This window comes from Trifolium pratense, linkage group LG4 (genome assembly GCF_020283565.1).
Source record: "Trifolium pratense cultivar HEN17-A07 linkage group LG4, ARS_RC_1.1, whole genome shotgun sequence".
Lineage (NCBI taxonomy): Eukaryota > Viridiplantae > Streptophyta > Magnoliopsida > Fabales > Fabaceae > Trifolium > Trifolium pratense.
The window spans coordinates 53,624,848-53,695,984 of record NC_060062.1 but is presented as its reverse complement, the minus strand read 5'-3'; the positions used below and the strand labels follow the sequence as shown (position 1 = coordinate 53,695,984).

The 71,137-nt window shown below is 33.1% G+C and overlaps 7 protein-coding genes and 1 long non-coding RNA gene across 20 annotated transcripts in view; 4 read left to right on the top strand and 4 right to left on the bottom strand.

The window, feature by feature from the left end:
- LOC123924477 (protein DETOXIFICATION 30-like) overlaps positions 1-3,950 on the bottom strand; it is an 8,957-nt gene extending 5,007 nt beyond the window's left edge. The window contains exons 1-3 of the mRNA XM_045977380.1: positions 3,393-3,950; positions 1,643-2,184; positions 1,026-1,112 (exon numbers count right to left, since the gene is read on the bottom strand). Coding sequence (XP_045833336.1) covers positions 1,026-1,112; positions 1,643-2,184; positions 3,393-3,710 — 947 coding nt within the window. The 5' untranslated portion in view covers positions 3,711-3,950. The remainder of the gene's footprint in view (positions 1-1,025; positions 1,113-1,642; positions 2,185-3,392) is intronic.
- A 9,840-nt stretch (positions 3,951-13,790) lies between these two features.
- On the top strand, positions 13,791-20,804 carry LOC123924476 (copper methylamine oxidase-like). Of its 5 annotated transcripts, none has more exons than XM_045977376.1 (12): positions 13,791-14,839; positions 16,572-16,720; positions 16,987-17,292; positions 17,397-17,509; positions 17,601-17,931; positions 18,015-18,230; positions 18,341-18,577; positions 18,758-18,943; positions 19,126-19,266; positions 19,820-20,088; positions 20,193-20,274; positions 20,397-20,804. In XM_045977376.1, the coding sequence occupies exons 1-12, from the start codon at positions 14,677-14,679 to the stop codon at positions 20,517-20,519; spliced, it is 2,316 nt and encodes a 771-aa protein (XP_045833332.1). In that variant the 5' UTR covers positions 13,791-14,676; the 3' UTR covers positions 20,520-20,804. The 5 variants fall into 5 exon arrangements, 4 of the variants coding, with proteins under 4 accessions (XP_045833332.1, XP_045833334.1, XP_045833331.1 ...); XM_045977378.1 differs by having other exon boundaries at positions 13,834-14,839; positions 16,611-16,720; XM_045977379.1 differs by lacking the exon at positions 13,791-14,839 and adding an exon at positions 14,968-16,013 and having other exon boundaries at positions 16,611-16,720.
- Positions 20,805-23,992: 3,188 nt separating this feature from the next.
- LOC123924475 (cyclin-dependent protein kinase inhibitor SMR6-like) lies at positions 23,993-24,917 on the bottom strand. Its single transcript, XM_045977374.1, has one exon. It carries the CDS (start codon positions 24,711-24,713, stop codon positions 24,369-24,371), a length of 345 nt encoding a protein of 114 aa, XP_045833330.1. The 5' UTR covers positions 24,714-24,917; the 3' UTR covers positions 23,993-24,368.
- Positions 24,918-34,124: 9,207 nt separating this feature from the next.
- Positions 34,125-38,746, bottom strand: LOC123924473. 7 transcript variants are annotated; one of them, XR_006814730.1, is made up of 11 exons: positions 38,371-38,746; positions 37,862-37,964; positions 37,664-37,740; positions 36,300-36,385; positions 35,904-36,043; positions 35,630-35,725; positions 35,266-35,338; positions 35,061-35,101; positions 34,920-34,966; positions 34,746-34,844; positions 34,125-34,628 (listed from the first exon to the last, which is right to left on the bottom strand). It is a non-coding gene; the product is annotated as an uncharacterized LOC123924473 (long non-coding RNA). The 7 variants fall into 7 exon arrangements; XR_006814728.1 differs by having other exon boundaries at positions 35,630-36,043; positions 38,371-38,740; XR_006814731.1 differs by having other exon boundaries at positions 34,812-34,844; positions 35,630-36,043; positions 38,371-38,740.
- A 1,916-nt stretch (positions 38,747-40,662) lies between these two features.
- Positions 40,663-48,365, bottom strand: LOC123924472 (anthranilate phosphoribosyltransferase). Of its 2 annotated transcripts, XM_045977372.1 has the most exons (10): positions 47,868-48,365; positions 45,443-45,925; positions 45,175-45,332; positions 44,968-45,051; positions 43,688-43,740; positions 42,364-42,445; positions 42,118-42,225; positions 41,784-41,907; positions 41,473-41,558; positions 40,663-41,107 (listed from the first exon to the last, which is right to left on the bottom strand). In XM_045977372.1, exons 1-10 carry the CDS (start codon positions 48,244-48,246, stop codon positions 40,886-40,888), a joined length of 1,779 nt encoding a protein of 592 aa, XP_045833328.1. In that variant the 5' UTR covers positions 48,247-48,365; the 3' UTR covers positions 40,663-40,885. The 2 variants fall into 2 exon arrangements, with proteins under 2 accessions (XP_045833328.1, XP_045833329.1); XM_045977373.1 differs by lacking the exon at positions 44,968-45,051 and having other exon boundaries at positions 47,868-48,352.
- Positions 48,366-51,258: 2,893 nt separating this feature from the next.
- Positions 51,259-54,389, top strand: LOC123922909 (protein POOR HOMOLOGOUS SYNAPSIS 1). The gene is made up of 8 exons (XM_045975570.1): positions 51,259-51,519; positions 51,749-51,865; positions 52,670-52,732; positions 52,916-52,964; positions 53,364-53,585; positions 53,681-53,730; positions 53,846-53,873; positions 54,164-54,389. The coding sequence occupies exons 1-8, from the start codon at positions 51,259-51,261 to the stop codon at positions 54,220-54,222; spliced, it is 849 nt and encodes a 282-aa protein (XP_045831526.1). The 3' UTR covers positions 54,223-54,389.
- A 1,140-nt stretch (positions 54,390-55,529) lies between these two features.
- LOC123924471 (AP-1 complex subunit mu-2-like) lies at positions 55,530-64,701 on the top strand. Of its 2 annotated transcripts, XM_045977371.1 has the most exons (11): positions 55,530-56,092; positions 56,238-56,384; positions 56,626-56,688; positions 56,782-56,958; positions 57,043-57,146; positions 61,154-61,261; positions 61,396-61,492; positions 62,831-62,928; positions 63,097-63,238; positions 63,345-63,467; positions 64,220-64,701. In XM_045977371.1, the coding sequence occupies exons 1-11, from the start codon at positions 55,964-55,966 to the stop codon at positions 64,316-64,318; spliced, it is 1,287 nt and encodes a 428-aa protein (XP_045833327.1). In that variant the 5' UTR covers positions 55,530-55,963; the 3' UTR covers positions 64,319-64,701. The 2 variants fall into 2 exon arrangements, with proteins under 2 accessions (XP_045833327.1, XP_045833326.1); XM_045977370.1 differs by having other exon boundaries at positions 55,593-56,092; positions 56,626-56,958.
- Positions 64,702-66,916: 2,215 nt separating this feature from the next.
- LOC123924470 (pentatricopeptide repeat-containing protein At1g60770) lies at positions 66,917-69,780 on the top strand. Its single transcript, XM_045977369.1, has 2 exons — positions 66,917-67,284; positions 68,229-69,780. The coding sequence occupies exons 1-2, from the start codon at positions 67,057-67,059 to the stop codon at positions 69,471-69,473; spliced, it is 1,473 nt and encodes a 490-aa protein (XP_045833325.1). The 5' UTR covers positions 66,917-67,056; the 3' UTR covers positions 69,474-69,780.
- The last annotated feature ends 1,357 nt before the right edge of the window (positions 69,781-71,137 follow it).

Sequence of the window (71,137 nt, the reverse complement as noted above, 5' to 3'; positions counted from 1 at the left end):
TTGGTGAATAAAAATAATTTATTATATTTTCATTGAAAAATGGGTGTTGCCATGTGGTTAATGTCAATGATGATATTATATTATTTGAAACGAGAATTGCAAAATATGAGCCAAATTCTTACCATTTGATCAACAACAAAATAAAATTTTCCAATATTATTGATTTTTTTTTTTGAATGGCAATATTTTATTGATTAATAATGTCACACATGATTAATTTTTTTTTTAACAAGCCAAAATAAGATATATATTAATAAACAGTCTCCCCAACACAAGGTGTATCGAGAACGAATGGTTAACAATTCATATATTATTATATGGATATTTTTTAGCCTTGACATTATTTTTTATTTTTTGACAGGTTTTTAGCCTTGACATTATATGTGCGCATTATCTAGTAAAAAAAAAACTATGTGCATTAATTGCCTAAAATGATACTCGTTATATGATAAGATGGTAATTGTTGAATAGTGGATTCATAGATTAAATGTTACATTTTTTTTAATATTGGTACGAAATTTTTACCGTCGTTAGCGATGACTAATTTTCAACCGAAAATCTGTGAGAAACACTTGTGGGGAACACAAGGTGAATTCTCCCCTCCCAACCAAATTTTTTCCACAGACAGCATGAGCCAGAAATCGAACCTCTGATCAATGCTTAAGGGATCAAGAATCTTACCACTTGAATTCATAAATATTAGTACTCTGATTGTTGAAATACTTGCAACAGAACTGGTCCATGCTTCATTTTCAGTTAGTAGTATTAATTAGTTATAGAGTTGGTGGGTGAGAAATTTAAGGAACTTTATTCCGTAATTCATGGGGTTTCATTGGGGGTGATATTTTAAAAATAAACTAGTGGTGTAAAAGAAATACACTTACTTGTAAAAACAGGACCTTGGTTCGACAAACACCTCAAACAAGTTGGATTAAATCATCATAGGCAAAAAAAAATATAGTAGTACTAGTAAATGGAAGGAATATTTAATTAAGGGGTCTCACATCACTTACTCACGGACTCACCATATAGATAATGCATCAACCGAAACTTCTGCATTCTCCAGATATCCAGCGAATAGAATTAATGCCATAAAGTACCATATTTCAAGGCTGGGTGACAATAACAACCAAAACATTCATCATCATAAACTCATAATTTTTTTATTTAGTGTTTGCTAGTTTTAGTGTATGTCAATTAAATCTTTAATATTTGTCAAAAAATAAAATCCTACTATAATCTATAACAATATATAAAGGGGATAAGGGAGTTTGGGCTGGATTTTTTTTGGTCAATTTTGCCCTTAACTTCCTTTATGGTTTTTTAATTATTCCATAATTGCCCTTAACTTCCTCTCTTTTTTTTTATGGTTTTTTCATCTATATCTATTCTATACTATAATATATAAAAAGAATACATGAGTTTTGGGGTAGAATTTTCATAATACCAACATTACCCTTGCTTTTTTTTAGTAGCAACAAAAATCTTTTATTAACAAACTCACCATAACATAAAGCGTATTTTTTTTTTGGGTACATAAGTTAGACACAGGCAGACGCGGAACGCGCCTGCCTGGCCCGCTAGTAATAATAATAGTAATACTAATACCATAAACTTTTGAGAAAGTTAAAAGGAAACAAACCACATCATAACAGCTGAGGCAAGTGAGAGACGAACAAAACCCCAAAGATTTTGAAAGGCTTGAAATGAAAAACCACTCCAAGCTTCACCACAATACCCACTCAAAACATAAACAATTTGAGCCACCACAATAAACCACCAAGAAGAATTAAGCACCACCGCGGCACCAACAAGTCCCCATCCTAGCCGCAACATAAGTAGCCAACTAAAGAACGTGTGTCCCACCAACGCGACCACAGAAATCCACGCCATAACCATTATCTTACTTTGCGCTTGCAAGAACTTTTGTATCGGATAGTTCATTGCGTAAGCGAAGAGCTGAGGAATCATCCATAGTGCAAAAACCCCGGCCGCCTCTGATATTGCTATTGTTTGACCTATAAGCTTTAGAAGCGGATCCGCAAAAATGTAGAGAAGACTTAGAATAACCGCGGTGGCGTTTAGAATTAACCACGATCTTTGCATGTATATTCCTAACATGTCAAGTTTTCCTGCTCCGAAAGCTTGTCCGCATAGCGTCTCCAATGCGCTTCCCATCCCCAACTGGACAGTTCAAACACAACTTTAAGTGTTATTTTTTTTTTAAGTGAGGAAGAAGCTATTACTAATTAAAATGACCCTAATAATTATTTTACAACCATTTAGTCTCAAGGAGATTTAAAATCCGCTGAACTAGCACTTGATGAATTAGATTTTTAAGAGCTTGTAATTTATAGTTCTTATATTTTTTTAGATACAATACAATGTAAAGAGAAAATAAATAAATTCAAACAGAAATGATTATTCATAGTAATCAATATACTTATATACATAAAGATAATTTCAAGTTTTGGTGTTTTCTTAGAATGAGCCTAATATTTTTAAAAGCTTCACCACAGATACAACCAGAAAAATACTTGAATGGTCATAAGTCTTTGGGGTTGAGCACAACTTATTATTCATTTGCATTTCGTTCAAGTATATATAATTATAAGATAATTTATTGCAATAATGTTTGGTCAAAAGATTTGTTTACACGCACATAAAAAAAAAGTTTAATAGTATTTAGAAAAGACACATTATTTTTAAAAATTTTATTTTTATTTTTTTTTATTTTTGTGAAAGTGACCAAATCAAGAGAGCAAGCTCTTGCGACCACAATAGAAGTTACGAGATATACTCATGGGAAGAAAATAAATACACGTCCCTATATCTAGCAGGTGCTAAAAGACAAAAACCAAGTTTTGGTGTTGTACTGTCGAAATAAACAAATTACTACTATCATTCATTATTGTATTTAAACTATTTTGCTTACAAACTTTGTCATTTTATTCAATCAAAAAACTACTGTCTCCAGTTTTATTTTGTTTTGTAGGTTCATTGTAAAATAGATATATTTAGACTATAATATAGTTTAAATACATTTATTTTATAATGAACCTAAAAATAAATAAAAAAAATTATATTATAGAATTGAAGGAGTAATCTTTACTGTACGACAACAACATCAAAATTTGTTATTGGATCTTTTATTTTCATTAATAAATTAAAACTTATAGTATTGACCACTTGAAATTTGAAAGATGAACTTCGACACTATTGAATGAACGATTGGAAAAAAAAGAAGTCAAACATTTTCGATTTGAACTATGAAGAAATTATGTAGTATCTGACATGAAAATGAAATCACACACGAAAATCACTTTTGGTAATCATTTTCAATATTAAAGATTTCGATATATTGTACCCAAAAAAAAAAAAATCGATATTACCGTGATGCCTAAGCAGAAACCAGCGATGACGGAGTTTTCAATTGAAACGGCAGCGAGTTGAAGAGTACCAACTTGACCAGCAAAAACTTGAGTAACGGCACCAAGAGAGTATTGAGAAATGGAAGTGAAGATAGCGGGGCCGGCGAGATACCAGAGTTTCTTAGATTCAATAAGAAACTCTCTGGTAAAGTCACCGGCGCCGTTGATAGGAGGAATATCATCGGAATTAGCGGCGAATACAGCTGAATGGATTTGATTATGTTGTGGTTGGTTTAACGGTGTGAGGAGTGGGTGGGTTTGGGTGTCACTTTCCTCCATATGATAGACTAGAAATGATGAGGAAATTTTTCTAAGACAAAAGTATCTTTGTTATAAATAGATAAATACTACGAAAATGCATAAAAAAAAGAAGAAGAAAAAACAAAGACAGAAAGGGGAAAGGTGGTGGTGTAAATGTCATATGTCCTCCACGTTGCCTCGTGGTATTCATGCACTCTTGTTTTAATAGTATTTGTAAAAAAAAAAAAAGATTATTTGTAATAGATTGAAGTAAAATATAAATGATTATTTAATTGTTTTGAAATTTATTGATATTGTTTGATGAGTTATGTCTTTTTAATTAAAATCAGGTTCATGCTAACTAATGTCTTCGGAGCACTGATTAAGAAAACTAAAAGAAAAAAGATTTGAATTGAAAATAATATTGACCGTGCAATAAAATATAAAAAGAACTTGATCATGTGTTGGGTGGTATTTAGTATGGTTAAGTGAACAATTTGTTCACCATGGTCAAGTTGATTTTTGACCGTTAGATGAAATATAGAACACAGTTTTATTATATTCCCTCAACCGTAGATTTTTTTAACCCATCTCCTCCCTTACTCAACCACTACCCACCACTATCCGCAAACTCAAGATTCACATTACACTATTCATGTTCAGACTCCAACTTATCTTCCCCAAAGTTAATCATCCTATTCATGTTCACTTAAGTTAATATTCCCCAAATTTCAGCATAAATTGATTAATAATTGATCGTACCTGTTCATGCAGGTACTCCGACGCTCAAGTTAGTGAGAGTGAAGCAGAGGTTTTCGATGCTAGAAAAATACGTACCATGTGAATGGCGATAGGTTATGTATATATAGCCCCCAGCGTTGGGCCAAGGCCCTTGACGGCTGGAAAACCTTGATGAGCAGTTAATGTTCATCATTCCGGTAAATTGTCTGTTACAAGACGCGTAGGTATGTGACCGTTGGTGTGTCGAGCAAATGTCATATGTCCAGAACAATAATCAAATATGAAATAAAAATAAACATTCCTTGTTCCAAATAACAACCACCAAAAGAAATTATTAAAACTAAAGGAATTGGGAAATTGCTAGGAGAGCTTGAAGGATACGAAACAAAACAGATTCAAAATTACAAGATTAAATTTATGGACAATGTTAACTTGTGCCCTTAAGGCACATGTTAAGAAGATAAATATGGAAAATATTTATTGAATTTGTGTTGTATTCAATTCTCTAAGCATTAAATTCTTTATATCATTAAATGCTATATATTTCTATTTTTAGATAGCTTAACATGTGCCCTTAGGGCACAAGTTAACATGACCCTAAATTTATTTATGAATACACAATTAAGAAAATTATAAGATTCAGATTATCATTACTATTTGAAAGAGTTGATTGAGAGAGTGTCAGAGTGGAGAAACTAAAACATTGTGGGTCTTGATTGAATACATCTTTCATGAAGAGTTTGCTGGTGGTGGTTGGCGGACAAGGAGGAAGATGGGTGGTTAGATCAGGTGTTAGGTGTTGGTAGACTATGATAGAAATGTATTATTTAGTTGATCTAATGGCCAAAAATCAACTTGACCATGCTAAATGCCATGTGCTGTCATAGACAAACTTCGTCCTACGCCTGCTGCACGTTGGTTTACTAATTAAGTAAATGATACCAATATTCAATGCATGACAATTCGATTAGATTGGTAAAAAAAATTTAAATTTTTCTTTTACTTTTTCTTTACTCAATAAAAAAATAAATTATTACTACTTGAAACTCATAGATATATTAATTAATATGTTCAATCTAACAAATTAATATTGTAACTTAAACTAGACATTGCTAATATATCATCTACAAGACATATAATAAAAAAGACAAAACTTATGTGTATTTCTTTAGGCGTAGTTTTTTTTAGGCGCAATTTTTATATCATCTAAATTGGAAGTAATAATATTTGAGATGTGTCATACATCAAATATGACGGATTCTTTTTCGTTGAGATTATAAATTTAAGATTCTAACTTTAATTTTCAAACGTTGTGCAAATCAAATCTCTTCTATTATATACATCCGATGATTCTAAAAATGCACTGTTTTTTGTCATTTTTGGTCAAGTAGTTTAATAGTTAAAAATTCACCATTTCTTGAGATTAATAAGTGAAAATTCCGGATTCGAATTTCGACCCTAGATACAAAATGCATATAATATCTCTACCAATTAAATTATGAAATTCTAAAAATATACTTCTATTAATTCAAATAATTATTTTTCCTTTAAAAAATACAAAGATTTGGTCAGTAGCAATCTGTTGAAAAACAACCTTTGTTTTTTCTTGTTGATATTTACTTTTGTCATCCTACCCATTTTTTCGCGCGCTCTACGAATTTACTAAAATACCTCCGTCCGCTACTTAAATAGCCGACATCCCAAAAACACCATACCTTTATAACGTATGCTACTTAAGTAGCGGACGATATTTTTCAGAAATTCTCATTTTAAAAACGTCTACTACTCAAGTAGCGGAAGAGTAAAAAAGGAAAGACGTAGGACGCGCGAGTAATCGATAAGATGAGGAAATGAGATCTCTTTCTTGTTTGGATTAAACCCATTTAAAACCATACAACCTAAAATCACAATCGATCCAGATGATCTCAAGTGCCCGCTTTTGTTGCCGCCATCAAAGCTCACACACCACATGGGTTTATTTCTCTTGTCTTAATTAGTAGCGAAATTAAAATGATATCTCATCTGCTAAGTCAACTTAATTAATTGGAAATAGAGATTAGATTGAAGTTAAAATTATGCCTTAATTAGTTTTTTGGTCTCTTAAAGACATTTTAGGTTTCACAATGGTCCCTTAAAGAAAAAAAGGTCTGGATTGGTCCCTTAAAGACACGTTCGTTTCTCAATTGGTCCTTTCCGTCAATTTTTTACAAAAAACGTTAGTTTTAGTTGACTGGATTGTGGATGTCATTAAGTGTAAGTGGTCCACCAAAAACCTTATTAATTTTTAAAATTTTAACCATTGGAATTTTTTGTTATATTTGGAGTTAAAATTTAACGGAAATGACCAATATGACAAACATACATGTCTTTAAGGGACCAATCCGGACCTTTATTTCTTTAAGGGACCAATCCGAGCCTTTTTTTTTTAAGGAACTATTGTGAAACCTAAAATATCTTTAAGGGACCAATAGATTAATTAAGCCTAAAATTATAGTACATGTTGGGGGTAATAAGATTCTTCTAATATAAGTAAAAAAAAAAAAAACTTCTAATATGTACTTCACCACCAATTAGGTAACTAAACAATTATATAATTTATTCAACTTTTATATGAAATATATAAATAATTAAACACACTCTCCAAAGTCGAAACAGAACATGTGGTTTGCTGCAAGATCCAAATCCATCATAGAAGTTGAGGAAATTGAATTCTATATAGAATATATGCAACCAGTATTCAGAATTATTTGATTAAGATCAGATTGTTCGGATCATAAACCAATTTTTAATTTTATTTAATATAAAATTTTGAATTGATATATGAACTGTCCTATAACACACCGACTTTTAAAATTATTATTTTATTTAGGATTTATTTAATTTCTAGTTTTATTTTATCAGGACTTGTTTATGTTGGTGTATTTTTGGGACTTGAGAGTATGTTTCTCTTGAGGTCTGAGGTTCGATTCTCTCTGGCGTCAATTTGGGTGGGCTAATTTAGCTTCTTCAAAAAAAAATTGGAAGAAAAAAAAAGTGGGATGAAGTCCATAAACTTATATGTCTATGTATTAAGTCCATAAACTTATATAAATTTATATTATGTTAAAAACAATATAAAAAATTTGTCAAAATTTTGCTCATTGGGGATTAAAAACAAATTAATTTATTTTTTGGGATGAAAATATGTGATTTTATTTTATAGGTACGAAAATCAAAATTCTCTAATTCTATATAGAAATGAATATATTTAACCCTAAATTTTCTTTTACTCAATTTATTGAGCCATTAACTCCTAAGTTTTTACTATTAAATTCTAATCAAATAACTAATCGTTAATTGATTAAGTGATGATTGACGCTGGACTTGGTAGGGGACACCACGATTCGATCATCCCGCAACTGCGATTAAATCACTTGATGTCAGAATTGATCATCAAACCAGATTATGCGGTTCAATGAGCCGGATACTAGTGGTAAAAACAAATTAAAAAAAAAATCTAATCAAATCAAATACACAGATTCACAATATTAATTTTAAATCTATAGTATTATAATTCTTATTTATGTTGTTCATTTGATTATTTATTTTTTATTTACTGCATTAAATGCTTGTCGGGAACTTTAAATTGAGAATTAAACAACCTTAGTTGACTTTGTGTCAACATATGTTTCTTTAAGCATTTGAAAGAAACTTACATAATTTCTTTAAAATAAATATCGTTCTTGGCTATTATGGGTGGAAGTTCACATCCCTAAATGTGGGGATATCTATGAACACGACTCCGACACGGATACTTCGACACGACACGAATACTGGACATCGCTATTGTAAAAAATATAGGATACTGACACTAGTATATATTTATAATAAAACATAAAAATTGATAATCAAAATATATACATGTAAATCTAATTTGAGCAAGTTATTTCTTTAAAAAAAGTTTTAAAACAAGATATGATAGTATTTTACCTTTATTTATCCATCTATTATCGAAAAAACTAAAAATATTGTAATCAAAATGTAATGTCTTAAATCCATCATTGATCAATATTGTTGTTTCGACCCATTTTTAACTCTTGTAGATATGTCTGATATGTGCCTAAGGTGAGTATAAGCAAAGAAAAAATAATTTTTTTGGGATACTTGTCCGACACGTGTCGTACGAGTGTCTTACAGGTGTTGGACACTGATCAAAAGAGTGTCAAAGTAAAGGAAAAATTGAGTTTTTTCCGACACCGATATAAGTTATCCGACACATATTATACGAGTGTCATACAAGTGTCGGATACCGCGACACGCCTAATTATAGAGGTGTCAATATACTCTTAATGTGTATTATATAGCTGTGCCAATTTGTCATATAAAACAAACGCTGGTGTTATTGGCTATTGAGTTGGGTTAGTTCACATTTCACATCATAAAAAGATTTTTTTAATATTTCTATGAAATAATTAAGCATTCTACAAAATCAAAGGTTGAAACGTGAAGGACTCTCGATGCTTTAAGACTAGAACTTCGACCCGTGTGGTGCACAGGTCTAATCAGCCGTAATATGTAACAATAAAAAATACTTGGAATTGGATAAAATTCATATAACTGAAATTATGTTATATTACGAAATACTTTTTTATAGACTACATTGAAAATTTTATTTGTATCTTTTTAAATTTATTTTGGAATTGTATATTTGAAATATTTGGAATGGAATTAAATAGTGAAAGTTCCTAGTGAAAATTTATTTAGTTTAATGTGAAAAATGAAAGGTGTTCCAAAGAATTAGGGTTGAAAATTAGGTAACGGGTTGAAAAAAATATTATAAAAAAAATTACAAAACTAATAAACAAATTTTCCTTTAATCGACGAATATTGAGTTATTTATTTAATCATGATTCATATAAAAAATTAAACTTGATTATTTTCTCATGATTTTTATTTGAAATTATATAAAATTATTTGATTACTTATTTATATTTTTTATTTATAAAATTCAAAGTATTATAAAATAATTTTAAAAAAATAACAATTGTTTCACAAGAGTAATTTTGTCATTTAAATATGTTATATATCTTATCATATTATTATGAACAAGTATGTATTAAAAACAAAATATAATAGTTATCATGTTTGTTATCATGTGTGCACCAAACACAAGATATGATAACTGAGTATAACTGTTATCCTGCTGTTATCATATATTATCTTTATCCTGTTTTATATCCTATCATGTCAATATGTTATCCTGCACACCAGTCACCAAACGGGCCCTAATAATAACTAGACTATTTACCCGTGCATACAGCCGGTTATGCAGGGACACAATAATATAACATATATATTGATAATAATGTGTTAATTAATTATATGATACTAAAATAAATAGGCTTAAATGTAGTTTTGACACCTCAAGTTTCACAATTGCTTGATTTTGCTCCCCACATTTCAATTGCTTGATTTTGACCCCCTAAGTTTTATAATTGCTCGATTTGAGCCTTCCAAGTTTCAATTGCTCGATTTTGACCCTCAAGTTTACCCAATTTTGAATTTGCTAGCCCCTGTTGAATTTTTTGATTAAAAATTGGTTATGTGACATTTTAAAATTAAATAAGTATTTAAAAATAAAAAAAATTAAATTTTAAAAAAATAAAAATTACTTTTTTAAAAACTAAATTATATTTTTTTTTATTATGTGTAGTTTATAAAATAATTTTTTTATATAGAAAAGTAAAAAAAAAATATGAACTATTTTTAAAAATCTTTGTAAACTTTTTTTAAATAAAAAATAATTATTAAACCTTTTATTAAAAAAACAATTTTTAATACATTTTTTTAACAGCAAATATTATTATTTTATAATTTTTTTTAATTAAAACATATTTTTAATTTTTTTTTAAAATGTCAGATAAACAATTTTTAGTCAAAAAGTCAACGGGGGGCTAGCAATTGCAAAATAGGATAAACTTGGGGGCCAAAATCGAGCAATTGAAACTTGGAGGTCTAAAATCGAGCAATTGTGAATGTTAGAGGTTAAAATCAATCAATTGAAACGTGAGAGGCCAAAATCAAGCAATTGTGAAACTTTTGGGGACCAAAACTGCATTTAAGCCAAAAAATTGTTCTTTTTGAACTCAAGGAACTGTTGTTGGGCGTAAATTTAAACCCGAATAGCAAGGATAGATGGCGCTGGTGTATTGGTGATGCAGGTTTGTTTTTGGTTAAATCTTGTTATAGTTTCCTGATACAAATTGGCTCAGTTGGTGCTATTAATCCGACCTTGCTGATGGCTATTAAAAAACTTTGGAATAATGACGTGCCTTCGAAAGTGAGTGTTTTTGGTTGGAGATTATTATTGGAGAAATTACCAACGCGAGATGCTTTAGCTTCAAAGGGTATTATTTCAAATTCATATGAACTATCTTGTGTATTCTGTTTTAGGCAAATAGAGAATTGCCATCATATTTTTTCTACGGCTGCAACTTTTCTCAAAATGTATGGAAGGCAATTTTTATATGGATGGGTTGTGGTAAGTATTCGGATGAGGCAGGCCTCAATCACTTTTTTATGTGTGGAGATTTTGTTAAGTCAAAGAAAGGTCGGCGTGTAAGTCATTTGATATGGTTAAGTACTAATTGGTGTATTTGGAGATTGATGAACAACATTATATTTCGAGGGGATGTGGCTGATGTCTATGTGTTGATTGATAATATTATGGCGATCTCATGGATTTGGTTTAGTGGCCGGGCCGATCGTAAGTCCATTCATTCTTTCTCTGATTGGTGTGCTAATCTTATAGCTTGTTTACAAGACTTGTAATATTTCGCCTTGAATTATAAGGATTTGAGTATCTCTTGTACTCCTTTATAATTCAAATTTGCTTATAAAAAAAATACAATTGAGGTATTGTTTGCTATTAACCAAAAGATGAAAAATAGTATATTATTCATTGCTCTTAGCCAAAAGATGATTGATTTGGCCAGCACTTTCCATGGCTCTTAGTCAAAAATCACAAATTAAACTTCTTTCATCCACCTCAATTGCTTCACAATCTTTACCATGTCATGGTCATGTGCCTAAAATGATAGGATTACCTCTCTTATCATTATCACTGCAAAACAATTTCAAAAAGCTATGAGAGATAATAATGAAATTAATAAAACAATGGAATGTGATGAAATAAAATGTCATAATATGTGTTACTTTGAAACAATTTATATTTGTGTGCTGCTGACCTCTGATCTTTCATTTTGTCAATTTTTGGTTTCTAATCACATATGAATTATGTGATTGTTGTGTCACGTCACGTGTGATGATGGTGTGGGTTTAGAGAGAAAAGTTGTGTGATGTGTTGGTTCATGTGGTTAAAATATCAACTTGTATTACCATCTTCCATCCTAAATACTTAATAAAAAAGTAAATTTACTTTTTAAATATTGAATAATTAATTTATTTAATTTATAGATTAGATACATTAGTTGTTCAAAATATTTTAAAAGTAAATTTTCTCTTATATTAAAGAGCAAAAAATATATATAATAATATCCGAACTAAAAAATTTCTTAAATTTTTTGTGCAGATATATGCGCATACAACCTATAACATACATTTGTACCTGGTATGATAGTGTATAGTTATTATTTAAAATAATTATCTGATGCAATATAAACTTTTTGTATTTTTTATAAACAATCTATCGTAACAATAAACATTTTTTTCATTAACCACGAGATTTGAAATTTATTAACAACCTATTTGAAGTGCTCAATTACATGTAGATATGTGGCGAGGCTGACAGTGATGATAGTGGCCGATGATGGAAGCATGATTGTAGATAGAGTTAGAGACTCAATTGGTCGGAGAAGAAAGTAAAGAGAAAAGAAAAAATCAAAACAAAAAAATGTATGTATGAACAGTGTTGTAATGTGTCAAATGTAACACACCAGATTTTTTAAAAAAGATATGAAATATTGTTGACTTTTGTGAAGGAATGAAAAACATGTTAAAACAATTTTTATGACTTTTGTGTATGGCAATAAAAATATTTGACAAACTATTTAATAAAAATTGTTTTACCATGTTTTTCATTCCTTCACAAAAATTGAAAAACATGTTAAAACAATTTTGTTGACTTTTGTGAAGGAAGATTTTTTTTCAATTCATTCTTTATGTAGATGAAATTGTGAAGGAATGAAAACATGTTAAAACAATTTTGTTGACTTTTGTGTATGGCAATAAAAATATTTGACAACCTGCTTGAAAGCATTTAATGTGTGTGAACTTGCCGAAGATGCGTACAAGATTTAGATCTCTCTAATTTACTCTCTCATTTTATCTCTTATTTTTTTAATCTAATGATTCATAAATTATAAAGAGCAAAAAGGAATTAAGAAGAGAGAAAAGAAAAGTGAGTCAGTGGCTAATTAAAATTACAACATGAAAGAAAAAATTGGAGAGGATCCTAAGCCGCGCTCGCATGGATTGAATCAGTAGGAATATCATTTCTCTAAATAGTAATGCATTTTTAACATTTGCTTCATCCCCAAATCATAGAAACACAACAAGTATTTGTCCTTATCGAGTTAGAGAGAAAAAATACAGAGAGAAAATATATTTTCTTTCGTGAGGTTTCTTCTAGTGTAGGTATTCTTCTATATATTCAAAAGAGGGTGTAGTTGTACTTTGCATGTATTTATGGTATGTTTGGTTGTGAAGAGAAAATGAGAAGAAAGAAATAGGTGAGAGAGAGTAAAAGAAGAGAGAAAGATGTGAGAAACTGAGAAGAGAAAAATATTGATTGTTTTTAAAAGTACAAAAATGCCCTTGAATTAAAAGCACATTCACCAAAATTAATTTAATTTTTTTTCAATTCATTATTTAATTCAAGGGCATAGAGGACTTTTTAAGCATTTTTACAGCTTCTTTCCTCTTTCTTCTCACTTTAGAGGAGAAAATAATAAGGTATGAAACCCACCAAATATTCTCCTCTCTTCTCAATTTCTCTTCTTACCAAACAAGATAAATTTCCAACTTCTCTTCTCTTTCTTTATTCTTTATCTCTCTCTTCTTTATTTCTCTCAAACCAATCAAAGCCTTAAAAGAGAGGTTATGTAATTTTTTACACTTGATGAAAACTTTTTATTATTGTTTCGTGGTTTCCTTCCCTTATTTGTTGAGGGATTTTCACGTGAATATTATATGTTCAATTCATCTTTTCTCGTCTCTTATTTCAGCTTTATGACCAAAAAATTTCTTATGTAGAAAAAGTCGTGAAGGGATGAAAAATATACGCATTTAATGTGTTTTTACTAGTTGAAGGTGCGCGCATGCATTGAAACGGTAGGAATATTACTCCTATAAATAGTAATGCATTTGTACATTTGCTTCATCCCCAAATCATAGAAACACAACAAAAGTGTTCGTGCTTATTGAGAGTGAGAGAAAAAAATATAGTTTCTTGTGTGAGGTTAATTTCTCCATGTATTTAGAGAGAGGCTCTATAATTTCTCTCACTTAGTGAAAGCCCTCTACTATTGTCATGTGGTTTTTCCACTTATTTGTTAAAAGATTTTCAAATAAATATTGTATGTTCAATTCATCTTTTCTCGTCTCTTATTTCAGCTTAGTCACAATTATTTTGTCACTCGACAAACACGACTATAAAATCTTAAATTTAAATATCAACATTATCAGTTAAACTACGCTTATAAACTCGGTACCATTTTGCTTACCGTCAAGCTTATCCATCACTTAAAAAAACCCATGGAGCCGTAAGTATCTTGCTAGTTTGCTTTTAAAAAAGAGAGGTCCCACACAATGCCATTATTTGAGTTGCATTATTACATGTTGCATTCCTTCCATTTTGGGCCGTGTTGTCTCATATTGAGTGGTGGCTAACTTGCTGATTTGGCAACTTTGTTTTCTTCCTCACAACCCACTCATATTCCAATTCATCATTCTTATTCCTTCATTTCTTCTTCTTGGATATTCACCAAACCCCACTTAATTTATTTGTTGCTTCTTGCTTGCTGTAAACCATTAAAAATCACTTATTATTATATAATAATTAATAATCTTTCATCCAATCACAACTACTCATTCTTTCTAGTTTAAAAGAGTGTGTCTTTGTGTGTGTTAGTGTTGATCTTGAAGTTTGAGAGTGAGTGAGTGAGTGAGTTGTGGAAGGAAGGTGGAAGAAGAGGGATTACTATTACTGTATGTCAGTGGAATATTACAGTGGAATATATTACGGTGAACTTGCTAATCCTTTGCAATGGCCACAGTTGAGGAAAAAACGACGCCTATTTGTTGTTCCAAGGCTGCTGTTACTGCAAGTTCAACCTCTTCTAATGTTCCTAAACAGAAACAGCAACCGCCTTTCGTTTCGGCTGTTGATTCCCGCCTTGATCCTCCTCCCAAATCAGCTTCTTCCAAAGGTTCTTTTTGTTTTCCTTTCAAATATTTGTATTTGTTTAATTATTACTCTGTCGGTTATTATTATAAACAAAAAAACACTTTTTAGATTCATTAAAAAACTAATGTATTTGGTCCATAATATTGACCAGATACATTAATTTTTTAATGAATATAAAAAGTGGTACTTGATTATAATAGTGATCGGAGTACGTGTTTATCTTTGATATGATCATTTTGGTGTTTGATTTGATAACAGTGTTGTCATGGTTTTATATTGCGGCTTGTGGATCGTTTATGCTACGAACCTTGATATTGTGGCTGCAACTGTGATTGCGATGCCGCTATGAAGACCTTTAAAAACCTGTATATCAGCATTTGCAGTTGCAGACCGCAATTTAAAATTATGATAACAGTAAATGATTAGACCAAATAGTTGGGGGTGGATTAAGCAAGTTAGGCCCTGTTGAACAGATGAAAAAAAACATTGAAATGACATAAAAAAATATATTTAATTAATATTTAATTTTTTTTCAAGTAAGATAACACGCATAAAATTGAGAAAATGAAATGATAAACTATAAGCTCCTAAAAAGATGTCAGTTGTCAAAAAATAATTTTTAATCATATGAGATAATAAGGCATAAGTTTAAAAGTGCATTTTACCGAACATACCCTTAGTGATATCGAAATTGGATAGCCTTCAATTGAGTTTTTCATGCATTCAGGACATTTGTGACCTTCCGAGTGACTTAGAAAAAAAAAAACAGATTTTACTTTTCACTTTATAATTTAAAACATTGATTAAATCTAAACTGTCCAATCTTAATCGAACGACTATCGAAGTCCTGAATGTGTGGACCTTCTTTGACCGGTAGAAATCATGATCAAGTCATATCAAAATAGTTTTAGTTTGAGTCAACGATTTACATATAGTGTGTAATTAATTAAAGCACAAGTTATTAAATACAAGTAACCAAACATGTGCTTGGTACAAGTAGTAAAGGACTTTGGCACCTTGATCAAGTGATCAAGAGTTCAATCCTTGACTTCAAGTGTGTGTAAGGAAAACCCCTGGTTGAGAGGGAAAAACCACCTTGTGTGCCGAACAAGTTTTCTAACGGCAACTTGTCACTGCTAAACAGAGGTGGATACTCTGTACCTATAATATCATTGTAAAGGAAAGAAAAATCACAAGTTAGTAGTTATTCTCTGTTTTTTTTTTCCTTGCTTGCATATTTGATGTATTACTTGATAAATTCACTGCAAGTTAGTAGTTATTCTCTGTTTTTTTTTCTTGCTTGCATATTTGATGTATTACTTGATAAATTCACTGCAAGTTAGTAGTTATTCTCTTTTTATTTTTCTTTTTTGTGTGTCACCTCCATGCCTTATTCTTGTTTTCCTCTCTATGTGCTTGGTGGTGGCATAACTTGAAGTGTTAACTTATCTTATATAGGAGAATTTAATGGAATGAATTATCATGTTTCCATTTAATTTCACAAAGAGAGATTTAAGCACATTGGGAATAGTTGGATAGGCCTTCTATTGAAATCTGTAGTATATGCAGTCCTTTGATTTGTCTTAGAAATCTTTCGCGACAACTTTTTTAAGTGGTCAACACAGTTCAAACATATGGTTAATAAATGTATCTATGCTATCGAAAAAAATTCTTGGGTCGTTTGTTGTTGATCTTGATCTTTGCTGCATTGTTTAACTTGTATTTCTCTTGAATGAAAATTTTTCTTCTATCAGAAGTAAACGATAGAAAAGAAACCATTTCCTTTGACATAGGTATTACAGTAATGGCGAAAGCTCAAACTCTACATCCTTTGGATCCTCTTACTGCTGCTGAAATATCAGTAGCTGTAGCAACTGTTCGAGCGGCTGGAGCAACACCTGAGGTACATTAAACATTTTCCTCTTTTGGTGAACACTCCAGTACACATCTTATTTTAATATATACCGGTACATCGCTGAGGTGAATAATTCTGATAGGTCCATAAATAATGTTTAATATAGAAAAATTAATAAAACTATTTGTGAACCTATTAGAATTGTCCACCTCAACAAATGTGCCGGTGGTTCATATCCAAATAAGATGTGTACCGAAGAATTCACCTTTTTATTAAGTGTAAATGCCGATGATGATCTTTGATAATCTTGTTAGGTGAGGGATAGCATGAGGTTCATTGAAGTAGACTTGGTAGAACCAGAAAAGCAAGTTGTTGCATTAGCAGATGCATACTTCTTTCCTCCTTTCCAACCCTCGCTGCTCCCGAGGACAAAAGGTGGACCTGTGATTCCATCAAAACTGCCTCCGAGGAAAGCAAGATTGGTTGTCTATAATAAGAAGTCAAATGAGACAAGCATATGGATTGTTGAACTAACTGAAGTTCATGCAACGACTCGTGGTGGACATCATAGGGGCAAAGTTATTTCTTCTACAATTGTTCCGGATGTTCAGCCTCCCATGGTAAATATATAACTTTAATCAATTTGAATTGCTGTGGAAAATTGGAATTATTAATATAATCTGTTCAAAAATGTTTGTTTACGTCGTTCACTCTGCACCAATAGGATGCTGTGGAGTATGCTGAATGTGAAGCTGTTGTAAAGGACTATCCTCCGTTTCGAGAGGCAATGAAGAAAAGAGGAATCGAAGATATGGATCTTGTGATGGTGGATCCTTGGTTAGCTACTACATCAAGATTATTTGATTGACATGTTTCAATTTATTACAGCCATTTCTTTTTCTAATACTTGTTATGTTGAAACTTATAGGTGTGCCGGATATCACAGCGAAGGTGATGCTCCAAGCCGCAGACTTGCTAAACCGCTGTTCTTTTGTAGGACTGAGAGTGACTGTCCTATGGAAAATGGCTATGCTCGTCCTGTTGAAGGAATACATGTACTTGTCGACATGCAAAATATGGTTGTCCTCGAGTTTGAAGATCGTAAGCTTGTTCCCCTTCCACAGGCTGATCCACTAAGAAATTATACTTCTGGTGAAACCCGGGGAGGAGTTGACCGAAGTGATGTGAAACCGTTACAGATTATTCAGCCAGACGGTCCAAGTTTTCGCGTCAATGGGAACTTTGTTCAATGGCAGAAGGTGTCTATGCACTTTTTCTAAAATGATTTTGTATGAGCAAGTCATATTGGTATTCTGCTAAAACGAATTGTCTAATTTTGCAGTGGAACTTTCGTATTGGATTCACTCCTAGGGAGGGTTTGGTTGTTTATTCAGTAGCTTATATTGATGGAAGCCGCGGCCGAAGACCTGTGGCACACAGATTGAGTTTTGTTGAGATGGTTGTCCCTTATGGAGATCCAAATGATCCTCACTATAGGAAAAATGCTTTTGATGCCGGAGAAGATGGCCTCGGTAAAAATGCTCATTCACTCAAGAAGGTCAAGGAATTTTATTTTCTTATGTTCCAACCATTCATATCTTAATTTCTCTCCATTTTTATTTATTTTAGATGTTATTGAGTTGGTTTTGCTTGATGCCGTTATTTCAGGGGTGCGATTGTTTAGGATATATCAAGTACTTCGATGCACACTTTACAAACTTTTATGGCAGTGTTGAAACAATTGAGAATTGTGTTTGCATGCATGAAGAAGATCACGGTATGTTATGGAAGCATCAAGATTGGAGAACAGGTTTAGCTGAAGTTCGACGGTCTAGAAGGCTGACGGTGTCTTTTATATGCACTGTGGCTAACTATGAGTATGGATTTTACTGGCACTTTTATCAGGCAAGTCAATTTTCATTGTATTTATTTGAATTTGTTATAACCACATTCAATTTTGATGTTTTCAATGAGCACATCGTGTTATTGAATTTATGCTTTTCCTCATTTGATATTCCAAACTTCTTTCCAAGCTTGCGAGTCGGCTTTAAGTGTTGTTATGTATTTGTAATTTCTTTCTTGCAGGATGGAAAAATAGAAGCTGAGGTCAAGCTGACAGGAATACTCAGCTTAGGTGCATTGCAACAAGGCGAAACTCGAAAATATGGTACAACGATTGCACCTGGATTATATGCACCTGTCCATCAACACTTTTTTGTTGCTCGTATGGACATGGCAGTTGATTGCAAGCCCGGTGAAGCATTTAATCAGGTCAGCATACAATTTATATTTTGAGTGGAGACTTACTTTAATCCCTGAAAAAACAGCGAGACTCTATATTTAATCCCTGAGAAAAAATAACAGTAACTTAATCTCCAAGAAAGAAAAAATAACCGGCACAATATACAAAGGCGAAGTATAAAGAAACTGATATTCTCCTTCTGTTTGATCAGGTTGTTGAGGTGAATGTGAAAGTTGAAGAGCCAGGAAAGAATAATGTTCACAACAATGCATTTTATGCTGAAGAAAAACTGCTTAAATCAGAATTAGAAGCAATGCGCGATTGTGACCCTTTATCTGCTCGTCATTGGATAGTAAGTTTTTTTTCCTTCATTTTCATCCAAAACAAAGGAAGGAAATGAATGAAAAAGTATCAGAGGTTACATTTCTTTTTTTTCCTTATGATCTGCCCTCTATTACTGAAATTGTAGCAGGGGCAATCTGTAAATTTTCAAATCTGGCTGCTGTTCTATGCTTCTTCGGTTCTGTAAGTCATAGAAGATGTTGCCAAGTTTTTATGCTGCATATATTATACATAATTTATGTTGTGTTTCAAGTGTGACTGGTTTAAGTCTCACATCGACTATGAATGGGAAGAATATTGTATTTATAAGAGAGGATTAACCTAATGCCTTAAGGTTTTGGGTGGAGATGTGATGTCTCCCTCTCTTGTGGTCCTGGAGCATTTGACCTGATATTTCTGACGAGCTTCCCAATGATTCTGGTATGCAGCTAGTTCAACAGTGTAACATAGTAGTATCAGACCAATTTCTAGTTGTGGTTCAAGGAGTCTCAATTTTTATAATATTTTCAAGTTTTCCAAGTACATGTACATAGCGTTGCTCAAGTACATGTTCTATTTTTTAGGTTAGGAACACGAGGAGTGTGAACCGAACCGGACATCTAACCGGTTACAAACTAGTTCCTGGTTCAAATTGCTTACCTTTAGCTGGATCAGAGGCTAAGTTTTTAAGAAGAGCAGCTTTCTTGAAGCACAATCTTTGGGTTACTGCTTACGCACGTGACGAATTGCATCCTGGAGGAGAGTTCCCTAATCAAAATCCTCGCGTTGGTGAGGGTTTGGCTACTTGGGTTAAGCAAAATCGACCACTCGAAGAAGCTGATATAGTTCTTTGGTACGAAAAACAAGTATATTATAAAAATGTTACAGAGATGAAAACGATACAAATTATATGGACCAAAAATGTATTTAATCCTTTATTTGGCGAACAAATTTCAGGTACGTATTTGGGGTGACACATATTCCTCGATTAGAAGACTGGCCTGTTATGCCTGTGGAGCACATTGGTTTTATGCTTATGGTATTTCCATTCAACTTATTAGCTTATATGTCTATGTCACTCTTTCAACTTATTAGCTTATATGCTTATTGATTTTTTTTTTTTTTTGTGAATCTGATTGTGTACATATACATATGATGCAGCCACATGGATTTTTCAATTGCTCACCAGCAGTAGATGTACCACCAAGCCCAAGTGATTTGGATGATAAGGAAAATGGCATGCCTACCAAGCCTAGTCAGAATGGATTAATTGCCAAGCTTTGAAAGTCCTAAAAATCAGAGATATTTAGGCTCATTCAGCCTTTTTATGTGGTTGTGTTCATCATCTGAATAAGTTTCTACCTATAATTGAACATTTAATATTGCTGCTTGTGTTAATTAATCAATGGTGGTGTGGTGTGTAACCTGGTTATTTAATTTAAGAAAGGCTTATTGTGTAATTTTATAAAAAAATTCTCTTACTTTTACGATTGAGATAATGATTTCATTGTTATTTATGTCCATAAATATTAGTAGTGTTCAATAAAAGTGCATAAATTCTTGATTTTAGTGGGTTTCAATAACATATTTAAAATTTTACATGAATGATCTAAATGTTATAAACTCTCAATTCAAAATAAAATCTATATTCGTTAAATTGTTATTGAGTTGTGTAACTTCACATTTTTATACTGACCTGAGCTCAAGTTCTATGGTTACATCCACAAACACAAACTTCAACTTTGAGAGTTCTCTATTCAACGTCAACCACTGATTCTGAACACTCCAGATCAATCATACTAAGGATATTTTTGCTACTATGTTCCTCATAAACATTTTTATTAAATTAAAATAATAATAGCGAAGTATATGAGCGACAGATAGCTAGAATAACAATGAATTCACATTGATAGTGTTCAATGTGCCAATTATTGGTGGTTACAACATAGCTTTTTCATGAGTTAAAAAGGGGGTGCCCTTCAACTAACATAGGATTCTAAATATTACAAAAGAATTACAGATAACCTTCCCACTACCAAACTAGTTTATAAACCCGTGCGAACTAGTTTAAAGACTCATCATTGACTTTTATTTAATATTTAAATTTGTTATTATATTATGGTCGAAAATTTATTTATAATATTGTTAAAATATAGGTGAAACTATATATTCATATTGTGCTATTTTTTAAAAAATTTATTAAATGAATAAATTTGATTATAATTATCAATGATAAATTATCCAATTTTTTATGTATCCGTCACAAATAATAGTGCCGTGTATATTTTTTAATAAAAAATTAGAAATTTGATTAGGAATATTTAAGATAATTTAGTAAATTTGATAGTAATTAACTTTATTGTATTATTATTAGAGTATTTATTTTTTTATGAAAAATATTGTTTATGTTTCTAATACTATATTCCTAATTTTATGCATATTCATCTTAATATTTCTATAATTTTTTTATTGACTATTTTATTCTCTTGATCATATTAATCTATTTTGTTACTATTTTTATGAGTATAGATTGTTCTGTTTTGTTTCAATCTATAATCTGTTTTGTGTCTATTTTTAAGCGTATCATCTTTTTTTTGTATTTATCTTATATTTTTTCTAAATATTTTTTTTTTATTTTTTTTTATGAAATTACAATGAATTATATAAAACTTGCAATGTGGTTAAAAATAATATGGATAAATTAGTAACTTTGATGGTAATCGATTTTAATATATTAATAAAATAATAAATACAAGTCCTTGGGAGGAGCGGCCGAGTTTATTCGAGTTTTTTTTACCTCTTCTAAAAAATTATTTTTTAGATCTCTCAACTCAACATATTTTAAAGATTTTTAGAAAGTAAATTGAGAGGTATAAAGAGAATTTGTCTCCTCTTCCACGGTTCTCCGCCACATCTCAGTTATTACGTTCATTCTAGATTAGTACAACATATTTCCTATGTATGTATTATAACTAAACTAGCGCAAAAAAAAAATGGATCAATAAGACAATACATACTAATCTACGTTGAATATTGTGTACAAAATTATGATAAAAATACTAACAAATGTTCTAATAGTACATTCTATTCTATGTATTTGATGTAATACTATCCCTCCATCCCAAAATAAAATTAAAAATAGATCATTTATTTTATAACAGGAAATAATAAGCAGTAACCGTGTAAGATGGAAAACTCTAAAAAGTGAATTAGATATGAGCAAGCCAAAATAATCTTAAATATAAGATAAAATTTACTTTTTAAATTTATTAAGAATCTAATGTATCTGAACCATATTATAAACTAAATATATTAAATTCTTTTTTAAAATAATTTTCTTTAGGGAATATAGTCATTTTAGTCCCTGAATGTACAACTCGCTGTCATTCTGGTCCCTGACTGAAGAAAAAAATACAAAATAGTCCTCGACTCTACAATCCGTTAGTCACTTTAGTCTCTGACGTTTAAAATGACCATTAACCTTACAAAAAAGGCTGATGTGGCATTTTTTTGGGGACACATGACACGTTGACTAGGCATTAGTTGGACATGTGACCTGATGATATGGCGAGGGACCAAAACGACAATACGAGGTGCCAAAATGACAATATTTTTTTCTTCTTCATTTCTTCATCTTTTCTTCCTTTCATCCTTCTTCATCTTCTTCACCTTTTCTTCTTCTACGCCCAATTGTTTATGCACTTTCATCTTCCCCTAAATCTCAACCATCAATCGATTGCTATTTACCATAACTTCTAGAAAAATTGGAACAACCAAATTGTATCAAAAATATTTTCATTTGAGGTTTTAGCGATTTTGTTTGAAAATTTGGTTAAAATTTTACAAATTTTTTATTGATGATATTTTAAAAAAATTGGGTTTAAAATTCTGGATTTTATTGATGAATGTATGAACAAGGAGTGAGAGGAAGAAGATGAAGAAATGAAAAGAAAAAAAAAGAAAAGAAAAAAATATTGTCATTTTGGTCTATCGTATTGTCATTTTCGTCTATCGCCATATCATCAGACCACTTGTCCAACTAATGCCTAGTCAACGTGCCACGTGTCCCCAAAAATATCACATCAGCTTTTTGTAAAGTTAACGGTCATTTTTAACGTCAGGGACTAAAGTGACTAATGGATTGTAGAGTCGGGGACTATTTTGTATTTTTTCTTCAATCAGGGACCAGAATGACAGCGAGTTGCACATTCAAGAACTAAAATGATCGTTTCCCTTTTTTTTTATATATATTTAGGACTAGAGGGAGTAGTGCTCTACTTAGGTAAGGACGTGTGTGGGCCATTAATCTAGGTCAATCAAGCAAGCAGCCGTGCAGCATCAGCCAACCTCTTTGAAAAGGATTCAAAATTCATTCGCATTTGGCAACTTATATTATTAAATTATTGCCTACCTACTTTGACTTCAATTCTCACTTCTACGCGTGATCATGCACAGTAAGTCACACACATGAGGTAGGGATAGATGATGAATTCTTCTCTATATATCTTATCTAAATATATATCGATACATTGTTTAAATAGATAATTTTAATAGATTCATGAATAGTATGAATATGGTTAAATTATTTAATATTTGCGAGATTATCTTACAACATGAATGTTATGTATAAAGATATTAGCTAAATTTAAAATAAATTACTTCTTCCAAATGCATTCTAATTTTTATTCAAAAGAGTATATATATATATATGGAGTTGAGTGTAGGTTGAACAAAAGAATAAGGTATTGAAACTTCAATTTAAAATAAGGATAGGAGATTTTATTGTTGGACGGGCAGTCCTGAAAGTCGCTTTCAGCTTACAAACAATTTTCTTCATGATAATAAAAAAGAGAAAGCTCAAAAAAGATCAAGATTCAAGCTAGCATACAAACAATTTTCTTCATTTTGAGACCATTCTATACAAAACAGTCCTAATCCTTATACTTCAATTCTACAACTTTTTTTTTTGACGCATAAACTTCTACAACTAGAGAAAACAAAACACATAGTACTATAAACTATAGAAAATTAACTAAGGTACACAACATAACAAAAGCTATAGCTAGCTAGCTAAAAAAACTATAGGTAACAAAACATTGACAATTAATTAAATATTTTTTCTCCTTACTACAATCAATTAGCACTTTCAACATGTCGTATAAAAACACTTTCTAAATCGGGTGCTTTAAAAAATTCTCTTACAACACCACTACCAATACCATGATGATTCCACTTCAAAGAAGATTTTTGTTTTCTAGGAGCAGGTGGACATGTGAATGATGTTGGAATCTTTGATTCTTCATTTGTTGGTGTTGAACATTCCTCTGTTTCTTCTTCTTTTTGTTGTTCTTTCTCAGTAGGATGAATTGTGAAAATTGGCTTCAATGGTGCACGTAAAGAAATTCCAGCTATAACCCATTTTCTATTATTTTCTGACTCAATTCCACTTTCTACTTGTGCGTTCTCAGAATACCCCATGTTGAATCCAAAAAAATAATATGTCTAAGACTAAGGTTTATAATTAATATATGTATTGTATAAATATAAAGTAAGGAATATGAAGAAATGAATTTTGAAGAGGGAAAGGAGAAGAAGAGGGAAAAGAGGAGACTTTTTTGAGAGATTGAAAGAGAAAAAGAGTAAGATATGGTATTAAATGTGGGAAAGGGGGGTGTGATGTTGAAAGTTGCGTGTTAGAAAAGAAGATTGAGAACCAATTGGAAAAGGGAATAAGAGAGAACCCGAGGAAACTCGTGACATAAGCAAAGACTTCAGTATAAGTATTAACAAAATCCAAGTAAATTTTTTATGAAATAATTTTTGGCCAACTTTTTTTAACCTTGAAGCCAAACTCTATATTATTGGATCCCCTTCCTCTAAAAATCTAGGAGCTGATGCAAAAAAAAACAAATATTGAAATAACATAGCTAATGGAAAATAGAAATATGCCCGTGAAAATTGCTAAGAATTGGGTATGATAGGATGTGTAATAAAGTGCGTCAAAAAAAGTTTTGTCTATGAATGAGGTCTTTCATAGTGCATCAGTCCTGTATAACATTATAATAAATATGAATTTTACAAAATTCATTGTAGAATTGAAAGTTTATATTATATGGATCATACATAATTTTTTTGAAAGAAATTAAAAATTATTTGAGATGTTATTGAGATCAAGCAAGATTAACGGTATTCAATAAAAATTCATAAATCGTCATTTTGATGAGTTTTAATAACATACCAAATGATTTTTAATTTTTTCAAAAATAATTATGGATAATCTATATGTTATAAAACTTTCAATCCAACATAAATAGTTGGATACTTAATAGGTGTCGTTTCTTAAATAAACATTGATACATATACATTTTAGTGAGACCCATTTATAATGATGTAAAGTTATTAGTGGAACTCGTTTAGAACTTTTTAAGAGGTAGTAGGTCGGAGAGATTGAGTGTTTATTAAGTACTATTATTAAAAAATTATAAATAAGTTATGTGTATACATGAGATTTAGTTATATACTAAAAAATGAGTAGCTTCATTGTGAATGCTCATTTTTCATTTTCAAAAATGGTTACTAGTGCTATGTCAGCTTCCATTAACCCAACTTAACAGTAGGACCATTTTTAGAAACGAAAAATTTTTAGGGGACTAATATTGGAAGAAATTTTTTGGGGGGACTAAAAACGAAACTTTGAATGTTTACATGGACCAAAAACATATTTATCCCTTAATTAAATAAATGAAATAAAAGGACACCGATGAACTCTTAAAAAAAAAAGGAAACCGAAGAAGACATATTCTTCATGTGTGCAAAAATGGAAATTCGGGCAATATATACATTAAAATCAATGTTATTTTAGAAAAAGTAGTGAAGAGTGACATAAGGTTGTGTTTTCTCTCCTAATTGAATGAACAAGTGAAAAATTAAAAATATAAGTAACATCAGTGAAAACAACTTTAGCATCTTCAGAACAAACATTCAATTTCCATATCCAACCATGACTAATTTCTTTCTGATTCACATCCAAACACGATTATGCATTAGAAACAGTTCCACCTTTATTAATATTTCATGTTGTAGAAATAGCAATAGATTCATTAAAAGGAAGCCACTTTGAACCCTGCAAAAAAGGGTATAATCTGATAAGGCAAATGGTACTTCTTCACTTTCATTGATCATAGCAAGGCCTTATATAGCCAATGTACAAGATACAAGTTAGTTACAACAAACTTAACAAACTTAACAAACTCAAACTAAGCTAACTTGCGCCTTAAGCTTCAGCTGCAACACGCGCGTGCCTTGACAGCAGGCCTGGCTCATAGGCTTGGCAAGCTTGCTCATGAGCATTGCATCTAACTAGCTTACATTTGATCAATACACACCTAACATTGCCTCTCCTAAACTGAACCATGTCAAGGCTTCAGTTTATGTCTTCAAGCTTACACAATCCAAGCATATCTCTGAACTTGCAAAAACTCTCAAGGGATAAGGCCTTAGTCATAATATCTGCAGTTTGCTCAAAGGATGAGCAATGTAGCAGCTGTACCTTTCCATCTTTGGTCAAATCTCTGAGAAAATGAAACCTAACATCAATATGTTTACTCCTTCCATGCATCACTGGATTCTTTGACAGTTTGATTGTGGATCTGTTGTCACAATACAATGTAATACAATCCTTTTTCCTGCTGCTGATGTGATCAAGTATTCTACTCAACCAAATGGCTTGACAAGCACAGTTGGCTGCTGCTATGAATTCAGCTTCAGTTGTTGACAGGGTCACAATTGGCTGCTTTTTGGAACACCAGGACACAGCTTTTGAACCAATCATGAACACATACCCTGATGTACTCTTTCTATCATCAAGGTCTCCAGCATAATCTGAATCTAACCACCCAACCAGCTCATCATCCTTTCCCTTTTCAAACCACAAACCATAGCTCACAGTCCCTTTCACATACCTAAGTATTCTTTTCACTGCTGCAACATGAAGTTCTGTAGGCCTCTCCATAAATCTAGCTACTAAACAAACTGAAAATGCTAAATCAAGTCTAGTGGCAAGCAGATACATCAGACAACCCACCATTTGTTTATAGCTGGTTGAGTCACAAGCTATTCCATCTTCATCTTTCTTCAATTTGTTTCCAGGCACAATAGGGTTGCATACACTATTGCAGCTTTCCATATTGAACCTTTTTAGAACCTCACAAGCATACTTCTGCTGAAACATGAAGATCCCTTCTTTTGTTTGTTTTACTTCAATCCCAAGGAAGTATCTCATCTTGCCCAAGTCAGTCATATCAAAGTTTCTTTCCATTGATGTTTTGAATTTATCAAATAGGTTTTGATCATTGCCTGTAAAGATGAGATCATCTACATACAAGCTCACAATAATGATTCTCCCATCTGATTCTTTCTTTACAAACAATGTGTGTTCATGAGTACACTTGACAAAACCTTCTCTGCAGAAGTAGGCTTCAATCTTGCTATACCAAGCTCTTGGAGCCTACTTCAGACCATAGAGAGACTTCTTCAGTCTATACACCATCTCCTTTTCTTTCTTCTGATAGCCTAATGGTTGCTCCACATATACAGTTTCATCTAATTCACCATGTAAAAAGGCACTTTTCACATCAAGCTGAAACACATACCAGTGGTTTGTTGCAGCTATAGCTAGTATTGTTCTTATGGTGTCCCATCTGGCCACAGGTGCAAATACCTCATTGTAATCAATGCCATGCTGCTGAGAATACCCTTTTGCAACTAATCTAGCTTTATGTTTCTCAATCTTTCCTTCCTCATTGTACTTAGTCTTATAAACCCATTTAACACCAATTTTCTTTGCTCCAGCAGGTAAATGTGTTAGTTCCCAGGTGTCATTGCTTTCAATTGCTGCTATTTCTGTGTCCATAGCCTTTTTCCATACATCATGTTTAGCTGCATCATTGTATGTCATTGGATCTTCACTAGGGCTGAAAAAGGCTTGACTGTCACTACTTTCTCTTGCTTCATAATCTCCAACCTCATAGTCATTCAAATAACTAGGTTTCTTTGAAACTCTTTTGCCTAGTTCATTTACCTCATTGTTTCCCTCCTCTTCTGAATCAGATACAGTTAGATCCATTTCTTCACTGAGGGGATTGCTGGCATTACTAGCATCATCAGGTGCATGAACTTGTGCATCATTTGAATGATCATGATGACTACTTGTTGAACAAGTTTCTACATCAATTTCACAGTCAATCACTTGCTGACTTGAATTTGATTTCTCAGTTACCTTGTTCTCCCAATTCCACTGCTTTTTCTCATCAAATCTAACATCTTTGCTAACAAGAATTCTTTTCTTTACAGGATCAAACAGCTTGTATGCTTTTGATTCTTCACTTATACCTAAGTGAACACATATTATGCTTTTGTCATCTAGCTTTTTCCTCAGATTATCTGGTATATGCACATAGGCAATGCAGCCAAAAATTTTGAAGTGGCTTACAGATGGCTTGATCCCACTCCAAGCTTCTTCACGTGTGACATCTTTCACTGCAAAAGTAGGGGATCTATTAAGCAGATATACAGACCAATTCACTGCTTCAGGCCAAAAAGTTTTTGGTACACTTCTTTCACTAAGCATACACCTAACCATATTCATAATGGTTCTATTTTTCCTTTCTGATACTCCATTTTGATGAGGAGTATAAGCAGCTGTGAGTTGCCTCTTAATTCCATGAAGATCACAGAATTCACTGAACTCATTTGAGGTATATTCACCACCTCTGTCTGTTCTTAAGCACTGAATGGACTCTTTTGCCTCATTTTCAACCATCACTTTGAATTTCTTGAACATTGCTAGAGCTTCTGACTTTTCATTCATGAAATAGATCCATGTTCTTCTGCTTAGATCATCTGTGAAAGTGATGAAATACCTCTTTCTTCCATTTGACTCAGGGTTAATAGGTCCACATATATCTGAGTGAACAAGTTCAAGCTTGGTACTAGCTCTCCATGAACTTTTCTTTGGCACATTTTGTCTCTGCTGTTTACCCTTCATACAATTGGAACACTCCTCTTTTGGCTGTTTCAATTTTGGCAAACCAATCACCATTTCCTTATGAGCCAGCACATTCATACCCTTGAAACTGAGATGGCCATACCTCTGATGCCATAAGTTGGCATTGTCATTGCCATCACTTGAAGCATTCATGCAGTGAGGGACTATAACTGGTGCTTTGATAACAAACATTCTATTCATTGTCATGTGTGTGGCCATGATCAACCTTTTTTCCTCATGAAAAACTTTGCAAGTATCATTCTTAAAGATAACAGTTAGGTTCTTTTGCTGTAATTGGCCTATGCTTAACAAATTATTCTTCAGGCCAGGCAAATAGTAAACATTTGTAAGTACTTGAGTAAAACCTTCAATATGCAATTTTAGGTTACCTTTTCCTTCAACTGCCATCTTTGAATCATCACCAAGCTTAACAGAATCTTTGAAAGTGCCATCATATTCAAAGAGCCAGTTCTTATTTCCCACCATATGATTGCTACAGCCAGAATCCAAGAACCACAGCTCATTCTTTGCATCAGAAATGATTGAATCTTGAGATTCATTAGACTTTGTTCCTTGAGCCATTAGCAAGATTTCTCCCCTATCATCAAACTCAGCATACTCAGCATAGTTTGCATTGTCTTCCTCCCAACTAGGACATTCTGACTGAAAATGACCTAATTTGTGACACTTATAACATTCAACCAGTTCTTTGTTGAATTTTGCTCCTCTTCCTCCTCTACCACGGCCTCTACCACGACCCCTTGCATTAGAGTTATCTCCTCTACCTCCTGAGCCTCTTCCACCATTAGAAACCTTCAGAATTTGCTCTTGTTCATCTTTCTGATGCTTCATTCTTTGTTCTTGAACCAGCAGACTACTTTGCAGCTGATCCACAGTCATTGTGGTGGTATCATTAGACTCTTCAATTGAGCACACCACATAGTTGAACCTTGAGGTTAAAGATCTCAAGATCTTTTCAACTATTGTGCTCTGAGTGATGGTGTCACCATGGCTTGTCATCTTGTTGGCAATACTCAGTGTTCTTGAAAAGTATTCATCAATAGACTCACCAATTCGCATGTTCAGCATCTCAAATTCTTTCCTCAGAGCTTGCAGCTGAGCTCTCTTGACCTTGGTGGATCCACAATACTTCTGGCGCATTGAATCCCATATCTCTTTTGCAGTACCTCGAGTGAGGATTGTTTCAAGAATGGATCTTTCTATTGCTTGAAACAAGAAATTCTTTGCTTTTAAATCTTTCAACTTGCTCTCTCTTGCAGCTTCAATTTGATCTTGAGTTGCTCCTGCAGGAGCCTCAATTACTCCATCCTCGATGAGACTCCAATACTCTTTGGATCTCAAGAGATTCTCCATTAACATCGACCAGTGATCATAGTGACCATCAAACTTGGGAATTGATGGTTGCAGGTAGTTGCTTGAATCCGCCATGGAATCTTCAAGCAAGAACGCGATGAAAAACTTTGTAACTAACTACGGTTATTGCAAAGGCTGGATCTTTAGAAGGTAAACTGATACAAATTGATAAGGCAAATGGTACTTCTTCACTTTCATTGATCATAGCAAGGCCTTATATAGCCAATGTACAAGATACAAGTTAGTTACAACAAACTTAACAAACTTAACAAACTCAAACTAAGCTAACTTGCGCCTTAAGCTTCAGCTGCAACACGCGCGTGCCTTGACAGCAGGCCTGGCTCATAGGCTTGGCAAGCTTGCTCATGAGCATTGCATCTAACTAGCTTACATTTGATCAATACACACCTAACATAATCGACCTTCAATTCAACATTTCACTATTCCCTTCACTGATTTCTTCTCACAAAATGACTTATTACACTTGTTTATGGGTCAATATTGGCTGCTATCGGGAAAAGAAGAGAGAATTGTTTTGGTGAGATAGGGATTTGAGGGTGTGAGAGAGAAAGAGAAATGGAATGACGTGAGAGAGGTGTGAGGGTGTCTCGCGGCAATTCAGTTTTTTTGAATTTTTGCCAATCACTTACCGACGGAAAATTCTGCTGGGACCTTATTCCAATTTTTTTATCATAGTGGCGGAATATTCCGCCAATATATATAATATTTATCATTTATTTTTTTGGAAGCACTTATTGACGGATTTTTATTATTTTCTGGCGGAAAATTTTGTCAATAACTTTGTGGCGAAATTTTCTACCAGTAAATTTATTTTAAATTATGTTGGTAAATTGAGGTTTTCTTGTAGTGATGTTTGAAGGATACTATTTTGTTTTTTTATTTGCATTAGCAGGTTACGTGAGTTTGCACAAATATTTTTTATTTGTACTTGTGTTTAAAAAAGATGAAATAATATATGAGACTACAAAAGAATATATGAAGAAAAAATAAGAGATCGAACAAATATTTAATATTTATATATTTATGATGTTTTTTTACCTAGATTCAAAGTAGTGATTGTTGGAATTTATAATATGTCTAATAGATAATGAAATCTTACAAAATTTTATATGAATATTAAAACATAATCAATTATTTGATAGATAATAAATGCATAAATGTTAATAGGGATTATATTTTATTATTTCTAACATATATACTATTCAGTAATTTGATACATAATGTGTCAAGAGAGTCGTTATATTACATGAACAATTAGAAAAGATGAATTATTTTAGAAATATATATGGATGGTGTTATGCATGTAGTTGGTTAGTGGTGTTCTTAACGATTGATATGTATGATTTAAAGAGTCATATTTAGTACATATAAATCAGGAAAATCAATTGTTAATGATTTATTAATATTCAAAATTTGATTTCTTTTTTAATTTAAACTTATAATATATTAGCGGTATCTTGCATGTAGTTGATTGGTGGCGCTCTTGATGATTGTTATGCATGACTTGGAGAATCATTTTTAATATATCAATGAACAAAAACCAATTGGTGTTATGCATGTCCACAAGTCCTAGCTTAACCGGTAAAAAAATGTCGAAATTGTTAAGTCAGACGTCATGACCGGGGTTTAAACCTCGGCTTCCTCATTTGATTCGTCTATGTACCCAAAAAAAAACCCAATTGTGTATTATTTTTATCTAATCTATATAAGAAAGTTGATTGTTCTGGAAAACTCTCAATTGCCCTTACTTAAAATGATGCCATGTGTCCAAAGTAAGGACAATTGATGTCCAAAATTTAATAAACTAAACTAAGGTAGCAAGTAACCAAGCCATTTTTAGAGAAAATAGTTTGTTTAATACTCAAATTAAAATAAAAAATAAATATATGAACGTAATTTAAGAGATTGTTTAAGCGTTTCTAATTTAAAAGAGGTGAAATCTAATTTTCAGTATAAGCGGGCGGGTTCGGGGACGGGTTCGGGGTGGGTATCAATGTACTCATTACCCGCCCCAAACCCATCTTTTGAAATCGGGAAAAACCCAAACTCAGTCAACTTGGGTTTACCCCGTCAAAGCGGGTATAGTTTGGGTGGGTACCCACGGGTATGAGTTTTATTGTCATGCCTAATTGCAAATTATTGCATGGATCGGTATTCGAATTCTGGTACTCCCACTTGTTCACCTTTAAGAAGTAGAATTCTAACTACTAGACTATTTGACAAAAAAAATAAAAATTCACGATATTAGATTTGTGTTCTAATCATTTCTTCAATTAAATTTCTAAAAAAATTCACGATATTTGAACAACTAGACGGTTGCCCGTGCGTTGCACGGGTTCGGCGGAACGTGATTTATATATCAATCATGGTTGCTATGAGCCAAGGAAGCTAGTCATAAGCATATGGAAATTTCTTAGGGGGAGTATCATTTATATATCAATCATGGATGCTATGAGCCGAGGAAGCTAGTCATGAACATATGGAAATTACTTCGGGGGAGCATCATTTATATATCAATCATGGATGTAAAGGATATGGTGCAATATGTATATATCATGTAGTGTAATAAAGTGTACAAATTATGATAGGTTAGCACAAAAAAAGTACGAACCATTGTTGATAATTATGGCGCGAAAACTAAAAATTTAGATAAGCGGCATGCAGAAATTACAAACTTTTGTATCAGGAACGCATAAAAATTACGAATCTATGTGAATGCTCAAATATCGAAGTATCATGAAACTTATATGACACGGAGATTAAGAAACTCTCTGTTAGAAGATGACCTAAAACGCAAAAATTAAGAAACTCTATTAGAAGGATACAAAAATTACGAACCATTGTGGATACTTGTGTCGAATAAAAATTATAAATCTCTCTATCGATATATAGAGGTTGACATATGATGCAGAGATCAAGAACCTCTCTATTAACAGAAATTCTATAAGTGGCGCGCAGAGATCATAAATGTCTATATTGTAAGCACAAAAATTTTACGAACCATTGTGGATACTTGTGGCGCGAAAACTAAAAAATAATATTCGCGACGCGCAGAAATTACAAACCTTTGTATCAAGAACGCATAAAAATTATGAATCTATGTGAATGCTAAAATATCGTAGTATCATGAAACTCTATATGACGCATAGATTAAGAAACACTCTATTAGAGGCTGACCTAAAGCGCAAAAATTAAGAAACTCTAGCAGCGCGCATAAATTATAAACCTCACTATTAGAAGGATACAAAAATTATCACAAAAAAAAAAAGAAGGATACAAAAATTACGAATCTATATCGATACTCGGAGGGATCCCTTAACCATGGCTCCTTGATCATAAGCTGCTTAATATTGAACTCACATTGAAGTCTCTTACTGAACTCATCCTCTCTTTAGTAGTGCTAGCATAAATTTCACCCGATAATAAAAAGTGTCATTAGCAAAAAAAAAAAAAAATGTTTCTAACATTTCTTTCAAAAAAGAATAAAGACAGTATACATGATTGTATATGATAGTTTCCTCCTTTCAACCAAAGAATGTGATTTACATATCTGGCACTTCCCCAAAAAATTAACCAATAATAAACATTGGATTATGATAAAAGTCATGGCAAAATTAAGATACAGATTTTGATGATCTAGGTTTATATGAAATATCTTCTTCCCCAAGTAAAAGTGCCTTCAAAATCGCCTCGCCTAAGCCACTATAATGTACAATCAAATGACCACCATCTACAACTTCATGATATTGTATCCATGGTAGCTTCTCTGAAATGAATCTTTGAATTTGAGAGGGTACTACTTTATCTTCATAGCCCTGCCAAATGTGAACTGAACTTCTGTTATTGTGAGGGAATGGATTACTAAGCTTCATTGGGTCAAATTCCCAATTTCCAAAGGCAATCATCCAATCACCCCTGAGTGTGTCAAAAACAACATGGTGCCTCAATTTATCCTGCAAATAGGAACATACAATCGTCACAATGACCATCACAGAAGAGGATTGCTGGATTGAACTGAGTTGAAATGTGGTTGGTTCAACCGGTTCATTGTTTTCATTTTTATTAATTACTTGTTTATTAAGTCATTTGGTTCAAGCGGTTGAATTGAATCAATTAAACCATAAATAAAGGTTTACTGATTCGATCTCTAGTAGCCAATAAGAAGTAATCTGCAAATCAAAAAATCTGAAATGAAAATCTAAAAACCAAATTGGAGATATAAAGAGATGCAAGAAGAGAACTACCTCTTATAACAGATGATCAAAACCTTCAAGCTAGATCAAAATCCACCCTTTATTTGCAAAAACACAATCTCATCAAATGTTAGAAAATAAATCATCAAATAATCTAGAAATTTCAAATCTTCTAGGGTTGATTCCTCTTACCTACAATAGCTTTGCTTGCACAAGGAAGCTGTATAGCAGGCCTGCATATCAAGGTCAAATAATAAAGCAGCACACATCACTAACATGTTTTGGTAACTTGATTCATTAGCTTAACATGAATAATTGAACATAATGACTCATTCTATATACTAAACGATTAAATGCATGCTTTGGGTTTGTATAACATCTAAGCTGAAAGACATACCGAGAAAGATCTTTTCTGGAAAATATGTAAGTTGCATTTACAGATTCAGATGCAGTACCAATTTTATAAAAACCTGAAATGGATGAACACGTGGACTTTCCAATTAGAAGCAGACAATGTAGGAAAAGCTAAGTAGGAATTAATCCTTAAAGGAAGAAAACAATATATATCATTCAGCCTATCAGTTGCATCTGAACTATACAGAAAATGACTAAACAACGGAGGGGGAAATTAAAAGTTAAAGTTTCGTAGCTTGAATTTTGTCACCCTAAAATAAGTGTGTTTAGGATATGAAGTTCAAAATAAAAGCATCAAACCATATACCACATTTCAGAAAATGCAAATTAAATGGTGACTACCATACTTGATGATCTATAACTCTCGCACTTCTGGTGCAGAATCCTCCTTCTGTGGCCAATGCATGTCCCATAGCAGCAGTTATAAGATCTAATTTCTCAACCTGCAGCACACTACAACAAATCACAAATAGCGGTAGAAATTTGAATGTACGAACAATAGATCTGGTACAAGTGTATGTACCCACACCCAAACAAAAATTGCAGTACATACTGGAATTCCATAGTGAGGCCTCTTCCAGAACTTCCAAAATTTATAAATTATTGTGATACATGACTTACCTATCAAGTTTTGAATTAATATCAATAGAAAATATTTCATTTATAGGACTCATGGCATCACCAGCAGTTTTCTTAGAGAGTTCAAGTGCCCCAGCAATGATAGTTGTTTCATCATGTGTTAGTTCACCACCTTTTCCATCCTAATCCAAACATATTAAGAACCATAATGTGAAAAAATTAAGGGACCAAAATTATTAGTCTCTGAAATTGTCTCAAAGTAACATTGCGCACTGTGATACACATTTCTAACCCAAAAAGAACATGAGTCGTGAAAGTGCAATTCAATGAGGCAATCAATCAAACTTGTAAAAGGAGAATTAATTAAAGCTGTAAAATTTACACAAAAAGTAGTAAAATAATAAAATAAATGCATCGAAGAATGAGAAAATAACTCACTTCAACATATGAGAATTATTTCTATCTTCCATTCATCTCATCAGTCTTGAATGTATAAGGTTTTTCTAGGCCAGCCTCATTATAACCTATGAAGCCAAATTCAATTTACACAAACAACCACATAAATTATCATGGTGTACAGTTTGTGAATTACACCAGAACTAAACAATATGAAGAAAAAGAGTTTAAAATGCACAATAATTCGTCAAAATTAAACCATATGGCCACTATTATATAGTGTTTAGTTCTGGTGTTAGTGTTCTATATTTTGATCCACATCAATCATAGAATGAGATCTCATAATTCAGAGGTCTATATTTCCTAATTTTCAGACAATTCCCTATAATGTACCAAGCATCAAACTCAGTTATATTGACCCTGTGAGTAGACATCAAACTCAGTTATATATACAAAAAAGAAAACCATTTAGCTTGCAGAGCTTCCATGGCGGTGAGAGCGCATTTGGGTTCAGTAAACTCCACAAAACAAAAAATCATAGCCACGGCAGGTGTAGAAGCAATCATATATAGACTCAAAATTATGGAAAACATTAGTAATAAAATTGTTTAAAGCATTTGCCAATTGCAATCAATAGATAAACAATAAGCATGAATCAAAGTCATACATAGTATATACATATGAATGCAAAGGAAAGAATAAGTTTGAACTCATCTATCAGTAACATACATAAATCAGAGCATATGCAAGAATGAACTACTCGCAGTGTTGTCAATCATGGATTTCATAAAATAGTGATTTGTTCTAATCCCCCTACACTACAATGTTGTAGCACTACTATTGCTTTGTCAAAGTAAATCCAAATGACACCAGATTTCAGCAACATTAGAGTATCTGATAAACATGAGCATAAAATTGGAAAGATATGCTGCATTAAGAATGGTCTTAGTGCTCAGAGATAACTGGTATATAATTTGGATAATCTGCTGCAAAACTATCAATTCCGAGTCGCTTGTTGAGTAACTTATTTGCCACTAATGTACGCCGCATGACCAAAAGAAATGATGTAATGAAATGGTAGCTGGTAAGTAATTTAAATGAAAGTGGAGAGGAATGATAAGAAAGCAAGTGCTAAGGGGAAAAAGGATTTGATAAAAGGGAAGATGGAATGCTAAGGAAGAGGGAGGCTTCATTCTGCAAACTTGAGATGGAATAAGAGTTTGAATGTGAGGTCAAATAAGAGTTAAGAAATGACATTTAGCACTGTATCAAGTATGTGTTTCTTCCTGATTTGAGATAAAGAATCTAAAATGATCCAAAACATTGGTGAAACAACCTATCAATGCAATCAAACAACATCTATACAATTTAAAACCCAAAATTCAAAATTAAGCTGCGCAACCTACCGCATTAGATGCATCTTTAGCTGCCCTAAACCGCCTAGACCATTGCTGGTTCATTTTAGCCCTCGGTGCAACACCATCTATACAATTCAAAACCCAAAATTCAAAAGTAAGCTTCGCCACCACCACCACCAACAACAACAACAAAAAAAAAACCATTAAAAACTAACATTCAAATCAAAACAAAGAGAGAACACAAACCAATAGCCATAAACAGCAGCTTCCTAGGTCGCACCATGTTAAACAACCTATCAATGTAATCAAACATACACTCAAGCACCTCCTGGAAAGGCGTCGGTGACGGCTGCAATCACATAAATCAAAATTAATATCAAAATCATTCAAAACAACAATAATAATTAATTGGGATTCATTCATAATGAGAAAGAGAAAGATTAGTGTTATTACCTTAACACAGAAACCTGCAACACAAAAGTGGCAGAAATTTTTTCAATTTTTAATAATCAAGTGACGAAGAAACCTTGTTATGGCTAGGAATCATGTTTTAAACTTCAAAATCACAATTTTCTAAGGTTAACAACACCAAGATTTTCTAACTCAACAATCAAAATTTTCTAACTCAACATAACAACACAAAGGATTGAGTATATCCATTATCTATATTTATTCAATCAATCAATCAAATAAACAAATCAAAATTTTCCAAAAACCTAAAACCTAGAAAAATTAGAGATTTAGAATAATTGTACCTGTCAATATGCGAAAGCTTTTGTGGTGGTGGCGTGACTGGCTTTTTCGGTGATTTTGATTTGAAAACTCAGCTTAGCAGAGAGAGAAAAAGGTTGCGGTCGGTGGTGAGAGGCAAGCGGTGTGGTGCCGATGGTGGTGGTCGAAGCTTTTCTGGTGTCGGCCGGAACTCTCTATTCCTCGCCGTAACTTCCCTCTCGCCGTCAAATATTCTCTCCTTCGGTCAGTTCCTCACTCTCACGAGTGATTCATTTGTAGGTGGTGGTGGAGGTTGTGGTGAAGGATGGGATGGGTCAGAGAGGAGGAGAGATGAAAGTGTGAGATGCTGATAAAAAGAGAGAGTACGAGAGAGAAGAGAGAGAAAGAAAGTTTACAAATGAAAAAAAAACTGATAGAGAGAAATATATACCTATGTTGGCCTCAATGCATGTGTTCCATTTGTTACTACAATTACTGAATGAATGCCAAGATCTCATTTGTCTAGATGAAATGTCAAACCCAGCTAATTGTTTGGATAAACCATCAAATAAACCAGCCATCATACCAGCCAATTGTTTTGGAATACTTTAGGAGAGTGGTCCACACAAGATATTTGGCACATAATTAGTGGATGAATGTGATTTGCTAAGCCTATAGATGTCTATTGCTAATTGGTCAATCCATTAGGGTTTTGAATTAGGGTTTCAAAGTTTATGATCTTTTATGTATATATAGATGACACGCACCAAAAATCTTACTGGAAAAATGAAAACGGGGCAATCCTTTCTAAAGACCAGCAAGGTAATAACATACTTATCTAGATTTCACAATGATGTTTTCTCTACCCCTCCCATGAATCTTTTATACCCCCAATATTCCAATTTTACCCTTACATAAAAATTTGGTTCGCAGAAACTGATTTTTTTCTAGTGCAAATTCAGAGTAAATTTCGGTTTTTAGAAACCGAAATTTGTTTTCAAGGCAAAAAAAAAACTTCGGTTTCTACGAACCGAAGTTTTTTCAAGGGCAAAATTGGAAATTCAAGGGGATAAAAGATTCATGGGGGGTGAGAAGAGAAAACATCTTTCACAATCGTGCCAGTTTGCCATCAACAAAAATGTTTTCATGTGAACTATACTCCATCCATCTTAAAATAAATGACATAATTTTATTACGTATACTATTCATATAATCTACTTTAACCATATTTTTTTTACTAATATATAAATGCAAATATTAACATATAAGATTTTTTTTAATGTAATAACATATAAGATGTTTAATTTGTCTCTATGAGTATTTTCAAGATATATATAATTATTAATGATTAAAATTGTACATTGACAAACGTGAACAATAAATTATGTCATATATTTTGGGACGGACGGAGTACCATTATAATCATCAAATTCAAATATGATCTATAATTCACTTAGATCAGTCCAAGTGAGATCATTCTTATAGAGCCTAGATGCCAGAAATAGATATCTTATACGATTACAATGCAGTATAGTACATGATTATATGATTATAACTTCATTTTCAAGACAACTGTGTTTGATTGTCCATTTTGCTTGTTTGGTTCTCATTCACTTTTAAACTTACGTTTTACCTGTTTTGGATGCACTTATAAAGTTTCTATCGGTTAAATTTGTTAACAATGTCTATTGATTTAATTTACTGATGAGTTTCTAAGCCAAATAATTTTCTACTTTAGAATTCACACTTTCAAGTTATTTCATCAATTTGTATTTTAAACCGTATTCTAATCGAAGTTTAATTTTGATAAAATATCATAAGATTAACTTAAAAGTTAAAACCTGGTAACTCAAATCTCGTGAAGCATTCCGACATAAACCTTCAAACACACAAATACATCGGTCAAATCATCTGTCATGTTAATGGCTTAATGTGCCAAGTAGATATGTCCAAAAGCTCAAATGGTGCCCCACTAATCCTCTCCATTTATCGAAAAATTCAGTTGAAAAGAGAAGGGTTTAAAGAATGAAATAATAATATCAAAAAGAGAGGACCCCAACCCACATGACAAATGCAATTGCAAAGTTCCAAAACCATTCTCACTTCTCAGGAATGTTTTTAGTTCAGGTAGGCCACGGAAGAATTCAAGGACGGATCCGGATGGAGATGGTGATTTCCTGAATAGCTGAAATTTTATACTAGTAAATATGTCAATTGCACTCTTTTATCCAACACATAAAATCCAACGCAGCAGAACAAGTTGGTGAGTACAGGTTCAAATTCTCTAATTAGATTTGGAGAAAATTACTAAATTTCCGTTTCTAATAAAACAACAATGCACAAAAATTTCAAATATTGAAAAGTCGTATTTTACTTACAAATCATGTTGTAGAATGTTATACAAAGGTGTAACTAAAACCTCAAAATTGATTAATAAAATTAATCAACTATTGAGTCTCACTCCAAAATTTTCTCAGCACCTGAGGTTTTACCTTTCCCCTTTAATCCCTCGTGTCATGCTCCGTAAAAATATATTTGCAATGTTTGTATGGAACTATTTTAACTAACTTTGTGGGAGAGCTTGATATAGTTTAGGAGCCGTTTCAATGCATTACCACTGTCAATGGCTTCTCGGGCTCTACCCAACGCTACAGATATATCTTCTGCACCTTCAGCACCAAGCAAGTGATCCACCATTCCAGCATTCAATACAATTCGATCATATGCTGGTCCTTTTTCTCCACTGAGAGCTGCTAAACCTAATTCAATGTTCTTTGAGACCTGAAGTTTCAAAAACAAAAAATTAATGTCCGTCTGAAAACTTCAATTCTATATTAGAAGTTTTCCAATACCTGTGATGATACTAAACAATATATTGTTTATTAACACATTAAAATTCTAATTCAAAAGAATAAACTCTTTGGGGTTAACGTGCAAAAGGATATAGCCATGAACAAGGATTTTTAGTTTTTAACAGGTGTCTATCTAATTTATCTAACACCGTTGACTGCAACACCCTTAACAGAAATGGAAAAATATGAACATATTGTACGAGAAAGTGAATTGCAGCCATATTTCTTTTAAGTTCCTGATATTTGATAGAACATTACAGAAGGGAGAAAAACATAAAATCTAGAGAACTTTACGGATCTATCAGTTCTTGGTGTATCTGTGGGTTGGAAACCATAGTCCTTCGCATTGACCTCAAGACTAAATCCTTCACGTGTAACTCCTGCAATATGAAATAAAAATATTTTAAGTGAATCAATCTAAGGTACGATGTTATGCAAAATTATCAGTTTGCTAATCCAAAACTGGCAGTGATAGGGTTGTCAATGAGCATGAAAAAAATAAAGTAGACAACAAAAATAATAGACACAGACACGTGAATTTTTATTATTTAAGCAAAAAATTTATATTGATCTAATAGAAGTAAATAAGGAAACCAAATACATACCACCAAGTTCAGATGTGGATGCAATGTCAAGTGAATGAAACCCTGAACAGTAATTCACTGGAATTCCCTTTGTCGTGCTAACTGATCGCAGTCTTGTAGTCATTGAGAGGGCTCCTTCTTCTCCCTAAAATATGAGCATAAGCAGGGCAACATGAAGAGGCTTCTTTTGTCAAAGTGTAAGCATCTTTCAATATTAATTATATTATAATAGCATGATTTAACCAACTATAGTAAGAAAGAAAAACAATAGGTTGTAATACAACCAATAGTTTATAGTTTATGGAGAAAAAAGGATACTTAGAAAAGTCCATGATTACAAAAAGTAAAAACCAACCTTCACTACCAAACCAGAATGTACACCCCTTCTTTTCATGAGCATTAACAATGAATCTTCATAACCTCCATGATAAAATCCAGTAACAATAGCTTCCTTACCACTTGCCTGTTGAAAAGTAAACATTTTTAACTACATAAACAGATGATGACATCTTCAGATGGTAACATCTGTAAGAAAAGGAAAAAAAAATGAAATTATGTGCATTCTTCATATTGCTATGAATAGATAAAGTCCGAGTCTCACCTTTATATATTGCTGAACCTTTTCAGTTGTTGCAAGTGGAGGGCGCTTCTTTATGTGCTCCCTTATCCCAATTAAAGAGTATCTGTAGAAAGAATAACAATATTTAACCTACTCCATTCCAATAGTACTGCTATACTACATTATACATAAATACAGCACCATACTGAACATTCCCAAATAGCAATATAATTTAGCTTAAAATACTCATTTAACCATTGTTTGAATAGCTAGACATGAAAAGAAGATGGAATTGGCATTCTCTCAAATTTACTAGTTCGTTTTGTTTCTTTTCATCATTTCTTCTCATCCACATATTGGGTAAGTCCCTATAGTTATACCACAAATTCAATTTTGTCCCTAAAGTGGAAAACAATTTTAAAGTGTCCCTATAGTTTCCAAACAATGAAAATAGTCCCTATAGCTTTTTAACAAGGTAATACAACCTCAATTTGGTCCTTCAAGAGTTCAAGTTACATTTCAAAAGGGAACCAAACTTGGGTTACAGGGTGCATTTTTACATTGTTCCGAAACAAAAGGAACTCTATTAAATGATTTTGAACTGTAAAGATTAAATATAATTTAGAATAAAACTGTGTATATGGCCCGAATGAGTTATTGAATCTCTAATTGTGTATGATATATTCCTGTCAGATTTTATATTTGGCCTAACTCATCCTCACAAAACCGGCTTGTAAGGTGAGGGCTGCCACTTGCTTATAAACACCACACAGGCCATATCTCTTAGCAATGTGGGACTAAATCCACCCCTTCACACCCAACACAATGAAGGTGTTGGAGGCTGCAATGAAGGCAACCCAAATGCCGCAATTAGGCAGATTGGGGTGGACCGCAATGAAGGCGGAATATCCAACACACCCCCTCACGCTCAGGCCCAATGGGCCTGAAGCGTGGACGATGCGGGAAGCCCAACAATAGATCTAGGATAGGCTCTGATACCATCTCAGATTTTATATTGGGCCTAACTCATCCTTACAAAACCGGCTTGTAAGGTGAGGATTGCCTCTAGTATATAAACACTACACAGGCCATATCTCTTAGCAATGTGGGACTAAATCCACCCCTTCACACCCAACACAATGAAGGTGTTGGAGGCTGCAATGAAGGCAACCCAAATGCCGCAATTAGGCGGACGGGGGCGGACCGCAATGAAGGCGGAATATCCAACAATTCCAGATGTCTACAAGATGATTAACCAGGAGACTTTGCAATTTAGAAATTCCAAAAGAAAAGCATCAAAACTTTTCCCAATGGAATCCAAAGTTAATTAGGCCTAGACAAATAATATATGGTTTGATGCTCATACAGAGACGGGCGAGCTTCACGCTGACTTACATAAGCAAAACCAACTTCATCATCCTGGAAATATAACAAAGATAGATATTGTAAGAAATAACATACATAGGATCATTATGATTGTACAGTATCATGTAAACATAGAAAATAAGGTACTATTAATCTTTGTTGTGACACACACACACACACACAAAATTAAGCTCCGCAGTGTAAGATACTGGATTCACTCATGCCCCTAATTTGAGGAATACCAGCCTCAATTCTCACTATCACACAGTCTGCTTTTGTATTTATTTTAGTGTTACAGCTCAGGTTCCATTGCCGTATACAATTGTAATTATTTCACTTGTCTCTCCTATTCACGGTCAATTGGTCCTTGGGGTATTGATTTCCTTACTCACAATCACATTTTTGGTAAAAATTGTAATTCTCTAAACTGTATACCTTATTTACAAAAAGTTTCCATGGCCAATGGTCCCCACACACAATCCACAGGAGTAGGTACTACCCATCCCTTATTTTTATTTTATATATTTGGTCCAAGTTCCTATTTAATCATCATTAGTTAATTGACTCGCTTGCAACAGAGGTCGTAGGCGAGGTTGGCTGGTGGGCATCTTTGAATTGCAGAAACTCGTTATAACCAGCAGCAGAAATAGTAATTTCTTCGCTGACTACAGGAATAGTGACATGGGCAACATTGACAACCTTAGACTGTTGTCTAGCTTTGGTGCAGCATTTGCCTTCAACATGGCCATAGTGATGCAATAACAGTAAGTGCAGTGAGAACCACAACTTTGCATATCACATCAAATTGAATATTTTGTGAGAATCAATTACATCAAGAGATAGTGTAGTCTCATTCAAGAAAAAATAAAATAGACTAGTACTAGCTTTGTTAGTTCGAATGATCAATTTGTAGATGTTTTCACTAAGCCTTTGAAAGGTCCGTGTATAAGCAATAAACATAACAAGCTTGATGCATTTGATTTATATGCTCTAAATTGAGGAAGCAATTTAGAAATAATGTAAATAAGGTAGCTATGCTCTAAATTGAGGAAGTAATTTAGAAATAATGTAAATAGGGTAGCTATCGTTGTACAGTATCATATAGATATAGTCCATAGGGTAGTGTTAGTTTTTGTATTTATTGTGTTTTGTGGATTCACTCGTACGCTCTTTCATTGTCCTTTGTCTCAAATCTAAACAAATAGTATTATATATACAGTGGCCAAACAAAGAGAGAAAAGCATTGTGGTGCTACAAAATATTTGCAGGAAACAAAAAGACCTCAAGAAGTTTTTTGGCGTTGAATGGGGATAAGCTTATATTTGCCCCCATAAACTTCAACATCTGCTCTTCAGTTATACCTCCCTAAAACACAGACAAGTATCCAGAAATATAAAAAAGAAAATGATTCAACAAGGAAAGAATTTCAAAAAGAAAAACATCTTAGTTTGCCACTTAAACACCAAACATGGAGAAAAATTCACACACCTTAGGTGGCATCCAATCTACACCATGAAGCAAGCAAGACTCTCCATAGCAAGATCTAACTGCAGCAACAAATAATGTACTCCTGAAGAAGCGTGTATTGCCATCGTAAGGTTCACCGTAATGAGTCAACGACTTGACATCAGCAATAGGAGGGGGGCCTGAGAGAATGAACTTATGAAACAATTAACAATAGGGATACTAACCATGCAGATTTAGAAAGTAACAAAAGCAAGCCAGAACAAAATTTGAAATCATATTAAAACTTTACCAAGTTCATCATCAAATGCGAGGCAATATGCTTTTAACTCACGATCAGTTTCCCGATTCATGCGTTGACCAATTAAAAACGCCGCAAGCAAAGCCTCACTTGCTCCATGAGGCTTTTCGCCCCCCACTTGGAAGGGAAGAACTTCCTTCAACACACCTTGGACTTCCTCAAATCCAAGATGGCCACCGGCTAACACCTCCCTAAGAGCACCGACCAATCTCATTTCAGTAGTGCCATTGCCAACAAACTGCGGTCCAATTGAACTTCCCAACCCCATCATCAATCCTTCAGGGTCAGCCACGAATACTACATCTGGTGGAAGCACTCTAACTAGAAGTGGCCAAAACGTCTTCATTGCACGCATTTCCCCTTCACTCCATTGTGTCGCCTCAGGAAAGGCATTCGCACGAATTGTCATCGCTGCAAAAAATGCCCCCATTTGGGCTTTAGAAACTTGTTCCTCATCCTTAATTTCTCCCCTAGCTGAGATCAAATGAAAAGTGGTTAGAAAACGCTAACACAAACAATTCAAGTTTTTCATTATAAAACCTGTAGGGCACCTTTGAATGAAAGAAAAAGTGGAGTGAAAAATTGAATACTCCCTCCGGTCCTATATATAAGAAAAACATTACTTTTTAGATACATTGTAAAATTGATGTATCTAGTCTATAATATAGTCTAGATACATTAGTTTTACAATGTATCTAAAAAGTAATCTTTACCTTATATATAGGACTAGAGGGAGTAGAACGAAAAGTGGATCATCTTTTTCATTTGATTTCATCTATTTTAAAACAATCAAAACCAAAATAAACAAACAAAAATCAACCAAAGAACCTAGCATTGTTCATCATCATTCCATTCCACTCTATATCATTAGTTTCCATCATATACAAAGTTTTCTAACAGAACACCAGCACACACATTTCAAATATTCCATTCTAAAACCCAATCCTGTATGTGTCGGGAAGGGGAGAAAATATAGGGTTTTAGATTGGATAGTAACAGCAATGGCATGTACTCCATCATTTTTTTTATTCCAAACTATCTTATCTCATTCTAAACAATCCAAACAGTAGAACTTAAAATCATTGCTATGGCCCAGATATAATAAACACCAAGCTCAAGTATTATGAGATGTGATAGAATGCACTAGTGTGGGTTGAGTACCTCTTGTACTTTGTCCATTTCTTACACACATATATATACATAATTTATTTGCTGATAAAAAAAAAAAGAAAAAAGAAGGGCTCTAGAAGCTTCAATGATGAGCCACTACACTAGTCACCAATTCTGTTTTACAATTCTACAAGTTAGCATTGTTTTCAGATTCCATGGAAAATGCCGATTATGCTTGTTCCGGTTATATGGAGATGCTATATATGCAATGAATGAAAAGCAAGAAGAATGAAAATGAAAAGGCTTCAGTTTGCTTTCCTTATTTTCGGTTTTCATTTTCACTTCAACTAATAAACATATGAGAATATAAATCAAATATCTTCCTCATCCTTTTTCTTATAAAATCTATGAAAACAGATCTAACATTTTCAGAAATTACGAAAATGTGAAAACATTGTTTTCATTGTTTCTAAAAATGCAATTTTCCTAACTTACCCTCCAACATCTCTCTATCACAATTGTTTCCTACATGAGTCTTTCATCTCCTTGTTAGTAACATGTTTTCTACTTCTTTCCTTTGCAATGTTTCCCGGTTTTCTAGTTTTTTTTTTACTCTGTTTGTATTGACTTATTTGAGCTTATCCATCAGACACAAGCATTTGTGAGATTGTTTGGGAAAACTTTATGAAAACAGCTTTTGATAAGCTATTTTCAGCTTATTTTCTCAAGCTCTCCAGAATAGCTTCAGTTTGATTTTATTTTATCTTTTGTTATAGAAATAACTACTCGCTCCAGTTTTTTTTTTTTTTTTTGAGTATCCATTTAGAATAGTAACACAGTTAAGAAAGTGTATTTTTGTATCTTATCTTCCTATTATACCCTAATGTTAATCCACCAATAAATTGTTACTTTTTTGCACACACTTTTTCTTTCCAATAAATTTAATATATTAGGTAAAAAAAACAAAATTTAATATGTTATGTAACAAAAAAAATTTAAAAAAAAATAGTTTTCCAAATATATAGCATTAATTAGTTTTATCGAAAAAATAAGAGTATTTGACAAAAGGGTACAATTGACAAATCATATCGAGTAATACATAATCACTTATGCTATAAGCACTCGCTTAAGCTATCAAAGTACATTAAAATCATCCAATTCAATTCAACTTAATTCCTTTCCATCAATCCCAACATAGCTTTAACATGCTCTACTATTACAAAAACCTACGATCAAGCACTTTACAAATTCTGTTACGATTACAAACACCAATAACATAGTAACGTGAGTTAAAAGAAAGAAGAACCTGATCTAAGAATTGTATCAAACACCTTGAAGGCTTGTTGTTCATCAAGCGGTCGAGTTTGCGTCGGACCAGTACAAACCCTAGTTTGAGCTTCCAACACCGTTTGATTAGGCTTAGTTAATGTCGACCTCCGATAAGAAGACGACAACGTCGGGTTCCGAACATCGAATTCTGGAATCCCGAATTGCTCAACGGTGGCAGAATCCAGAAGAGCTTTTGCCGCCAATGAAAGCTTTCTCCGGCCAATCCAACGGTGGCGATCTTGGAGAAGGAGTTTGGGAAATGGATGGGGATAAAAGCGAGTGGAGTTTGGGGTTTTGGATAGGAAAAATGAGTTGGTTGAAGAGAGAATAGGTTCTGGATTTAGTAACGCTTTCATTGCTTTTTGAGTGTGTTGCGATATTCACAAGGAGAAATGAAAGAAGAATTGAAGAAGATGCGGATGAACAAACAAAGTTAACAGTAGCGCTGCTGAAAAATATTATTTAAAATCTCAAAAGACTATAAATCTAATTAAATTTCCATTATCAAAAGAAATCTAATTCTTTAAAAAAAAAAATCTAATTAATTTGTTTCGGTTAACTTAGCTAAGTTCGTAGGGATATTACATTATAGGCTTAAATGATCAATTCGTTTTTGATTTTCATCTCTGTATGTTTTTTTTTTTTTTTGTTTTAAAATAGTCTCTGTGCAAATCCATTTGGTTTTAGTCTCTAACGCTAAGTGTCGTTACAAAAATGATGACATGTCAAATAGAGGTTGACGTGGCAATGTGTGACGTGGCAAACGAGATGATGTGTCAATAATGATGCTCAGTCATCCACTTAGAGGGGTCAAATCCAAAAAAAAAATTGTAGAGAGGGACAAAAACCAAAAAAACGAAATTAAACCCAAATTTTTTTTTTTTCATAACAGGTTAGCGACTAAAGACAATTTGGTGAGGTGTAACATCATTTCTCATTACTCTCAATTTTTGTGTGACTAGATGCGGGGGATTGGAAACAACTCATCATTTGTTCCTCTCTTGCCCTGTTTTTGCACCGTTGTGGTGTTTGGTTATATCTTGGATTTGTATATCATGAGTTGATCTGTTTTTGTTACTACTATATCATTTTGTTCAATTTATTCATTCTTCTGGAGGATTGGGAGCTCGTCGTTCATTCTTGCAGCTTATTTAACTCGGTTGTGTAGAATGAGCGGAATAATAGAGTTTTCAAGGCTAAGGAAACTACAATTCACCAGATGCTAGATAAAGTTAAATTACATTTGATTTGGTCGATGAAAGCCTATAATGTTAATCTTGGTTGGTGGTCGAGCCCTTTTGTTTGTATAGGCATCGATTAAGTTTTTTGTTTTTTTGTTGTGTTTTGCTTCATACTGACCGTAAACTTTTGAGGTTTTGTCTGGCACACCATGTGCTAGTCAGGACTCGTCGTTGATATTAATATATTTCATTTTTTGCTTGTTAAAAAAAACTATTTTTTTTTAAAATATTTTATTTTCATTTAAATTTTACTTTTTGAAACAAAATTATTTATTAAATTATCATAATAATTTTTATTTTAACATTTATTATTTTTCAATTGATGATAAAACAAATATATTTAATCTTTATTCAGAAGTTATTGATCTAAAATAAAATTTTGTTAATTCTAATTCCAATACATAGATATTCCAAGGTTATACTTGCTTGAATTATTATTTTTTTTTACTAACTTGCTTGAATTCTCGAAAGGTTACATTGTTGTGTCATATTTATGTAAAAAAAACTCAAAAGTCTATGTGTTTTCCCAGAGATTCGGTAAACTAATGAACTTATGGGAGTAAGAGATTGAACATAACAACTTCAGTTGCACTGTGTTTGATTTGAAAACCGTTCCCTGAACAAACTAGGGTAAGAGACCACACAAAATCAGAGATAAATCTAAATTGTAAATATCAAATTCCTACTAATATTTTTTTAAATAGGTAAATAAAAAATCTTTTGAAAATACCCTTTTAATTCTAAGATAATTTTTTGATTGAATTAATCCTATGATCTTCACTTATATCTAGGGTTGAGCACGGACCCACGATCTGACTCGAAGCCGATATAATCAGCAACACATTGAAACTCGATCATGAATGGTTGTATACGGGTAGATGCGAGTCTCTAAAATTCTATCTCTTCGTAACCGAAGCTGACTGAACAACCATTAAAAATCTAAATTAATTTTTTTCCTTCTTCCCCCCTCTCTCTCAATCTCGTATACTCTTCGCTTTGTTGTTTTTATCAATCTTTTTTTTTTGTCTTAGATGAAGTGGTAAATTCACTGAAATTAAACTCACATAATGGTGAGATACCGGGTTCGAACCCGGGTCATGACGTCCGACCTAACAATTTCGGCATTTTTTGCCAATTGAGCTAAGACTTGTAGAAGAAAAATGTATTATTTTTCATGCTTATGATATGTTGATGAAGGAGGTGCAAAATACTATATATTTATACTTCTCTTCTACTTGATCTATTATTGTCTTTAGATCTACAAATTTAAAAACAAAGTAACATCTCACCCTCTTTGTTTCTCCATTTAGTTTTTCTATCATTTGTTACATTCTGTACAAGATATTAATTTATTTGAAAATTAGGAATTTATGGATAATTGAGTTTTAGATGTAAACAAATTTCAATTTAACCCGTAATAACCGACTTGTTCTACCTGCCACCCGAACAAACTAAAGATGTAGATAGTCATAATTGAGTCTAAATTAAATCGTTGTGGTTTTAATCGATTTTGTAGTTTCGGCCCCAACCCGACCAAAACCGACTGATGCTCATGCTTAGATCATTCTCCACCCACACACACACCCACAAAATTTTCTAATCGATAAAAAAAATTCATCACCAACCTACTATGGAGGTTACACTTACAGTTCGCTACACCCTTTTCGTATTCATCTTGCGTGATCTTAATACTAAGGATGTCGCCTTTAATTGCAGGAGACAGAGGGCTAGCAATTGAAACCTCACATGAGTCGTGCAACGATTGAACAAACGTGCGAGAATGCAAAAGTGTGATATTAAATGAGTCTAAATGTCTTTTATACCCCCCAAAATATTTAAAAATTTTGGTAATGGAGGAAATGAAAATGATAGAAAATGGAGAAGATTTTTACTTCAAAATTTCTAATGAATAAAAAAAATTAATTAATTTATTTAAATAAAAAATATTAGAATGTGGCTTTGCAAATTTTGTATCGTCACCGTCTACAAAGCGCTTTAGTGCCACGTGTAACCGTAACCGATCCAGATGCGTGATAATTTTCCCATAAATTACAGAACGTAGTTCAAATTTTTTGTTTGGTCCGCTTTCTCGTGTGATAGAAACAGAGAAGAGAGAATTCAAAAACAATGGCGGGAACAGTAGCAGTGAGATCAACAAACTCAATAAGTGACGAGTGGGAGATTTGCTTCGCATGCTTCATCCCTTTCCCTCATTCCATCACTTCTCCATCTTCCTCCTCCGGTCTTCATCCTCTCCCTCCTCGCCTCCGTAATCATCCTCCTCGCGGCACCTGGATCTCATCTTCCACCTCCACTTTTCTCCGATTCTCCCCCGATCTATCGTTTTCCGATGTCATTTTCACTGTCTCCATCAACGGCAAACTATTCGTAAGTCCTCACTCTTGCATTTGTTTTATATATTCAGATTTGTTCAAAACGGAACTGTTATTGCTATTACTTAATCGATGTAACTGTTTTTGAGTTTCGGAAGTGAAGAAGCTTGATTCAGTATTTTCGGAGGTTTTAATTTTGTGTGTGTTTTGGATCGAAGTGATTTTGTTGTAGGAGAATGTTTTTTGGAATTTGAATTGTGAAATTACTGTGTGATTTTTTGCAGGAAGAGCATTACGTTTCGAAACTGCATTTTTCGTGGCCTCAAGTATCGTGTGATCTTGGATTTCCTGCAAGGGGAATTAGAACTGTGCTGGTTAGTTACAGAGATTCCCGTGGCGAGGTAATTTTTCACTACACAATTATTGTTAATGTTGCGTATGATGTTAATTCATATATCCACTGTGATTTTAGTGGATTAAATAATCAGATTAGTTCCTAATTTTTTTCGATCTATGATGTGTTTATTAGTCAAATTGTTAAATTAGTTCTGGATGTGCATTCTATGATCATGATTTGATGTGAGCTATGTTGGAAATTGCCGTTTGAGTTATGTTGTGGATTTTGACATTGCGGCAAAATATTTATAAATGCAGTTGATGCAGCCGCAATTGCAATTAATTGCATTACCGTTGTCGAGACTTCAAAAACCTTTATGTTGTATTTGCAAATTGCAATTGTGCTTGTGGATTGCAATTTAGAACTAAAATGTGAGGACTGATTTTAACTGAAGGAGTTGTATTGCTTTGGAGAAACTTCATATTTTTGAAGGATCACTTTAACTATATTTGCTAGATTTTCACATTTAAGAAGTTAGTTAATTGAATTAGTCTGATAGAGCACTTTTTGGTTAAGGATTGCATAACAATATGCTAGTTAATTTCCTTTCTAACTTTATGTGGTCATGTGTTGATTTTGGAGATAAATTTGATAATAACTTGCCTCATGGCTATTCCATCTTGACTTGCAACAATTCAGTGTTGATTTTCGCATTGGTTACTGTAACTTTGCATGAATGTAGTAGTAGAGTTTTGTTAGGACGAGACATACTTAACTTATTGAGTGAACAACAAATCTAGTCACACACATACACTACCTTATTCAAACAGATTATGATAATTGCGAAGCTACTTTTCCTTTTTGGCAGATTCAAAAGTTTGCAATGCGGTTCCCATCAATCTATGAAACACAATTCATCAGTGCTTTGAAGGTAAACAATTGTTATCATAATACAATAAATCACCACGAAAATACATAGAACCAGGGGTTGCACTTGCACTTGTATAAACAACTACATTATTTCCTTGTCGATTCTTGATGATTGTGTTCCTTCCCAGGAGGTCCTAAAAGATGACAAGGGCCCATAACCTTTTAAATATCGACTTTGGTTCAGAAATTTCGTCTCAATCAGAATTTATGTCAACAAACAAGAACCCTTACAGGTATAAAACAGCTATGTGCCATTAGTTAGATTTTGTTGGAGTAAATTGAGTTATGATGCATGTTAATTGTCATTTTGTTTCTCTGTTTAATACATAACCATTTACTGATCTGTTTTCTATTTTCATGTACATCCTTTCCCCACTTTTATGTGGTGCAAATATAGTCTCTCATTACCAGATCCGACTCCCGTAAAGTGAGTAATATCAATCGTTTATGAACAAATCAACAGTTGATACTTATGTACATATGCATAACAAATTATGGCTGTCTTGAAATATCAATAATGAATTTTCTGACTTCATTCACAACTCATTTCAATGGAGGAGATAAATCCGTCATTACCTATATTGAAGCATCAGTTGACTTGATTGTGATGGAGATTGGACACATATACTGAGCTTGTTGTGTTTGTGCTTGTAGAGCTTCTAAGGAACCAAGTTTTATGACTCAAGCTGACACTTACATTCCACAAATGCCACTATGTATAAATAATGAAGGAGAGGGACCTTCAGGAACCCAAAAAAAGGAAATAACTCCTGCTCACAACTTTGACTTTGAAAGCATCGGCTTGCCACCCAGTTTTGCCACATTCCTGATGGATTGCTCTGGGGTCAACCATGGTTGGGGAACTTTTCTATTTTAAGTTTAACATAATATTTGTCTTCTGATTTCTATCACATGCTATTTCATTTTAATAAAATAATATATATTTCAGCTCAACCACCAACTGTTAATGAGGAGAATGATCTGAAGTCCCAAATTGTGGTACATATTTTGGATTTCTCATTTTGCTTAGATGTTCTCTAAGTTGTGAATGTTTGGAAGTACATTTTATTTAGTGATTGTTTGTTACTCCTGATGTTCTTTTCGTTTGATGCAGAGATACATGGAAGATTCTTCTTTCCAAGGTAGCAATCCCTCTCGTTCTCTATCTGAACTGAACCTCTCTTACATTTGTTCAATATAACATGCCATTTTTATTTATTTAGTTCTTGTCTTTTTTCTTTTTAGTCCTAGAGTATGAATAGAAAATTCTAAATTCTGAAAACTTCTTAATCTTCTTTAGCTTGAATGGTTTTTATGCATCCTGTATTTTTATGTACCTTGTATATCAGTGAAAGTCTCTAGTCATTGCTTATTATACATCCATTTTTTGTTTTATGTCCAAAATACTTACCTACCAATTTCTTCTTGTTAGATATGTTGGTCAAGGTGGAGAAAGTTATCAGCGAAATGGGGGGTGATATGTGCCTATAGTAGTCCAGGGCATTGAAAATGACACCTAGCTGCAGCTTAGCATCTCTTCGTGCTTACTGAACAATGGTGACGTTCCACGTTCTTCCCAAATTTTGAGCGGCTTTCTATTGATTCTTCAACTCTTTCTTAATATCAGACTGTTCAATCCATGGTGAAACATCGTCTTTACTTCCTTTACTGTTTCAACACATTACAATACCAAGAGAAAGAAGAAAGTAACTGTATGGTAGTTTAGTGTTTAGCAAAACTCAAATCGAATGGTTTCTGTCTGTTTACAAAATCTTTTGTTAGTACAGCGATCTCAGAAAATTTTCAATTTAATCCAGCACAAAATTCTTAGCATTGAGTTTTCAACATTTTGTTATCAGATGATATGGAGCCTGTCAAATTTATTCAAGACATGAATCACAGAATCAGTGTACACTGTTAATCCTAGTTATTCTCATCTCAACGAGAGTCTAAAATAATGGTTGAGTCAGAATATTTACATGAGATTGTGGACGAAATTACACACATACATATAAGTAAATGTAAATATTTATAGCTAAGTATAGCTACAATTCGATGTTGGCGCATTGATCTGGTAACAACCTTTTCACCATTTCATATATTTTCAAGAAGAAAACATGGTCTAAGTTTTGAGTTGGTTGCGTCCAAAAAAAATTAGTTTTGAGTTGGTTGGAAGGAAGTTTAGTAGTTTAACTATAAAAAGTTCATAGTAGTTTAACTATAAAAAAGTTCACAAAACCTAACTTAACCGGAAGAAATACCGAAATGGCTAGTGTTGGACGTCAGAACCGAGATTCGAACCTCGGTTATTTCATTTTGTGTGTGAGTTTTCAACGGCTTTATCATTTCGTCTATCAACCCAAAAATAAAAAATAAAGTTTAACTATAATTTTTTTTTCTAGCAAAACACTTTGATGAATTGTTTATTAGTTAACATTTTTTCAATAAACAACTTCAAGTAGCATTTAAACTTTATTTTTTTTAGGGCAAGTAGCATTTAAACTTATATCTTAATAACATACAGTAGTATTTTTTTTTCTCTTAATTACACCTTTATTATTGATTTCTTTTAAAATGTAAATTCAAGATATATTTTTATATTATTTTTATATTTATCAGTTATTTCAAACATTAATTTTACCGAATTTTAAAAATCAAGTATATGAAATCAATTAAGAGCTTATTTCTATTAAGCCATTTTTGCCATTTTTTACAGCCTAAAATGATATTTTATTACAATTTGAATAACCAGTAATTTTGGCAATTTTTTAAACTTTTCTATTAAAAATAAAATAAACACGTTTGTCTTTGTTTTTGCTTTCATTATGATTTTCCGGTTATAGTTATAGTTATTTTGATTTCTCATTTCTCAGCATTGTAAACGGCATCGTTTTGTCAGAATTCGCACTTCTTTCAACTTTCAACCCACCGCAGCACGAATAACATCTCTCTGTAACAAAAAAAAAAATAACATCTCTCCATATTGCAACAAAGGAAGCAAAAACTTACCAAAAAGGAGGAAAAAAAAAAAGGACGAAGAATTATAAAGTATAAACTAACGAAACTCGAATCTGAAAAACTGCAAAACTGAAATTACCAACATGATCCACCTTCAATTTTCAAACATGCTTCACTGAACCCTAACCTTTTCCAACTTCTTCTTCTTCACACCACTGATCCAATCCCGATCCATTTCCGATCCGATCCGATCCAGGCTCGGAATCACTCTCCAATGTCAGGTGCAGCCTCTGCTCTTTTCCTTCTCGACATCAAAGGCCGCGTTCTCATTTGGCGCGATTACCGTGGCGATGTCTCCGCCGTTGAAGCCGAACGCTTCTTCACCAAGCTCATCGAGAAAGAGGTTCATTTAACATCTCAATTTTGGTGATTTTATCGTTTTCTAATGATTTCATTTTCTTCAAGAAATTTGTTAATTCTGTGCTAATTATTGTGGAATTGGAATGAAGTTTGATGAATGGTGATGTTTGTTTTGAATTTGTGCACAGGGTGATCCAGAGTCTCAAGATCCAGTTGTATATGATAATGGTGTGAGCTATATGTTTGTACAGCATAGCAATGTTTACCTCATGACAGCTACTAGACAAAACTGCAATGCAGCTAGCCTCATTTTCTTCCTACATCGCATAGTTGATGTAAGCACTATTGGTTTTGAATCATTTCAATTGAAAATTTGTATTTTTATTTTTCTGGTCAAGTAGCGTAGTGGCTAGAATTCTACTCTAAAGATGAATAAGTGGAGTTGTCCAGGGTTCGAACCCCGGTCCCTACATATAGCAATGTCCCTACCTACTGAGCTATGCTCACAAGGTCAAAATTTGTATATTAATTTACTAGTTTATGTTATAATGATTGATTGGAATGTGTTTGAGGCAGGTGTTCAAGCATTATTTTGAGGAATTGGAAGAGGAATCTCTTAGGGATAACTTTGTTGTTGTGGTAAAGTCCTTGTGTATCTATGACCTTAGATCTTTATTAGTTGCATTAATTCATTTGGGTAAAATGCTGAATTATTTTGTTCTTGGTTGGCAGTATGAACTACTTGATGAAATAATGGACTTTGGCTACCCCCAATATACAGAGGCAAAGATTCTTAGTGAATTTATTAAGACAGATGCTTATAGAATGGAAGCTACGCAGAGACCTCCCATGGCTGTAACTAATGCTGTATCTTGGCGCAGTGAAGGGATAAACTACAAGAAAAACGAGGTGGGCATTATAAAAGTGAAGATGTATCATTTTAATGTGTGGTTTTATGCTCTACAATACCCATTAATACTTTTTCTCTTCCAGGTTTTCTTGGATGTGGTGGAGAGTGTTAACATACTTGTCAATAGCAATGGGCAAATAATTAGGTCTGATGTTGTTGGGGCACTGAAGATGAGAACATATTTGAGGTTTGCTTTATACTTTCCTTGAGAACTATCGAATTTCAAGCTATTGAGATGAGCTATTAGTTATTTGGGTTTAGTAATATGGCTTACGTAGGTTTTTTGTTGGGGGTATATGTCAGAAATATTTTAGGTGTCCCTTCTGAACAGAAGGATGTTCCGTGATTTGTCGGAGTCATTTGGAGTGTTTTTTTTTTTTATTTTTTAATTGTACACCTAAATGAGGTGTCTGATACATATCATACGAGTGTCAATGTCCTAAACATGTCAAACATGGGAGACACCTAAAACTAGCGGGATCCACGCTTCATCGATTCCTTTAGACCCTGAATAACCTTCTTTGCTAATGTGTTTTTTACATTCATTTTCACCATTAAACCGATGAATTGAGCAATATATCATAATAACTTATAACTTATATTTAGTCATTAAGAAAACTTATATTTAGTTAGTACTTGGTATTCAATTCAATGTTAAATAACATTAAATAACATTATTTGACTTCCCTCTATATAGTTTAGTTTTAGTTATTTCGAATAAGTGGTTTCAACACTAATTTCAAACTAATGATGAGTATTCTCCAGTATGGTGTGAAAATAATGCTGCCACAACCCAATTTCAAGGATGTGTTTGTGCAGGGATTAGGTAGTCGAAATCCTTGAACTCAGTACAAAGTTAAGTAACTAACATCATTTAAACACAACCACATAACAATCTTGGGGAAGTGTTCCCAAGGCCTAAAGATAAGCGATTTCCCATTATTTGACTTGACTTGAAGGTGTTGTTAAAATAACTCACACGGGCAATTTAGGTTTCATCATTTCCGGTAGGGTACTTGGAATGGCATATTTGTAGTTTATTTGGACTTCTCATTACATAAGTAGCCGTGTAAGTGTTTGAAAGTACTTATGAAAATAGTATATAACATGCCTACATGTTGTTTTCAGCTTATTTTCATTAGCTCTTCAGAATAGCTTCTAAAAGCTGCTTATGGGGGATTTTACCATCCCTGATTTGATTACGATCGACCCAAGTTATATTTATACAATTAAAACAAAGCATATCTACCTCTAAGTTGAGCAGATCTGGTTTTATGTTTGTAAATCCATATCCATTCCATGTCATTAAATATTCCCTGAAGAATAACATGTCTTACTTTATAAGCAAATCAATTCTTTACATTGGAGTTATTGTCCAATTAAGCAATGGAAAGTAAATGTGGTGAGTTGTGCAACATATTAACATTAGGGCACATAAAGGAAGAAACAACAATAACAGTGATCAAAGCCTTTTTCAACTAGGTGGGGTTGGTAACATTACATAAATTAAATGACACCATTGCATTCTATTCAAAGCCAATTCTATATTGTGGCACTGTGACCATTTAATTCTAGGTCTTTTTTTTATGGTTTCACTTAATATTTTATTAGTCTACACTCTACCCTTCATCTATCTAACTGTTCTGACTAGAGCCTCTATTGGTATTCTTTTCTTATATTTAAACCACCCGAGGCACAATTTAACCCAAATTTCCTTCAATGATGCAGCTCCAAGTTTTTCTCTAATGCAATCATTTATGATCTTGTCTTTATGAACAACCTTTCAATGCGACATTCTCATCCTTCCTTGCAACTCTAAACTAATGTGAAATAGGATCCATTATCACCCAATATTCATGAATCTTTAGCATCATAAAGCATCAGTGTTCTTATTGCTACATATTAAAAGATTTGTTTTAACATAAGCAGAACCTTTTTATTACAATCAACACCCAAACTATTCCTTCATTTCATCCCTCAGCTTGAATTCTATTACTTAAATTTTCCGCTACTTTCCAATTTTTGGATGAGACTTTTACGGGGAATTGGCTGCATAAGGCTCTGAAATAGCATGGACAAATAGGGATGGGACTTTTTTGTGGAACTGGTACCATAAAGGTCCCTGAAATATTTTATAATTGACACTGCTCCAGCTAGGGACTTAAGACAGTAACATTCTGGCGGGATTGTTTTCAATTTGTCCATGCTATTCAGCTTGAGGATGAGGGTATGTGAGGTTATTTTCCCTGTTTTCTTCTAATAAAATACAGGTAAGTATAACATGGGGTCTTGGATATGTTTTGTAAGAATGAAAGTATGGTAAAAAGATGAAGGCTTGGCTATGATGTGTATAGATGTACAGAGAAGGGATTAGAGGGAAGCATCTTGTCATTGGATTGGATATAGTTAGAACTTTTTGACAATTATGAACTTTGCAGACCCTCAGTTTTTTAGTGTTCTAGTTATGTATTCAAGGGAATTTTTGTCTAGTTTATCCTAATAAAATGCAGGTTCGTATGACATGTGGCCTTGGATTGTTTTGTAAGAATATAAGTATGGTAAAACGATAAAGGCTAGGATGTGATGTGTAAAGATATATGAGGAAGGGAGACATTTTGGATAGAGTTAGGGTCTTTGGAAACAAATTGGGAAGTTTTCAGATCCTTGAAGTTTTTTAGTGTTCTAGTTCTTTATTCAAGGGAACTTTCGCTATTTTCTTCTAATAAAATGCATGCATGTTTGACGTTGGATCTTGTCTGGGAATCATGCGCACGGAAGAGTATGGTACTTGTATTGGTTATGAGTAGTACAGATACGGTTTTTTTTAAAAGCTAAGACACTGGTGCATCAATATAAAATTATTTTTTTTATTTTTTTTTAAAAATTGTAACATGAAAGAACTAAATTGTTCAAACACAATAAACAACATAATTAAAATATGTATTCGGGGCTCTGCCCCCATTTATGTACCAAAAAATAAAATAAAATGTATTCGTCCAACATTTCAATATTTAAGCATGATTATACAAATTGCCAAAAAACATGATTATACCAATCATCCTTAATTATGGTGTAGAAGACAAAAAAAGACATATTTAATGGTTATAGAAGGGGGAAAAATGGTGTAGAAGACAAAAAAAGACACCCTCTAATAGTTGAAAAAAACATACCTGCCAAGAATTATGATAAGGAAAGAGAGAATACCAGAATTTGAAATCCCACGACCAGAATTGAAACACAAAAAATAGCACTGTTCTAGCAAATTCAAATTTGTACCTACAGGAAAGGGATAAGCTATTTAAAACCACGCCAGTTTTCCCCCAAAATTGCACCCACTATTTGAATAAAAGTAAACAAATCCTAAAATCGCCACGAATAAGATCCTGATCATGCACAGCCCTCACCGTTTTTTCTGTGCGTTTTCAGTTTTCACCGCCGCATACTTGTGCCTTAGCCACTCACACTGCTGCGTACTCGGCAAAATACAAGCAAAACAAACTGGTGTGACAATGGTATCATGGTCTGCACAGTACTGGCACCTAATTAATACGTACATACTACCAGTACTTCATTATTTTAGTTGGGTCTTGGATATTTCATAAAGAGTTTAAGTATGGGAAAAAGGTAAAGGATCACTGTGTCTCACTGGTTTAAATTACTATATAAACAACACCTCCTATAAGATTTCTCATGATTGCAATTATATAAGCAACACAAACTCCTTTTTCAACACCTTCCATTAGACTTCTCTTGACACCCTTTCACCCAGTTTTATAGGTTAGTGAAATGGAACCATGTGTTGATCCTTCCATTTCACAGTCTCTTTCGCACTGGTTTATGGGCTACTTGCCTGTTGATCTTGAGTTTCTGGTTTCTATTTTTTGTGCGTCCACTTGTGTGTGATGATATATCCAATATTTCTGAAACCAGCTGTTATAATTATAATGACTATAAAAAAATGTGAGAAATCCTAATGAAAATAGCAATTGAAGTGTGTTTTTCTTAAATATCTGGTGCTAAATATTGCATCATTAGGTATATTGGAGATATGTATTACATCCTACTTTTGCTGTTGATATTGGTTTAGAATACAACACTTATGTTTTTGATTTATCTATTAATCTAAGCAACTTCTGTAATTGAGTATTTATATGAAAACTTCATATTTCATCCATGGCTTGTTGTGTATTACAGTGGTATGCCAGAGTGTAAACTTGGCTTAAATGATAGAGTATTATTAGAGGCACAAGGTAGAGCGACCAAGGGAAAAGCGATTGACTTGGAGGACATCAAATTTCATCAGTATGTGTGCTTGATTTTCTTCTTATATTAATAACTGTATAAATTTTTGTGGTACATTTTAATATACTCTCTACAAGCATGTTTATCTCTATTTTTTTTACTTAGTTCTTAAATTGTGTTGATCCTTGATGAAGGTGTGTACGATTGGCCCGATTTGAGAATGATCGAACAATTTCCTTTATCCCACCTGATGGGGCATTTGATTTGATGACATATAGGCTCAGCACACAGGTTCCTCCCCTCTAGATATTATTATTTTTTTGGCTTAATTAGTATATTGGTCCCTTAAAGATATTTTAGGTTTCACATTGATCCCTTAAAAAAAAAATCCGGATTGGTCCCTTAAAGATACACCCGTTAGTCATAATGGTCATTTCCGTTATCTTTTAACTCTAAATGTCTTAGGTGAACCAATATTATAAATGGTCCACCATAGACCTCATTAATTTTTTAATTTTAACCATTTGATTTTTGTATTAAAAAAAACACCATTGGATCCTTCAAGTGCATTGTATCTAATTGTGAACTAGCAACACTTAATATTATTTAACTATTCTTCATCTTCTTCACTCCCCTTCTTCACAATCTCCATTGAACAATTTCATATCTTCAAACATCAAAACCCAGAAAGAAAAAAAAGAAAGTAAAAATGTCTCAAATCAAATTCTTCTAAAAAATTCCAAATTGGGTTACTAATCGAAGAAGGAGAAGAATATGTGATGAATCATATTTTGATTTGGGATCAATTTTTGTATCTAGGATTCTAATTCAATTTTCTTTATTGTAAAAAATAATAATTAAATTTTGTTTCCTTTGACCAAAAGAAACTCGTTTCCTATAATTATATTTTGGAGATCTGGAACAATATAAATGCAAGCTTATGAAGATCTGGAAAAATTCATTTCCTATAGTTAGGTTTTGAAAAAGAATTTTGTTAAGAAGAGTTTGAATGGATCCGGAATCTGGGTGACTATTTGTTACGTTGAGATTTTGAAGATCCGGGTGAATTTGATTTTGAAGATCTGGAAGAATTTGATTTGAGATTCATTGTAATGTCTTCTTGTGCCAAACGCAGTTCATAATCTGTTATTGCTAACTTTTCTTCGGCTTCTTCTTTGTTTTGTAGTAGTGTTTGAGGATCTGCCACTATAACAATGCAATTGCAATTGATTAATGATATTCAATTTGAAGTGTGTATTTTGAGTTTGTTTGAAGATTTGAAAATTTTGTTGTTCAAGTTTAAGAAAATGTCGATGAAGATGAAGAACAAGTGAAGGGAGATGATGAAGGAAGGAAAACAAAATTGAATGTTGGTGGTACATCATTAGTAACAGTGGACTTGTGCAAAACTAACAATTTTTTTTAAAATTGACGGAAAGGACCATTATGACTAACAGATGTATCTTTAAGGACTAATCCGGACCTTTTTTTCTAAAAGGGACCATTGTAAAACCTAAAATATCTTTAAGGGACCAATAGACTAATTAAGCCTATTTTTTTTGTTTGAGTGGTGGTGACATGCAAATATATTTTCAGAGTCTTTGTTGATCATATGATGTTTATTTCCAGGTTAAGCCTTTATTTTGGGTGGAAGCACAAGTTGAAAAACATTCAAAAAGTCGGATTGAGATCACGGTAAAAGCTAGGAGTCAATTTAAGGAACGTAGGTACTGATTTGACTTTTTTTTACTCATATATATGTTCCATTTTCCTTCATGGAGGATGGAACAACTATTTACCTTAAATTTATGAACTGATTCAGTTGTTCGATCTAGATTCTAGACCACCCTATATGTATTTACATCTCTTTCTATTCATATAATTTAATTTTACAGCACTGCTACAAATGTGGAGATTGAGTTACCCGTGCCTGCTGATGCAACCACTCCAAATGTGCGAACATCAATGGGATCTGCAGCATATGCACCTGAGAAAGATGCATTAATCTGGAAAATAAGATCCTTTCCTGGAGGCAAGGTATTAGTTGACTTGGAACTGGTGTTTTTTCCATAATAACATCTACGACTGATACTCACTTTTATCGTGAAATAACAAATTTGGTTCTCTTGTTTAACACCATTAGGAGTACATGTTAAGGGCAGAGTTTCGGCTTCCCAGCATAACAGACGAGGAAGCAGCTCCCGAGAGGAAAGCTCCTATCCGTGTAAAATTTGAGATACCATATTTTACTGTGTCTGGAATACAGGTATTGCTAAATGTACCCGTATTTTTTCTTATTTTCTGAATATTTGTTACTTCCATTTCTAGTATTATGTATCTTTCACGCCTTCCTGCACTATTTGTCTGTTGGCGTCTCAGTCTCACCTGTCATTTTCATTATTTCCATGGGGTTGAAAATCTTTTATAGTTCAAATGTATTTACTCAGTTGAGTTTATATTCAGTCCAGAATAGTAAGTTATTAATTCGGAAGATAATTCCTAATGGGTAAAACAACTTGACATCAGCAATATACATCACCTTATACCTTTCCATGATTAACAGAGTTCTGTTATATGGGTTCCCAAGTCCCACATCGAGTAGAACGGGATGCTCAGTGGAGTATTTAAGCGGCTTTGATTCTTCCCTCTTGATAACTAGCTTTTAAGGGAGAGTTCCTCAAGTGTTTTGATACTTATGAAATGGTATCGGAGCTGGTTGTCGGTCCCTCGGAAATGGTTACCGTCGGCTCTTAAGAGCAGTGTGATGATAGAGACTTTGGTATTATGGGGTGTCTGTAGTCCAAGTCTCGCGTTGAGTAATCTGGGATGCTCGGTAGAATATTTAAGTGGCCCTTGTTCCTGACCATTGATATCTAGCTTTTAAAGGAGGGCATCCCAATTGCTTGTATATTTATGAGTCACTGTTGACCATATATTGTGATAACCTTTGTCAGTTAAACGGCCTTTGATTAATTTAATCAAAATTCTAATCAAATATTTTAATATTTTGATTTATAGGTAAGATATTTGAAGATCATTGAGAAAAGTGGGTATCAGGCTCTTCCATGGGTGAGATACATAACGACCGCTGGAGAGTATGAACTAAGGCTTATTTGAGATTTGCAACTCATTTGGTGTTTGAAATTCACCAAATAACTGTATCATTCAAAGATCAATGACTGAAGCTGTTAGACGTTGGAGGGAGTCTTAAGCGGAACTGAGTATGTTTGGCCAACTACACAGATTGTAAGTTGCTCATTGTCTCGAAAGTTACTGTCAACTGAAATTCATCTGTTGAGTGTTGGCTGAAACTCTTACAATTTCCTTTGGTCAATTGTGTGTTGATTTATATATTTTTAGGCCCCCTTTTCTTTGTAATCAGAATGTTCATCTTTGTCCGTTGACGTCAAATTGTAATTTGATTTACATTTTTAAGAGAACTACTTGTTTTTGGAAGAAGACTGATTATAGGAAGATAATTGATTGTGATACAACCCAAACTTATATTTAATGTTTAATTGTGCATTCAAAAAGTTTTATGCATCAACCGCAGAAAAGCCTAGTTGTGATCCTTTTGGGTATAAGGTTTGGAGTGTACCATGAAGGTAAGTTTCATCATAGATTCCGGATATCAGTAACAATGGAGATTCTTGAGAAAATGTAAGAACATAAGGGAAAATTATAGAAAATGAATAATAAGGGAAATTAGCATCTCTTTCCCTGATACAATATTTAAAATCACCTCAAGTTTGTCTCAAGGTATCTGAAATTGTAACGAAGTATATATAATATGGGCGGAGTCTAACATGCACAAGCTTCATAAGTCTTTCATGGTGGACAAGCATTTGCAACCGTCAAATTTGTTTGTCTTTATTGTGATAGGATGCACCTTTGTGCACTTGATTTTTCTTTTCTTTTTTACATGTTTAAGGCTGTCTCTCCTTCCCTGCATTTCCATCTTGTTAACACAAAGAGATGAACCACATTGTTTTTAATAGAAAGCAGCAAAATCCAAATACAAGCCTCCGTGTATAACTTTGCTCCATTTTGGAGAGAAAAAACCTCAAGATTAAAGGAGCATTTATGTTGTAGGCAATATCTAGTGCTACAAGATATGAATGGAGCAGGATGTGGTTAAGCATGACTAAGAAAAATCTACTCTTGACACTAGATTTTAGAAAGAGTAGAAGTCCGTACGTAAGAAATGAGAGGAGTGTAATTCAAATTTCTTTATGGAAAAAAAAGTGTAATTTAGTCATTTTACTATTAATAAATTCACATTAAAAATTATATAATGTTTATGTTAAAAATGAAAGATAAAATAATTCAAATACAATGTTGTGCTTAAATTTAAAAATACCATTGGTAATGTTGTATTGTACATACCCTCCGGTTTAATATATAAGCAAAAAATAAATAAAAATTATCTCATATTTTTTAAGAAAAGTAGTTAACTTCGATTAATTTTCACAAAATAATTAAAATCATATTTCAAATAATTATTATCTTTTTAATCAAACAAATTTAATGCATTTCATTAACTAGTAAACATTCATATGATTTCATTAATTAAATATGATATAGTTAGTTAATTTTTCTTTATATTTAAAATCACAAGATATCTTGACCAAAAATTTAAAAAAACGCAAGATATGACTTTTTTTATTTATAAAAATTAGTACCGTATTTTTCGTACATTGGCAAAGAAAAAGAAATTAACAAATAAGGAAACTTAGGCTCTATGGTGAAATTAACAAGATATGACTCTATCATCGATCGTCATCCCAACTTAGCAAAAGAATTCTGCATTAACATTTTCTTCCCTAAAACAATGATAAAGAGTGACGTCACAATTCATCTTCATCATATTTAGATATTTGCAATAAAGGTTGAGCGATAACATTTTCAGACAACCAACGAAAAAACTTTAAAAGAAGATGTTATCGCTCAACAATAAAGGTTCATTAGACAACCAACGAAAAAATTAAAAAGAAGAATTTCCATCAACAGTCCTAAGAGTAATTCCATCAAGAAGGACCAATTTAATTTTTAAAATAGAGTTTCAAATGGGAAAGCCAAAACTTCTAAAACCGTAGAAAATAAATTATTATTCAAGTAGTTATAATGAAACATATGAATCCAAAGATTTGTTGGACTTTTGTTGCATATCCCAAACAAACTTATCCCAAATATTACTGAATTTGATTATACTTTTTTTTTTCTTTTAATTTATAATTTTATTCACATAATTGTACTATTAGAAGACTTTTTCTTTTTGCTCCCCCTAGAAGTCTTAGTTTGCCCCCAAAAATTTCAAAAATACCCCCTAGCTGTTTAAGTAGCGAACTCAAGGGGTGCAAAATATGGGGAAAAAAGTTCGCATCCTAGAATGTGAACTCAATTCACATCCTATAATATCTAATATTTTTGTATCTCTCACCCCTCATTCGCCCCTATTTTATAAGGTCCGCATCCTAGGATGTGAACTATTTTTTTCCAGATTTTGCGTCCCCTGAGTTCGCATCATAGGATGCAAACTATTTTTTCTCAGTTTTTGCATCCTAGAATGTGAACCAAAATCGAAGTTTTTTTTTCAAGGCAAAAAAAATTAAACCGAAGTTTTTATTGAAGGGGAAAAAAGAAAATCCAGTTAGAAAAAGAAACATGGGGGCCATATCTAACATTTTGGGGTTCAGTAGTACACTTGGACTGGTGCATGTTGGGCTTCTCCAAAGCCCAATACTTTCTTCTTCCGCTTTGGCTTCTCCTTGTTCTTGTTCTGCGAAACAATTAGGTTTTGTTTTACTCTGACAGTAACCATTTTTCAATCTCAGTGATTAACCAGAACACAAAAAATGTCTCTGATGCAACGTTACGGTAAATGCAAAAGCGTGGTGAAGCGATCAAAAAAGTACTTAGACGAAGCGCTTTATCTCAAGCTTTTCAAAGATGGCGGGTCTGAACTCAACGTTCGTCAGCAACTTAATCAATTCATCAAGAGTGGAAAGCGCGTTTACAAATGGGAAGTTGGTGATACTCTCAAAAAGCTTCGCCAACGTAAACTCTATCAACCTGCTCTTAAGGTAATAGTAGGTTGTTATTTTCAATTAATTGATTATTTTTTTCATAATGAAATGATATATTAGATTGGATCTAAAATGTAGTTATCTAGTTAGTGTGTTATTTAGTCAATTACTAATGTGGAGGATTTCAAATGTAGTGGTCTATGATGGTAGAGTTATGATAAGAATTGCAAGCACTTGTTTTCAGAAAAAATGAAGCTATATTTGTATGCTTCTTAGGCCTAGTTTGGAAAAATAAATTAATTAATCACTTATAGTGTAAGTGCTTATCAATGTAAGTGTTTATGCATAAGCTGTTTCTTTAATAAAAGATAAAATAAAGTTAAACTATTTTGATATAAGTTATAAGCTGTTTTCATATGCTATCCTCAAGGGTTTATGGAAATAAGCTGAAAATAACTTATGGACATGTCATAGTTGTTTCTATAAGCTCTCCAAAACAGTCTCGTATAGATATAGTTTATGAATTACGAATGTGGATGCTTGAAATGCAGTTGTTTATGATGGTAAGCATATGATAAAATGAAACTATATGTATATGCAAGTGTTCATGTATAAGCTATTTGACTAATTCTATAACAAAAGATAAAATAAAGTCAAACTGTTTTGGTATATGCTATAAGTTTTCATAAGCTATCTTAAAGAGTTTGTGGAAAAATCTGAAAATAACTTATGGACATGTCATAGTTGTTTCTATAAGCTCTTCCAAACAATCTTGCAAGTGCTTATGACAGTAGATAAGCTCAAATAAGTCAATCCAAATAGACCCTTAGTATTGGTTCTTTAGAAATCTAGTAATGTTTTTTGTTGTATCGTTGTGTTGTTGTATATATGGTTGAGTGTGAAACAAAACCATACAGCTCTAGATTTAGAGATTATTGGTAGCCGAGTATGCTTTCCACAACTTATATTCATGGAGAATTGCTCGTTTTCTTGTGCTACAGTTATCAGAAACAATGGCTAAGAGGAGCATGATTAAGACTGTCAGTGACCAAGCTATACATATTGATTTGATTGCAAAAGCTAGAGGTATTGTTGCTGCTGAAAAATACTTTGTTGATCTCCCCGAGTCTGTGAAAAATCATCTGACTTATGGTGCACTTCTCAACTGCTACTGCAAGGAATCAATGACTGATAAAGCTGAAGGCGTCATCGAAAAAATGAAGGATCTTGACCTTCCTTTGAGTTCAATGTCTTATAACAGTCTTATGACTCTTTATACTAAAGTAGGTCAACCGGAAAAGATTCCATCCATCATTCAAGAAATGAAGGCTAGCAGTATTATGCCGGATGCTTACACATATAATGCCTGGATGAGAGCTCTTGCTGCTGTTAATGATATTTATGGTGTTGAAAGGGTTACTGATGAGATGAAGAGGGATGGTCGAGTAACTGGAGATTGGACAACGTACAGCAACCTTGCATCTATTTATGTTGATGCTGGTTTGTTTGATAAGGCAGAAGGTGCACTTAAGGAATTGGAGAAGAGGAATGCTTACAAAAATCTTTCTGCTTACCAGTTTCTTATTACATTGTATGGGCGAATAGGCAAAGTATACGATGTTTATAGGGTCTGGCGTTCTCTTAGGTTGGCATTTCCTAAAACTGCAAACATAAGCTATCTGAATATGATTCAGGTTTTGGTTAACTTGAAAGATCTCCCGGGAGCTGAAAAATGTTTCCGTGAGTGGGAATCGAGCTGCACTACTTATGATATTCGAGTTGCAAATGTTCTGATTGGGGCATATGCAAAACTAGATATGCTGGAGAAGGCCGAAGAGCTAAAGGAGCGTGCTCGAAGGAGGGGTGCCAAGCCTAATGCTAAAACGTGGGAAATATTTTTGGATTACCATTTGCAAAAAGGAGACATTAAGTTGGCTGTGGAATGTTTATCCGAAGCAATATCAATTGGTAGAGGGAATGGTGAGAAGTGGATTCCATCATCTGAGACAATCGATGTTGTGATGAAGCACTATGAACAAGAGAAGGATGTTGATGGTGCAGAAGAATTTATAGAGATCTTGAAGAAATCTGTGGATTCTCTAGGAGCAGAGGTGTTTGAATCATTGATTAGAACTTATGCAGCTGCTGGTAGGACTAGTGCTGCTATACAACGACGATTGAAGATGGAGAATGTGAATGTGAATGAAGATTCCCAGAAGTTACTGGAGGCTATCTCTGTGGAGTAATTCATGGTACTTTTATCCTTCAAGTTTTGATTGCTGTAAATTGAGAGATTTTGTTCATTCTGCAGATTCTGCGCCAGGCAATAAAATTTGGTATTTCAATTTAAACATTTTGATGTGGCGCTTGCTCTAGAGTGTAGACTATTGACAATCTCTTATTTTATTGTTGAATTATGAAATACTTTGGTTGCATGATCAAGTGGGTTAGGGGATCTAACAAGTAACATCCGAGTATAAATGTTTTCTGTGGAGATGACAACATCTGCAAATAAAATTCTCATGAATTTAAGGGTCTGTTTCATATTTTAAATTTTCACTTTTACGACTGTAAAAACATATTATTTGTTTCCATTGTCACCAATCCACCATATGCTAATTTTTCATTTCCATCACATATACAGGCTGCTAGTTACAGTTCCATTTTTGGAAATGGTGAAAAAGAAATTTTGACATTTTCAAAAAACCTGGTTTTGTTTTCTGCAATTCCCAATTAAAATGAAAACATGAAATGCAGAAACTGAATATCGGGGAACAACTAAATATCCAAGAGAGATTCCACCTTTGCCAAAGTATCGGGGAACATTTCCTCAGATGGCGATGGCAGGATTTTTGCCTTTCAGTGCTATATATACATTGAACTATATTATATATTTGCCATTGTTTGGGGTCACAGAATATACACAATCTACATTATTATATTTATTGTCTTCATCATTCTCTTGATCGTTACTGCTTTAATTACTGTACTGTCATTGACATACTTCCAGAGTGCTGCTGAAGATCTATGCTTATTGTCTGTATTACTACTATGCGCGAGCCGATATGTCTAGATTCATGCAGACCTTGTTTTTCTTTGGATTCATGCTGATATGTCTAGGCCTGCATATGCTATGGTTTCTTCTTGATGCTTGGAACCGTTGGATTTCTTGCAGAGTTGCTCTTTGTCCGTCACTTATACTAATCCATCAAGGCCAAGTAGGCATTTTGTCCTCTCAAGCAAGGTTGTCAGAACCGGACCGGTCATCGAACCGATGAGCTTACCGGTTCAAGGTTCAATTGGTCGGACCGGAGTTCAATCGGGTCGGACCGTTTTTAATTAAATATATTTTTTTATTTATATTAAGAAATATAGTAATAACATGGAAAAAAAATATAGTAATAATTATATATAGTAATAATTTTTTTTTAAGAGTATATATAGTAATAATTTATTGATACAATAATTGACAATATGAAGTCAAATAAATGAGAAAAATTAAGTATTTTAGGAATGTTTCTTAAATAAACAAAAACTTAAAATACATTGCTGAAAAATTTATGAATGCATGACATCTTTTATATTATAAGCTTGTATACACAAGCAAATCCTAAACCCTAATTTGTTTTCTCTATTTTTCCTCCATTTTATCTTGCAATTTTTATTAAAAAATAATACAATTTTGTCTTGACTAGGATTCGAACCTGCAATCCTTCAATGGGTGGCAATATTTCCAACCACTATGGCAAATATACCAATTATGATTAAAATTATGTGCAATAATTGATAAGCACCATCAATTTTAAAAGTATATGATATTAAAATTATTGTTGACTATATTATTTATCACGAAATATTTTTATGTCTTTCCTGATCAATATTTTTTTTTCTACCGGATCATAAATTTAGA

Coding starts and splice junctions, on each gene's coding strand:
- LOC123924476 (XM_045977375.1), top strand. CDS start 14,677: ATGGCCACAGTTGAGGAAAAAACGACGCCTATTTGTTGTTCCAAGGCT. Junction 19,267..19,819: donor TATCTGCTCGTCATTGGATA/GTAAGTTTTTTT, acceptor TCTATTTTTTAG/GTTAGGAACACGAGGAGTGT. Junction 20,275..20,396: donor ACATTGGTTTTATGCTTATG/GTATTTCCATTC, acceptor CATATGATGCAG/CCACATGGATTTTTCAATTG.
- LOC123924475 (XM_045977374.1), bottom strand. CDS start 24,713: ATGGGGTATTCTGAGAACGCACAAGTAGAAAGTGGAATTGAGTCAGAA.
- LOC123924472 (XM_045977372.1), bottom strand. CDS start 48,246: ATGAAAGCGTTACTAAATCCAGAACCTATTCTCTCTTCAACCAACTCA. Junction 45,333..45,442: donor CGCATTTGATGATGAACTTG/GTAAAGTTTTAA, acceptor TCATTCTCTCAG/GCCCCCCTCCTATTGCTGAT. Junction 41,908..42,117: donor ATTCTGGTTTGGTAGTGAAG/GTTGGTTTTTAC, acceptor CTCATATTTTAG/GGAGAAGAAGGAGCCCTCTC.
- LOC123924471 (XM_045977370.1), top strand. CDS start 55,964: ATGTCAGGTGCAGCCTCTGCTCTTTTCCTTCTCGACATCAAAGGCCGC. Junction 56,959..57,042: donor TAAACTACAAGAAAAACGAG/GTGGGCATTATA, acceptor TTTCTCTTCCAG/GTTTTCTTGGATGTGGTGGA. Junction 63,239..63,344: donor GATCCTTTCCTGGAGGCAAG/GTATTAGTTGAC, acceptor TAACACCATTAG/GAGTACATGTTAAGGGCAGA.
- LOC123924470 (XM_045977369.1), top strand. CDS start 67,057: ATGTCTCTGATGCAACGTTACGGTAAATGCAAAAGCGTGGTGAAGCGA. Junction 67,285..68,228: donor TCTATCAACCTGCTCTTAAG/GTAATAGTAGGT, acceptor CTTGTGCTACAG/TTATCAGAAACAATGGCTAA.
- LOC123922909 (XM_045975570.1), top strand. CDS start 51,259: ATGGCGGGAACAGTAGCAGTGAGATCAACAAACTCAATAAGTGACGAG. Junction 51,520..51,748: donor CCATCAACGGCAAACTATTC/GTAAGTCCTCAC, acceptor GATTTTTTGCAG/GAAGAGCATTACGTTTCGAA. Junction 53,586..53,680: donor TTGCTCTGGGGTCAACCATG/GTTGGGGAACTT, acceptor TATATATTTCAG/CTCAACCACCAACTGTTAAT.